The sequence below is a fragment of the Nomascus leucogenys genome, chromosome 5 (assembly GCF_006542625.1).
Source record: "Nomascus leucogenys isolate Asia chromosome 5, Asia_NLE_v1, whole genome shotgun sequence".
NCBI classification, from domain to species: domain Eukaryota; kingdom Metazoa; phylum Chordata; class Mammalia; order Primates; family Hylobatidae; genus Nomascus; species Nomascus leucogenys.
Genome location: NC_044385.1, coordinates 130,011,875 through 130,083,963, shown reverse-complemented (window position 1 = coordinate 130,083,963; position 72,089 = coordinate 130,011,875). Strand labels below are relative to the sequence as shown.

At 36.8% G+C, this 72,089-nt stretch overlaps 1 long non-coding RNA gene across 1 annotated transcript; it reads left to right on the top strand.

Annotated features, from left to right (window-relative positions):
• The first annotated feature begins 33,180 nt into the window (after positions 1 to 33,180).
• LOC115835117 lies at positions 33,181 to 48,748 on the top strand. Its single transcript, XR_004030038.1, has 3 exons — positions 33,181 to 33,267; positions 48,526 to 48,532; positions 48,737 to 48,748. It is a non-coding gene; the product is annotated as an uncharacterized LOC115835117 (long non-coding RNA).
• Positions 48,749 to 72,089: the final 23,341 nt, after the last annotated feature.

The following is a 72,089-nucleotide window of genomic DNA, read 5'->3' as shown; positions in this document are numbered from 1 at the left end:
AATAATTCTCAAGAGAAGGTCTTCGTAATGTACTCTTTAGTCCCATCATGAACTTTATTATAGAAACGTATCTAAGAGGGAATGGAGTTATGTTGCTGTACAGGATATTTTGAAGGCGTGTAGACTCTGATAGCCATAATGTGAAACAAAATGGAAAGTAAATAAGAATAAAAGTAAGAAGCAAATTTAAAGTAGGTTTAACTATCTTATTTACATGTTCAATTTTCACTTTCTTATCTTTATTTTTCTGAAAATTAACATTGCCTAAAGATGTAAATGTGAAAATGTCACGCATAGTAAGGAAAATATATCATTGCAAGGATGTCCTGATAATGAATAAAAATTATGGAATCACAAATTTATTTTGGGGTAAAACTACAAATCTTAAGAGTATTGCATAAGGGAGCTCACGGATGAGCTATATTATTTTGAAAGTTTCATGTTCCTCATTTTTTTGTCATTAGAAATCTTTATGTAGAGCTATAACTGGAAATATAATTTCATGTCTCGTTTAAATCATGCGTTCATTTTGCACATACATTAAACTGACAAAAAATCATATCCTATTTGATACTCATGCTAGACTTCAAATAGAGAATATTCTTAAAACACGAAGTGATGAAGCATAAAATAACACCATTATGTTCCCTAAAAGAACAGAATCACACTTGAGATATATTATTCCTAAGTTCAGTATTGATGCTGATATCACATTTTCTTCCCCAACTGTGAATAGCAGTTTCAGAAATTTGATATTTTCAAGGGATACTTGAACTCTCTGATGCTTCATTCATTGAAATATTATTGCTCATATTTCTATCATGATTGTCGAAGTGAAACATGATACACATTTTTTCTCTGAGAAAATTTCATTGTTCCTGTTTGCGATGATATGAGATATGTGAGTTGAGTTCTTATTGTGACTTATTGATATTACAAAATTTGAGCCTCAGTCTTATCAAATTCTGTTGAATATTTCTGATAATATAACAAAAGAGAAAGCCAGCATATTTTTGTTAGGGGGACCTTCAAAATGATTAAACGCATGATAGTTTTGATAAATTTATCAATATCTAATATCTTAATATATTATGAAAGAAGCATTTATTATCTCAAAGCTTTGATTTTGAGATATTATTGTTCAAGATATTTTTGTGCCACTTGGCCTTGTGACAAAAGAATATAATAAACAATAGCAAAAATAAGAGACAAGGCCAGGTATAGTGGCTCGCACTTGTAATCCCAGCACTTTGGGAGACCAAAGTCGGAGGATTGCTTGAGCCCAGGAGAAACCAGCCTGGGCAACATTGGGAGACACCATCTCTGCAAAATATAAAAAAATTAGCCAGGCATGGTGGCATGTGCCTGTAGTCCCAGCTCCTCAGAAAGCTGAGGTGAGAGAATTGGCTTAAGCCTGGCAGGTTGAGGCTGCAGTGAGCTGTGATCATACCACTGCACTCTAGACTGGATGACAGAGCAAGATTCTGCCTCAAAAAGAAAAAAAAAAGAGAGACAAAGAGTGAAGTTTCATCTTGAAAAGAATTATACATAGACAATGATGATAAAATTATAATTTATATACGCATGTGACAACAATTGAATCCAAAATTTTGTAATTTTTAAATGATGTTAAAAGTCATTTGTTATGGCTACATATTATTCTCTAATAATCACCTTATGGTTTTAAATTTATACTTCAATTTATCTCTTTAATTTCTTTTCATAATAAAAAATCATTTAAATTTTTAGACAAAAATATAAATAAAACAAAAAGTATATAAACGCAGCACTTTACTGAAATATTTCACCCCCTTTCTAAACCAAATATTCATCTAGTAGTTTTACAATTATGTTTTTTTGTTCTTGTTGTTGTTTTTTCTTTTTTCTTTTTTTTTCCTGAGACGGAGTCTTTCTCTGCCGCCCAGGCTGGAGCGCAGTGGTGCGAGCTCGGCTCACTGCAAGCTCTGCCTCCTGGGTTCACGCCATTCTCCTGCCTTAGCCTCTAGAGTAGCTGGGACTACAGGTGCCTGCCACCACGCCCAGCTAATTTTTTGTATTTTTAGTAGAGACAGGGTTTCACCATCTTAGCCAAGATGGTCTCGATCTCCTGACCTCATGATCCTCCCACCTCAGCCTCCCAAAGTGCTGGGATTACAAGTGTGAGCCACCACCCCTGGCCAATTATGGGTATGTACTATATCTGATGAAGAAAATAAATCAGATTTTTAAAAATTAATACATTTATTATAATTAAATAGAAATTGTATATATTTATCATATACAATACAATGTTCTGAGATATTTATACATTGAGGGATGGATAAATCAAATTAATTAATATATATATATAACTTCATATACTTACCAATTTTGTGGTGAGAACACTTAAATTCCCTGTTACTGATTTTTAAGATAACACCATGTTGTACAATAGATCTCTTGAACTTATTCCTCCTAAGTGAAATTTTGCAATCTTTGACTAACATCTTCCAAACTCCTCCCCTCAGTCCCTGATAATCACCATTCAATTCTCTATTTTAATTAGTTCAACTTTGTCAGATTCCATATGCATTTGAGATAATGCAGTATTTGTCTTTCTGTACCTGGCTTATTTCACTTGACATAATGTCCTCCAGGTTCATTCACAGTGTCACAAATGATAGGATTTCCTTTTTAAAGGCTGACTAGTATTCCATTTTGTATCTATACCATATTTTCTTTATCCATTTTATATGGTTTCAACGTTTGTCCTCTCCAAATCTCATGCTGAAATGTGACCTCCAAAGTTGGAGGTGGGCCTAGTGGAAGGTGTTCGGGTCATGGGGGCAGATCCCTCATGAATGGCTTGGTGTTGTCCTTGCAGTAATGAGTGAGTTCTCAGTCTATTAGTTCACATGAAGGTTGGTTGTTTAAAAGAGCCAGGCATCTTTCTTGCTCCCTCTCTCACCATGTGACACACCTGTGCGCCCTTCACCTTCTTCCATAAGTAAGAACTTCCTAAGGCCTCACCAGAAGCCGAGCAGATGCTGATGCCATTCTTGTACAGCCTGCAGAACCATGATCCAAATAAACCTCTTTTCTTTATAAATTATTCAGTCTCAGGTCTTCCTTTATTGTACTGCAAAACAGACTAACACACCGTATATCTGTTGATGGACACTTCCTTTAATTCCATGTCTTGACTGTTACAAATAATGTTGCAATGAACAGAAACTTAACTATTAATGGTTTAATTAAAAAGGAGTGTATTTTCCTGACATCACTGTGCAATTATTCATTTGTCGATTCTCATGTCCAAATTCACCCTCTTTGTACCAGCTTCACAATAATAGATAATTTTTCTAAAACATTTCTCTTTTATACTGGGCACCCTCATAAACTTAATCAGCTGAAGACATTGGAGGTACCCTGTGGAAGGAGGAGGTTCTTTCTCCTAGCTCTGGTGGCTGTACCTCCAGCAAATGTGGGTAGGAGGGTCATCAGATGGTACTCTGTCCCAGACAGATGCCCAGAGTGCCTAGAGTGCAACAAACTTGCAGAACAATATGGCGATCATCTTTGCACTTTGATATGGTGTGGCTGTGTCCTCACCCAAATCCTATTTTGAATTGTACTTCCCATAATTCCCACATGTCGTAGGAGGGACCTGGTAGTAGGTAATTGAATCATGGATGCAGGAATTTCCCATGCTGTTCTCGTGATAGTGAGTAAGTCTCATAAGATCTGATGGTTTTATAAAGAAGAGTTCCCCTACACAAGCTCTTGCCTGCCACCATATAAGACATGACTTTGCTCCTCATTAGCCTTCCACCATGATTGTGAGGCCTCCCCAGGCATGTGGAACTGTGAGTCCAGTAAACCTCTTTCCTTTATGAATTACCCAGTCTCAGGTATTTATTAGCAGCATGAGATCAGACTAATACACACTTGATGCAGACATCATGTGCTCCAGACCTCCTACACTGTGTGTTCCTGGTCTCCTGCTAGACTGGTGCCCCACGTGCTCTGACTGCATAGCAATCTCTCCAAGTTTATCCCCTGCAGCCTATCCTAAAGAGAACACTGCCCGCTGCATACCTCCTCTCCCCTCTCCACTGGGTCCCTTCCCTTCTGCACAATGGTGCATCTAGACACAGGCTCAGCAGTGCCCCAGAAATATGCTTCTCACTTGCCCAGCAGCTGCACACCAGCTCTGCTCTGTGCAAACCATAAAAGTTATCTGCCATTCACTGGCCTGCAAATACAACTCCAAAGAAGTCAGAGCCTCAGCCTTGGTGGAGAGGGTTCATTCTAAAATTGTTCATCTTTGGATATGCTCCCTAAGCTGTAGGGTAGCATATGGTACCATTATTTTTTCTTATACTGTAGTAATTATTTATATTAAACCTCTTCTATTTAAGTAACCATATAAGTCATGGCTGGACCCAAACTGGCATAACATCATGAGGCAGAGAGTTAGGTAGAGTTGGTTAATTCAGTGCCTCTAGGACTTCAAGAAACTCTTGCTGACTGAATGCAAAGGTAACATGGAGTGAAGAATGGAAGCCGGAAACTACAAACACTAACTATGTTCTCATGACCTGCTGCAGAAATGAAGACATTAGAGTTGTGCATATACCCTTTCATACATAAGTATAAACATAACAACTACTATCTAATTTCTCCTCTACACTATCCCAACAATGTAATCACCCAGAAAAGGACTGAAGGAGTATAGGGCATGTGTATCCCCATTTTGCATATCTCCCTTTTGGGGTAGGGAGGAGCCCATCTTAGCTTCTATGAAGCATAGGTTTATCACTCTGGATGACAATGATGTTCTTTTTCGGGTATGAATATTTAGCTGTGAGTAAGAGTGTGTGGAAGATTACAAATAGTTTCACATATTTCTACCATCCCAGATTGCATACCTCTGTTCAATGGGACTTCAACTCTCCTCCAAGTAATATACGGAATCTTGAATCTCAGCTGGCTCAGTGACTGAACAAAATGTAACTGATTGCTGCTCCATAACTTCTGAGACTAGGCCTTGAGAGAACATGTAGTCTCCAGTTTCACTCTTTGGATTGCAGGTCTTAAAAGAAGTTAGTCTAAGCCTTCTGTACACATGAGCTCATGTGGAGGACTCAGTGTCCTCTGGCACCTGCAGGTACTAACTGCCAGAAATGTGAGTGAGCCTACCTGTACCTTCCACCTGGATGTAGCTGCATCAGTAAGCCCAGGTGAAACCAAGAGAAAACCCATCCAACCAAACCACAGAATCCTGAGAAATAATAAGTCATTGTCAACTCATGGAGTTAGCAAGAACTGAAACAAAGTGTGTGTGTGTGTGTGTGTGTGTGTGTGTGTGTGTGTGTGTTGACAAAGAAGTAGACTGTCTGTGCTGGGTCCTGTTCTCTGTGGTTGATTTGGCATCATTGCTACCCCTTTCCACAGTCTCCGCCTCACTGCACTCACTCTGGGAAAGTGCATTTCCCAAGCCCCTGCCCCCTACACTAGACATGAAATTCCAAAAATAAAACCACTTCCTTGAGATTTGGAAACCAGAAGAGATGGGAAAATCCATCTGTTTCATAATTATATATTATTACCTATGATTGTATTATTATTTTATGTAAAATAAATTATTCATCGTGATTATGTATTATTAATTTTATTTTATCTCCAATTTCAAAGCATCTCTTTTGATTTTTATTTTTCAAGACGGATGCTTACAATTTGGATTTCTGGGTCACAGCTATGTGTACTTCAAACATGAACAGATACTGTCCGCTTACTTGGAAAAACTAGCATTTTATATTAAAATTGGTATTATATGATAATATTATTTTTTCTTAATTATACCAGTAATATATTTTGTCAACTCTTCCAACAGGGAAGAAATAGTATCTTAATGTTACAAGTTGCATTCCCCTGATTAGCCATGAAGTTGGGTATATTTTCACTCATTTATTGACAACCTGTATGTTTTCCTATAGATTGTCTATTCACATCCTTTGTCAAAATACATTTGTTTTTATTTGTCTAGGAGCTACTTGCAAATAATGACTACTGATTGTTTGAAGTGCTACAACTAATTTCTCTCAGGCTGTTTTGACATTTCTTAAAATCACAATTAAAGACACTGAAATTTCTCATGCCTATAATTCCAACACTTTGGGAGGCTGAGGTGGGAGGATCACTGGAGGCCCAGAGTATGAGACCAAGCTGGGCAGCAGAGCAAGACCCTGTCTTAACAAATAAATAAATAAAATAAAGGTATGAAATTTTCAGTTGATTCTTCATCATTAATTTCACCTGATTCTTCGTGTATCTGTTTTATGACTCCTGGGGTTTTCCCCAACCATTCATCTTACTAAAATTCAATCTTCAAATAAAATTTGGTCATCTCTCTTCGCTTTTATTCATAGTTGCCCTTGATTTTTCATTCCTCTGATTAATCAGTTTTTTTAAAAAAAACTCTTCAAGCATTTATTGTGTAGCCAGTATGGTTCATTTCAACATCTGTCACCACATAAAATGTTTTCCCAACATTGTTGGGCCGTTTGGCTTAGCTAAGCATCGTTTGGTTGCTGGAACAGAGAGAAATTCAACCTTACTAAGGCAAAAATCAAGACCCATGATACAAATAAATGGATATGCCATGTTTCTGTGTAAAATGAAATATACAAAGCCTTCAATAAGAGGAAAGGAATTTGGAATTATCTGTCTTTTTCATGGCATAATGCTATTAATTTTACAGGTCTCTGCATTTCTGCTTCCCTTCATCTTCTTCAAAATGCCAGAAATTCTCTGTTTGTTTGAAAGTTTGCTTTGTCTAAAAACAGCCACAAAAATGAAATGCCCAGATCCTGAGTTTATATGAACACACACATTTCACTATAGCATCTTGGTAGTGTAAAGCTTACCTATATATACTCCTTAGAGGTAGAATTCCTGTATTCAAATCTCATCTTTGCCACTGAAAATTCAGCAGACTATTCAGCCTCTGACTCAGGACTGCTTTAATGAGAATTAAACAAGTTAACTGATGTTAAAAATTTTAAGAAGTATCTGCATACATAAATGTCCATTTTTTAATAGAATGATTAATTCCTAACTCATTATTTCTTACTTCGTTCCAAAATGCTAATGAGGCAAACTCATTCAGAAGTGAATATGTCAGCTTTTCTGTATTAGTCAGCTTTCGCAGCAGTAACAACCAACCAAATTGCTTCAGTGGCTTATGAGAACAACTTCTATTTCCTGCTGATGATACATTATGATTTCTGGTCAGGGCTGACTCTTCTGAGCTCAGCTTGGTTTGACTTCACAAGTCTTCTTCTGTAACTCACGTGGAAGGGATGCTTCTCTTTGGGCCTCACGGTGGTGGTTGGAGTAAGAGGGTACGATATGCTTTCCTGTATCAGGTGTGTATTGTAGTCCTCATTCACTACAGTCTGGAGTTTTGTAATTAAGTAAATAGGTCTACTCCCATCACAGCATACAAGCCCTCCAAGAAAAATCTTAGAGAACAGCAAGATTTTGGATTTTTCTAGAATACCTTTCATGGCCTTGGTTCTGATGGGCTACATCTGGACTGTTCTTTGCATCACATTCCCCCTGACTTCTTCCATCTCATCTCCTCATCATTGCTTAACTTCTCAAGTCTGACAGGCCTTATATTTTAAGACTCTAACCTTATCATGTTCTTTATAAATACAATTTTTGTTTGAGTATTGTTAATAAGTTGTATCTTTTTTTAATGGTCTACAACTCTAGGAGATTTCAGAATATGGAAAAATCTGTGACAGAGACCACATGTGGTTCCCAAAGCCAAAAATATTTACTATCTACCCTCTTTAGGAAAAGTTTTCTGACCCTTGTTCTAGAACACAGTTAGGACATCGAGAGGAAGCTCTAAACAAAGGTAACTAAATGTAGTTAGTCTAACAGAAAGCAGAAGAGAAGTTGTAGAAACACTTTTGATGACATGTCTTCAGATTTACTGCATGGCTGTAAATTTGCCCCCTGCTGTGAGTACTGGCTGTACAAGTTGCCCTCAGTGAACCAAAGCCACTGTGTCCGGAACTGGTTCCTTCCAGTGGGTTCTTGCTCTTGCTGACTTCAAGAATGAAGCCATGGACACTGGTGGTGAGTGTTACAGTTCTTAAAGATGGTGTGTCTGGAGTTTGTTCCTTCAGATGTTCAGATGTGTCCGGAGTTTCTTCCCTCTGGTGGGTTCGTGGTCTTGCTGACTTCAGGAGTGAAGCTGCAGACCTTCGCAGTGAGTGTCATAGCTCTTAAAGGTGGCGCAGACCCAAAGAATGAGCAGCAGCAAGATTTACTGTGAAGAGCAAGATAACAGCTTCCACAGTGTGCAAGTGTAAGAAAGGGGACCCCAGCGAGTCACCGCTGCTGGCTGGGGTGGCCAGCTTTTATTCCTTTATTTGACCCCGCCCATGTAGTGTTGATAGGTCCATATTACAGAGTGCTGATTGGTCCATTTTTACAGAGTGCTGATTGCTGCCTTTACAAACCTTTAGCTAGACACAGAGCACTGATTGGTGCATTTTTACTGAGTGCTGATTGGTGCATTTACAAACCTTTAGCTAGACACAGAGCACTGATTGGTGCGTTTACAATCCTTTAGCTAGACAGAAAAGTTCTCCAAGTCCCCACTCAACCCAGATGCCCAGCTGGCTTCACCTCTCACCACCATGCTGAATCAAGGATTATGCAACAGATCTCCCAAGCACTCCATCCCCACCTCACACTGAGCCCTCAGCCAATGACTGATCAATAGATGGGTACAGTAAACCACCTGACCCCTTAACCCACTGGGAGGGCACCTCGGGAATGCAATTCATGCTACACATTTTCCTGTGGGGTTGGGTTGAATATAGACTGCACCTTAGACCACATTCTTGCTTAGATATTTTCCTGTGCCTCACTCTTTCATTCTTGCTCCAAAGAACACATTCTCAATAAATAACAACTCACACAGTAATTCTTTTATAGGCAGTCATTGTAAGGAATATACCCTAAAAGAGAAGGCAATAAGAATGAAAGCTATGGAGAAGCTTTCTATGTTTCTTATCACAATTTTACTGGGAGAATGAAAGAAAACAATTCTCTGGCCTATGTTTTGAAACAGGACGTCAAGACTTTATTTTGATTTGGTTAGATAATTCTCTGGCCATAGACAGGTAAACATAAGCCAATATACTTGAGATTGTATCAGAATTAAACTTTCCATCCCTAAGAAAGCACATACTACTGTAAATTCAAGCCTACAAGAAAAAAAAGTCAATGTATTATAAATAGATATGTAAGGGTTACAACAAGGAGAACAAAGACATGGCATAGCAGAAACTCTGGGACACATTCAAAGCAGTGTGTAGTGGGAAATTTATAGCACTAAATGCCCACAAGAGAAAGCAGGAAAGATCCAAAATTGACACCCTAACATTACAATTAAAAGAACTAGAAAAGCAAGAGCAAAAACATGCAAAAGCTAGCAGAAGGCAAGAAATAACTAAAATCAGAGCAGAACTGAAGGAAACAGAGACACAAAAAACCTGTGAAAAACTTAATGAATCCAGGAGCTGGTTTTTATGAAAAGATCAACAAAATTGATAGACTGCTAGCAAGACTAATAAAGAAGAAAAGAGAGAAGAATCAAATAGATGCAATAAAAAAATGATAAAGGGGATATCACCACTGATCCCACAGAAATGCAAAATACCATCAGAGAATACTACAAACACCTCTACGCAAATAAACTAGAAAATCTAGAAGAAATGGATAAATTCCTTGACACATACACCCTCCCAAGACTAAAACAGGAAGAAGTTGAATCTCTCAATAGAACAATAACAGGCTCTGAAATTGTGGCAATAATCAATAGCTTACCAACCAAAAAGAGTCCAGGACCAGATGGATTCACAGCCGAATTCTACCAGAGGTACAAGGAGGAACTGGTACCATTCCTTCTGAAACTATTCCAATCAATAGAAAAAGAGGGAACCCTCCCTAACTCATTTTATGAGGCCAGCATCATCCTGATACCAAAGCCGGGCAGAGACACAACCAAAAAAGAGAATTTTAGACCAATATCCTTGATGAACATTGATGCAAATATCCTCAATAAAATACTGGCAAACCGAATCCAGCAGCACATCAAAAAGCTTATCCACCATGATCAAGTGGGCTTCCTCCCTGGGATGCAAGGCTGGTTCAACATACGCAAATCAATAAATGTAATCCAGCATATAAACAGAACCAAAGACAAAAACCACATGATTATCTCAATAGATGCAGAAAAGGCCTTTGACAAAATTCGACAACGCTTCATGCTAAAAACTCTCAATAAATTAGGTATTGATGGGACGTATCTAAAAATAATAAGAGCTATCTATGACAAACCCACAGCCAATATCATACTGAATGGGCAAAAACTGGAAGCATTCCCTTTGAAAACCGGAACAAGACAGGGATGCCCTCTCTCACCACTCCTATTCAACATAGTGCTGGAAGTTCTGGCCAGGGCAATCAGGCAGGAGAAGGAAATAAAGGGTATTCAATTAGGAAAAGAGGAAGTCAAATTGTCCCTGTTTGCAGATGACATGATTGTATATCTAGAAAACCCCATTGTCTCAGCCCAAAATCTCCTTAAGCTGATAAGCAACTTCAGCAAAGTCTCAGGATACAAAATCAATGTACAAAAATCACAAGCATTCTTATACACCAATAACAGACAAACATAGAGCCAAATCATGAGTGAACTCCCATTCACAATTGCTTCAAAGAGAATAAAATACCTAGGAATCCAACTTACAAGGGACGTGAAGGACCTCTTCAAGGAGAACTACAAACCACTGCTCAGTGAAATAAAAGAGGATACAAACAAATGGAAGAACATTCCATGCTCATGGGTTGGAAGAATCAATATCGTGAAAATGGCCATACTGCCCAAGGTAATTTATAGATTCCATGCCATCCCCATCAAGTTACCAATGACTTTCTTCACAGAATTGGAAAAAACTACTTTAAAGTTCACATGGAACCAAAAAAGAGCCTGCATCGCCAAGTCAATCCTAAGCCAAAAGAACAAAGCTGGAGGCATCACGCTACCTGACTTCAAATTATACTACAAGGCTACAGTAACCAAAACAGCATGGTACTGGTACCAAAACAGAGATATAGACCAATGGAACAGAACAGAGCCCTCAGAAATAATGCCGCATATCTACAACTATCTGATCTTTGACAAACCTGACAAAAACAAGCAATGGGCAAAGGATTCCCTATGTAATAAATGGCGCTGGGAAAACTGGCTAGCCATATGTAGAAAGCTGAAACTGGATCCCTTCCTTACACCTTATACAAAACTTAATTCAAGATGGATTAAAGACTTACATATTAGACCTAAAACCATAAAAACCCTAGAAGAAAACCTAGGCAACACCATTCAGGACATAGGCATGGGCAAGGACTTCATGTCTAAAACACCAAAAGCAATGGCAACAAAAGCCAAAATTGACAAATGGGATCTAATTAAACTAAAGAGCTTCTGCACAGCAAAAGAAACTACCATCAGAGTGAACAGGCAACCTACAAAATGGGAGAAAATTTTTGCAACCTACTCATCTGACAAAGGGCTAATATCCGGAATCTACAATGAACTCAAACAAATTTACAAGAAAAAAAAAAAAAAACATCAAAAAGTGGGCGAAGGATATGAACAGACACTTCTCAAAAGAAGACATTTATGCAGCCAAAAAACACATGAAAAAATGCTCATCATCACCGGCCATCAGAGAAATGCAAATCAAAACCACAATGAGATACCATCTCACACCAGTTAGAATGGCCATCATTAAAATGTCAGAAAACAACAGGTGCTGGAGAGGATGTGGAGAAATAGGAACACTTTTACACTGTTGGTGGGACTGTAAACTAGCTCAACCATTGTGGAAGTCGGTGTGGTGATTCCTCAGGGACCTAGAACTAGAAATACCATTTGACCCAGCCATCCCAGTACTAGGTATATACCCAAAGGACTATAAATCATGCTGCTATAAAGACACATGCACACGTATGTTTATTGCGGCACTACTCACAGTTGCAAAGACTTGGAAGCAACCCAAATGTCCAACAACCATAGACTGGATTAAGAAAATGTGGCACATATACACCATGGAATACTATGCAGCCATAAAAAATGATGAGTTCATGTCCTTTGTAGGGACATGGATGAAACTGGAAAACATCATTCTCAGTAAACTATCGCAAGGACAGAAAACCAAACACCGCATGTTCTCACTCATAGGTGGGAATTGAACAATGAGAACACATGGACACAGGAAGGGGAACATCACACTCCGGGGACTGTTGTGGGGTGGGGGGAGGGGGGAGGGACAGCATTAGGAGATATACCTAATGCTAAATGACGAGTTAATGGGTGCAGCAAACCAACATGGCACATGGATACATATGTAACAAACCTGCACATTGTGCACATGTACCCTAAAACTTAAAGTATAATAATGATAAAATAAAATAAAATAAAAAGTACAAAAACATATAGATGTATATATGCGTACTTGTGTGATTACAAAGCTAATATTTATGTAAAATCTATTTTCTTGAGACTGCCATGTATTTTACAGAATAACACAGTTGCTGTAAAATTATTTAATAAATTCAGTTTAATTTCATTGTTATAAATTTTCAAATGGAATACAGGTCTGAGTAATTTGCCAATACAAAGATAGGAAGGGATGTTTAGGGCCCAATTCAGATAATTTATAAGAATATAAGATACGCTTATTTTCTTACCATTAAACTCTTTTTTCTTCAATAAATACAATGTACCTATAAAATCATTAATTCTCTTTAAAAACAGATGATTATACTGTCAAAAAATAATAAAGAAACAGCTGACTCAATTACTATTTTTTTGTTTTTTTTCCAGAATGGATATTTAAAAACTGAATTGACTAAACTGAACAGCTAATTCTGGAAACAAATGGACACAAACATAGTGTTGAATGGAATGGAGGATATTGGAAAGGGTTTGGAAGAGCACCAAGAATAACTTAACTAAGCTCCCGAAGGACCAGAAAGGAAGAATGTGTCTCAGTATTTATTGTAAGAACACATTTTGATACAAAGTTGCTTGTATTTCTTAATGGCTGTGCCCAGGAGAAAACCTCTCATATTATAATAGCACATGTTCTTTCTTTTTCAAATAAAATGTAAGTAGGTAAAGAGAATGAAAGACTCGTTCTACAAAAGAAATATATATGCTGCCAGGTGTGTCTTGTTGAGGTGTGTCTTGTTGAGTCTCTCTCTATATCTTATACATGTATTTTACTAATCTATCCTTAACTGTTTTTTAAAGCATTTTTGTCTACATTTTAATTCAACTCTCAGAAAAGTTGATTATGTGAACCTCTTATCTAAAAAGCTCTGTTATCTGAATTAGGCCATGTTTCTGTACATGCATCATTTACGTTAAGAACTTCCCATCCTTATCTGAAGCCCTCATTATCCAAATTAAGTCTCTGATCTTCTTTCCATTTTGCTAATTGAGGTTTAACGATATCAGAATTCATATTCTCTCATTTATGAGAATAAGGAGAAAATAAGCTTCCTGTGTAACTGGACCAAAAATTATCATTACTCAACTTTGTAAAATGGCTTATTTTGTGGCTGTGTTTCAAGTTTTTGGTTCACATATTCAAAAAAAAATCTAGAAAATAAGTTTTTACAGGAAACAAATTGTAATGTAAAATATGAGTCATGAGGGGCAGTTACTAATTTCTTTGGAAAAAGGTGAGGGACAGAGAGGTAGCCAGAGAAAGCTTTAATTACTTTAGATCTTGACACATCTCCACGTTGGCATCCAGGCTTTCCTGGGAAGGGAGGCAAGGAACCTCTTGATGTACCAAGAAAGGTCAATCAACGATCAGTGGAAATGGTGAAGACTTCCAGAGTTAACCCACCTCAGAGCGTGCAGGTGACACGAACCACGAATGCTGTACTGTGACTCCAGTTGCCCAGTCTGCCCATTTTCCTCCACGTTTCTTTCTTTCTTTCTCTCTCTTCTTTTTTCTTTTTTGTAGAGACAGGTTTCACACTGTTGCCCAGGCTGGAGTGTAGTGGCAAGATCACAGCCCACTGCAGCCTCCAATTCCCGGGCTCAAGAGATGCCCTTGCCTCAGCCTCCCATAGCTGGGACCACCGCTGTGCACCACCACATCTGGCTAATTTTTTAATGTTATTGTAGAGATGAGGTCTCTCTGTGTTGCCAAGCTGATGTCTTCCTTGTTTTTTATACCCATTTTCAGCTTTTGAAATAATGATCAAGAACAGGAACTAAAAAAAGTCATAAATATCCATAATTCGTAATGTTTAAGGTCGGCAAGAATAGATGGACAGATACAGAGACACGTAATTAAAGTATAATTATGTTCAAACATAGGTTTCTATTTACTTTATATTTTGTTAATCTATTTCAGAACCTAGGAATACACGGACTGCAGTAAAGGAAGGAAATCTGAACGCCTGTTAGATGCTTTTTTAAAAACACATGATAATATATTATCTGTATCAGAAACATCATTTTTAGCTTGTATTAAACAATATGGTGTCCATTATCCCTGATGTGGTTATATATATCCCTATGTGGTTATATACTCCTAAAAGAGCCTTTGGTTATCTTGTATAATCATGTGAATTAATTTTGTACAATCTTGAGTGTACTCATTTTGAGAAACGTATCTGCAAGACAAAGGGTTAATCATATAGTAAGAATAAAATACAGTCCAAATATTATGATATTAGAGGTTACATACTCAGAATGACTTTCTTCTCACTGGTTTCCTCAAATAACAGTTTAGGTGGAAACCGACATTTTATTTCTCAGTTAGTTAGATTAAAATGAAAATACCATTATTAGCAATCTACATCACGTTTCTTTATAGGATGATTTTATAATGGCAGATTGAGGCAATAAAATAGCATGAAAGGCTTGATCCAGATTTACTCAGTAAATTGAGTTAAACTTGTTATTATCTCTTCAAAGAGCAAACCTTCTATAATAGCAGCTCAGCTTAGACATTATGCAACCACAGAAAGAATGAGTACACCCTGGAATACTTTAAACTAAGGAAGGGCTATGTCCTGTAACTATCCACAGTGCTCATAGAAATAAGGCGTCAACTGTTCCCACCTTCCAACTTCTGCCCCAAGAATCTGGACAAAGTAGTGAAATGGATCAAGTGCATTTCCTCCGTGCACTTAGTAGGCCCTGCTCCTCACACCCAGGGTTCCATCTAATCTTTCCAATAGACCTAGACATTAGAAGTACAGTCACTTCCATTTAACATGAGGACTCTTAGCTAGGGCAGTCAACCACCCTACCCACTACCCCCCAGACAGCCTGCAAGACTGAGGTGCTGACTCCAGGGTCCCTGGCCTTAATCACGGAATAGCACTGCCCCTGAAGCGAATTAGGGAAATGTGGGAACGCCAAGAAACACAAGATTTGAGAATGAACCCGAATAAAAAAATCTTACCTTCTCCATATCCTCGTCCTATGGATAGGACTCTCCGTACCTGATGGAGAGAGAGTCCCATCACTCTCTATTGAGGAGAAAACTGCAAAAATTTGAGAAATAGGACAACTTTTTCTGGAAAAGTCTGTGTTGACAACAACAGTAACCAAAATGCCATGAGAGGTAGGAGGCTTGCATTAATCAGGATTCTTCTGATTGCATTTAACACACATTAAATCGGGGCTGCTTTTGGCAAAAGGCTGAATTTATTGAATCATAAAATACTTCAAGGGGCACAAGGCCTCTAGAACAAATGGATGTGGGATTCAGAAATTCCTTCCTGTCTCTCCACTTGGTCTCTGCATCTGTCTCTGTTGTGGTAAAACACATGGTCCCCAGCTGACCTGAGGTTTTGCAGCAGCCTCTGGGCATTTTCCTATGAGAGTCTCACCTTGACAGGGCAAGCAGGAGTGATTACAGAGCAGTTTCCAAATTCTCTTAGAGACAGCGGTAAAAATGAGTTTCCCGTGGCCTTCTCTGAGGTTCGCTCCTTCCAGCAGTCTTGTAAACACATAATTTTCAGAATTAAGCGTAGTTCCACCTGAAATAACCAGAGTTGTTTCTGTTTTCCTGAGCAAACCCTGAGTGATGCAGAATCTTAATAAAAGAATTTCAAGTTTTGAGTAAATGGCTGTTGGGACTCTGTTACAAATTGCCTTCCACTCTCAAAGTCAGCCTTCCAAAGTCTTGCCCATCCCTGGGAGGATGTGTTTCCTCTTTGATACATTTCCAAATCTCCCAATCCAAATTAGCCTTTGTTCTAATACAGATATTAGAATTATAAAGAATATTTTTATAACACGGATTGGAAAATCTTTTCTATAAATAAATGGAAAAACTTTTACAAAGGATGCTGTTCTTTTTACTTGAGATTAATGTATACATTAATTTTGTATACATTGTTACTCAGCTTCAGAGAGTTCACAAAGAAAAATATCCAATTCTGTTGCATCTTTATATGGTATGGAATTCCACGGTGTGTTCACGGTTGTTTCTTTTATACCATAATTTAATGTATTCATCCTTATATTCCCTCACCTTCCACTGATGGGCATTTAAAACACCCAAATGAAACTTCCATTACAGTTATGTAAATATAATAGCAACTTCTAGTAAGTTTTAAGTTCTTGGCAGGAAGTTCCTGTGGTTGATTTATTCTCATCAATATTGTGACCCACTGTTTTTTCTACAGTAAGAACCTTTAGAATATTTTTGAAAATTAATAAAAATCAATTATAATGATAACGTTTTCATAATTATATAACAGCAAAACAAAATATTATTTTATTAATTCATTGATGTACTATTAAAGGCACCAAATATTATTTTTAATAAAAATTATGAAGCAACCCAGTCTAGCCTCTTCTTTAAAAATATTGTTAATTGCAAGTAAATCTCTCTTTTATTTAGGTATTTATGGATTCTTATTTGGGAATATAGATGAGAAACCTGGACTGTTGTTTGTTTTATGTATTGTGTGTTCATAACCTTTTGGGTTTCTCTGATAGTATTTTTTCCTTTTGATTTATAAGAATGCTTCACAAAACAGAGATAAAAGCCCTGCTCTCTCATATGGGATACCAAGAGTTTGCAAGGTTTATCTTGATTTTAGGCTTTTTTTTTTATGTTTTTACCACTTTCATGGGCTGGTGTTGAGTGTCTGCAGTTTTTCCAGGCACACAGTGCAAGCTGTAGGTTGATCTACCATTCTGGGGTCTGGAGATCTGTGGCCCTCTTCTCACAGCTCCACTAGGCAGTGCCCCAGTAGAGAATCTATGTGGGAACTGACACTGCACATTTCCCTTCTGCACTGCCCTAGCAGAGGTTCTCCATGAGTGCTACACCCCTGCAGCACACCTCTGCCTGGATATCCAGCCATTTCCATACATCCTCTGAAATCTAGGTGGAGGTGTCCAAACCTCAATTCTTGTCTTCTGTGCACCAACAGGCCCAGCACCACATGTAATCTGCCAAAGGTTGGGGCTTGCACCCTCTGAATCAACAGCCTGAGCTCCACCTTGGCCCCTTTTAGCCATACCTGGAATGGCTGAGATGCAGGGCACCAACTTCCAAGGCTGCACAAAGCAGCAAGGCCCTGAGCCTGACCCATGAAACCATTTTTTCCTCCTAGGCCTCCCAGGGTGCGATGGGAGGGGCTGCTGTGAAGATTTCTGATATTCCCTGGGGACATTGTCCCCATTTTCTTGGCCATTAACATTTGACTCCAGGTTACTTATGCAAATTTCTGCAGCTGGCTGGAATTTCTCCCCAGAAAATGGAGTTTTCTTTTCTACTGCATTGGCTGCCTGTCAATTTTCCAAACTTTTATGCTCTGCTTCCCCAAAATGCTTTGCTGCTTAGAAATTTCTTCCACCACCTGGCCAACATGGTGAAACCTCATCTCTACTAAAAATGCAAAAATTAGCCAGGTGTGCTGGCATGTGCCTGTAACCCCAGGTACTTGGGAGGCTGAGGCAGGAGAATCGCTTGAACCCGGGAAGCAGAGGTTGCAGTGAGCTGAGATCACACCATGGAACTCCAGCCAGGGTGACGAAAATGAAACTCTAACTCCGGAAAAAAAAAAAAAAAAAAAAAAGAAATTTCTTCCGCCAGATACCCTGAATCATCTCTCTCAAGTTCAAAGTTCCACAGACCTCTAGGGTGGGGGAAAATGTCACCAGTCTCTTTGCATAGCAAGAGTGACCTTTATTTCAGTCCCCAAGTTCCTCATCTCCATATGAGACCACCTCAGCCTGGACTTCATGGTGATTGTCCATGTAACTACCAGCATTTTGGTCAAAGCCATTCAACAAGTCTCTAGGGAGTTCCAAACCTTCCCACATCTTCCTGTTTTCTGAGCCCTTCAAGTCTCCAGGAAGTTCCAAACATTCCCACAGTTTACTATCTTCTGAGTCCTCCCAACTGACCCAACCTCTGTCTGTTACCCAGTTCCAAATTTGTTTCCACATTTTTGGGTATCTATATAACAGCATCCCACTCTGCAGTACCAATTTACTGTATTAGTCCATTCTGACACTGCCAGAAAGAACTGCCCGAGTCTGGGTAATTTATAAAGAAAACAGGTTTAATTGACTCACAGTTTTGCGTGGCTGAGGAGGCCTCAGGAAACTTACAATCGTGGCAAAGGCACCTCTTTACAGGGCGGAAAGAAACAGAATCAGTGCCCAGTGAAGGGGGCAGCCTGCCATGAAACCATCAGATCTCGGGAGAACTCACTCATTATCATGAGAACTGCAGCATGCGGGTAACAGCCCCCATGATTTAATTACCTCCCATCAGGTTCTACCCAAGACAGGTGGGGATTATAAGAACTACAATTCATGATGTGATTTGGGTGGAGACATAGCCAAACCATAGCATCAACTAAATTATTATTTGAAAAAAAAAACAGTACTTTCCAAGTATGATTATTCAAACATGTCTGATTCTTTATAGTCAAAGTACTTCATTAAATATTAAATACTTCAGCATTATCTATGTTTCAATCTGAAATTGAGCTAATATTCTAGAGGGTCATTGCATCATAATTAACATGAGCTTTTTATTTAGACCAATCTCCATTCCAGATCCATTTCTGACACTTATTATCTCTTTGAATTGGGGAATGAATTTAATTAAAATTAAAACATTTTAAGGATCAGTTTTTTCAATTTTAAAATTAGTGTGAGACTATCCATGTCTTAAGGTCTTTGCACAAACTAAATGAAATAAACTATCTAAAATGCATACTTCTGAAGTGAGTAGTAAATAAAACCTATTATTAAACATTATTATTGTTTTTCCTCTTCAGATGAAATTATAGACATTGATGGTTCCTATTCTTTTATTTTGACACGTAAAATTGGATGCCAATACTTTTCTGAGTAGATATAAATTTAATTAATTATTATAAAACACTTGGTGAAACAATCAGCCTCACATCAAGATATCATAACTGCTGCTGAACTATATGATTTTTATAACAATTTTATCCTGTTTTTTGCACTCAGGTTTTTAGGGAGAAAATAATTCCACCACTGAGACTTAAGGTATAAAAAAATCTTAGAAAGAATATTGCAGAGGTAGCTCTGTGCGCACACATGTGATCGGCACCCAAATGTCTTACCATTACATTCCGGTGAGACTAAGTTCTCTACTACCTGCTTATGACAAAAAGGGGTAGAGGGGAGACACATTTTATAATCATAGCAATGAAAAATAACCCCTGCTACTGCAAACATTTCAGTAATTTAAAATACACCAGAATTATGAGGAATGGTTATTGATTATACGAAAATACATTAAAATAAAAGTGACAAGTATAGACCTTGAAATTGTTTGGGGTCTGCTGTTAGGTCATCTTAGGTTTGTGAATTAAAGGGGCATATACTTTTCACTATGTAAATAATGAAGCATTTGTTCTCACTCTAAAATTCTTACAATACCTTTTCTCTACTATCAGGTGCCCTTTAAATGGATGACAGTTTTGTATCAGATAAAAAGTCAGTAGCCGCTTTCTGAGACAGAAGCTTTTTAGATCCTTAGATTAATATGCCTTGCTCTGTACTTTTAGCTGTCCTTTGTCGCAGACTAGCAAGTATTTTCACAAGTAGAGATAAAGCTGAAGTCTACACCTACCACATGTTAGTGGCACCTCATGGAAATGTGGAGGAAGGGGATTATTTAGAGTTCAAACTCAGGCCAGCCCACCCCACCCACTTCCTCGATTAAAAGTAAGGGTAAAGAGAAGGTCTTTTATATTTTTGAGGGCAGGGGAATCAGTACTTGTGAAATAGAAACTAAAAATATTGTGTGTGTAACAATTATTTGAAAGATTGAGTGTAACATTTCAGGGAATATGAAGGCTATAATAAATTCAGTCAAATTGGTTCAAATATAATTATGTCAATTATACTTCCTGAAATTCTTTGATACAGCTCCATGTTCATGGCTTTATTGTTTGTAATATGCCGATCCATGCCTTGTTTCTATTATACAAATGGAAATTCTCTTCAGAATCTCATAAAGCTTAAAGCAAATTAATAATCAAGTTACATTCCTGAACTCAAATCCAATGGACATAAATCACCTTAAAACATGGCCGATTAATAATTGATATGCTTTGATTTTGCATTATATTTGGTGGTCTTAGAAAATAATAGGAATGATTCAGTATGAAATTACATTTTTGATTTGTTCTCATGAATTGATCCAATAGGCATAGATGTAATTTACTCAGAAATAACTGTTTCGCAAAACTGATTCCTTTAGTGTTAATTTTATCTTTTATCTTAAGTAAAAATAATTGATAATTATGGCCCATAGAACATGTCTATTGCTACTATTTATATTTCATGTTGATGCTATGCCTTTATTTTTTGTGATCTCTAAGCAACATATCTGTCTAAATCTATATTTCAAGTAAAGATTACTAAAGGGATAATGTGCTTAAGTTACCAGGTAAGGAGATAAAGATGTATTTTAATATCTCTAGAAGCATCTTTTGCCAAACTGGAAATGTTTTTTCCCCATTGTTGTTCTCTTACATTAAGTGGATTTTGTATGGAAAGACATATTTAAGGATAGAAGACAATTAGCCTTACAAATATTTCAGAAACTGGATTTAAAACTTGGTAAAGCTCAATAAACTTAATTTATACACATGTACCTCATGACCAGTGTTGCACTGAGTAAATAGAAAATAAAAAAGATTCTTATGTCCATGATTTTCAAGAGTGTAACTTTGAGCACTGTATTAAAACAGTTGAAATTTACTAAATACAATTATTTTTCTGAGTCAAATGAAATAGCACATTTTCATTTAGTAATCAAAATGGCCATACACAGTATGTAGTCTACAAAGATTAGTTTCTTTTCACCTTCTATGCTGAAAAATGATAGTTTTATCTGTGATTTTCTAAATATCTGAGAAAATGGAAGCTTCATACCAATGGAAATGTTGATATTTCACATGGCCCTATAGTTCTTCATTAATAATGGCCAAGCTGTCATTGAGCGAAGAAAGATTAGTTTTGCATGATAAGATTTTGCATTATAAGCCATTTTCAGGTTATGAGGTGATGATATTCTATCTCATTTCTTGTATTAGGCTACAGTTAGGTCTTCCAAAAGAGAAGGATATTTTCTAATGTGCTACATTTGATAAGAAAGTTGGGGAATGGTCAGGAGAACACTCAGTCTATCTCAATGCATAACTTCAATTGGTTCCAGATCATCTGAGTATTCTAACCCGCACCCTGCGCATCAGAGGCAGTGGTAAATGTGCTGGAGAGAACTGTTTTGATGAACTTTGAGAGCTGCTTGAGTAAATCTCAATGATCTTCTTTTATCTGTTATCCTTTATTTTTTGTCAGACTAAAGAAAAAAATATATAGCATGCTTTTAAGCTTGCCTCCCCCCACTGCCCCATCCCACCATCGTCTATTTCTGTAAGATCTTGTTCACACCTTTCATTTTCAGTTGAGATTGGAAACAGAAGAAGGGGAGCACATTTAGTTGATGTAAAATGCCTATACCAATAGTGTCAATCTGCAGTGCTTTTATACTTTTATAAACAAATGTACAATTATTAGGGAACATGGCAGCAAAGAAATTGGTGTTCCCCATTAGCATGCAACCTTATATGCCATTGCCCAGGAGCATTTCTCAATATCAATTATTTTTAGGTGTGTCTTTCTCCCAAGTAAGTCATCTACAAAAATGTGGGTAAAAATAAAACAGCTTCCAAACCAGACAGTGATTTAAAACTCTACACACAGAACCATAACATTCCATAATTTATAAATCCTAGACTTTGGGAACTGAAGGCTTAGAGCAGCATGCTGAAAGCATGGAGAGGGCTTCACCCTGTGCACCTTGACCTTCTGAACCAAAGCTGACAGCCAGTCAATTGCGAGCCTCAGTGGTGCCCCAGTCTAACACATGACACGTGAGTATTAGCTGCAGTGACAGGCTGCTCTAACTTAGCTGTCATCTGGCCCATTCCCTACGCGAACCATCAACATAATTCACTCTAAAGGGCTTTTGCAGAGGACTTAATGCTTTCTCTTTCTTCCCTTGTACAGTGCAGAATTTAGGACAGCTTATTTTAATTTGATGACCTGAACTATGATCTAATAAGGGACAGCTGTGGCAGCTAAATCCCCAGGCTACTTATTGTCAATTAGAATGAATCCTAAATAAACTCCCTTCATTCCAAAGTTGACCCATTCTTAAACGGTAGGCAGAAATGACACTTACAAAAGGAAATGCAGGGAACTGGAAGAAAGAGCCAATGGAATGCAAACACTATGAAAGAGAGGACTCTTCAAACAAAATTAGAAGGATGAACAGTGATAATGACATTTTCATGTTGAGTAATTGCTATTGAATTTTTTTTGAATTGTGAAAAATATCCATGGGGAGAACACAAAGGAATATCAAGCTGTCAAACAAAATGTACCATGTTATTAGAGTTCAGCTAAAAATAAATGTGTTTATGTGAATAAAAGTTATTTATTTAAATATGGAAGATAAAATGCCCTAGAGCAGTGGATTACAAACTTTTTCTTCTTGTTATTCGTAACAAATACACATTTTGCAGCAAGACCTAGGACATCAGTACAGAAATCTGTATACGTCTGTTAAACAAAAGTTTCTTGAAATAATATTGATTTTCCCATGTGGTAGGCACTCCAGTTGGTTTTTTGTTCTGGTTTCTCACCTTGATGGAAAGCTAATCACTACTTATCATATTCATATCACCACCCCCCAAAGGACAGGACCCACAGATTGAAAAATGGTATTTCAGAACCTGGGAACAAAATACAAATAGAAAATGTCCAAACCAGACTTAAAGCACTTTAAGATACTCACAAGAAGAGAGGATTTAGCAGCCCAATGCAGAGTCAAATACATTATTGACCCATGCAAAAGAAATTTATTAGAATATTGTTTGCTGCTCCCTTGAGTGTGAAGGGCATAAAAAATAAGTGAACATTGTGTAGTGTGACTATTGCTCTCAAACCTTAGCCATGTATTTTTTCTAAGCACTTCTTACTTAAGTTTATAAAATATGAAGAGATATTCTCTTAGTAACATTGGCAGCCCTCACCCGTGTAAACCCTGGGAGTGATAACGGATGCAATCTAAAATCAAGATGCAAGGGAACTTAGAATATGAGTAGGTAAAACAGTTGTTTCTCCTTGTTTTAAGGAGATATAAGGCTTTTTATGGGGCTCCCTTGCCAGAGCTATATTGAGCTTGCAGAACAGTTTTCAAAGTGGTTGTAGGGGCAGAACTGACAAGTAGAATTGTTTAAAGAGACCAGCATTTCCTCTTGGAGGACTAAATGCTGAGGACTATTTTCAGTTTGTAGGCAGAATCACTTGCTATGAAAACATTTATTTGTCTCTCAGTTAGAACTAGCAATCAGCTGCGTTTGGGCTGGTTGTCTCAAGAGGACACCTCTCTACAGGCAAAAGGTACCACTGGAGTTTGTCACCTTGGACTTAAACTGCAGAAAAAAAAAACCATTCTTTTCAGTCTGGTGGGGCCCTGGGCCTAGAATATGTATCTATAGTTCCCTCAGGCCCCACAATTCGATGGCCTTCATTAGTGGGCTTGATCTTAAACTGTGAGCATTCCATCTTTCTTTATGTGCATGAAAACTATTACATCAATTCTTTTGCATTGTTTATAAATTAAAAAAATAAAAACTATCAAGAAAAAGGATGACCAAGTAATACAGTCTAGATAAGACTTCAAACATTCTAATCCGAATCATAATCAGACAGATTTCTCCACGTTATAGATCCCACCACAGGGGATACCTTTAGTGTCTCAGTCATAAGCAAGAACAAATATCTTTAGAGAAGACAAGATATTTTATAATGTTTCTCTCTATACTAAAAATGGAACATACATTTTATAAGCAAAGCTATAGGCCAGATATTTTTATCTGTACCGGTAATATGCCCTTTACATGCCATTAAAAGTCACCACGAAAAAAAAAAGGATAAAATGCCTAATGTTCATTTTGTTCTGGAAAGAAGCCCACTTCTCAACCAACACACTGACTACAGAGGTGCCTGAAATGACAAAAGGATCTTCAGACAGAAATGACATTGTCAGTAGTTGAGATTCACCAGAGTGCAGCAGTGAGATAGGTTAGTTAACGCACCCCCTTGTAACCAGAATAGAATTTCCTTTTTTTCTTTTTTTTTTTTTTTTTTTTGAGACGGAGTCTCGCTCTGTCGCCCAGGCTGGAATGCAGTGGCGCGATCTCGGCTCACTGCAAACTCCGCCTCCCGGGTTCACGCCATTCTCCAAGCAGAATAGAATTTCACAACCACTCTGAGACTCTCTGACTTCTCTTACTTATCCTTACAGAGAAAGGAAAAACTGGTAGCCATCATTTAGTAAGACTTAATGTAACCTTGCTTCTTCTCTTTGGCTATTTTCTCTCCTCTCCTTATGTGGGGGACTTTAGTCTAAGCAATAAAGACTTTGAGACTTCATAGTTCCTCAAATTTGAACTAATGTAAATTATGGGGATTAATATGTATCACATGTTACTATTATCTATTTTTCTACCTTGGCCTCAATGATGAAAATAAAAGCATACATTTAATGCTTCCATTTTATGAAACAGGGCAATCAACCAGGCTAGTGTTTTTATGATTAGTAGTAACTAAGCAGAGAAAAACCAAAAACATTGCTGCTGATTCTTATTATTTAGGAATTATGAAAAATAAAGACTAACCCCGCCCTGCAACACACACACACACACACACACACACACACACACACGTGGTAAAATAAGTAGCCAAAACTTAATTTGGAAATAAAAATTACCCTCTGTATTTCTTTTCTGTTCTTTTTTGTTTTGTTTCTCCCTTTAAAAAATGTAAGGTAAAAATAATCATAATTTTACCTGTCAAAAAAAGCCTTTAATATCTGGATATTATTGAATAACCTGGATTCACTCTCTTTCAACAATAGATGAATGGTTGAGAATTACCTCATATTGTCTTAATGGAATCTTACATACCCATTATATAGTGCTTAAGAACCATAAATAACATTATAATACCTATAATATATAAGTGAAAAATAAAAATAGCATGGTCTCAACATAGCAATGCATATAAGGATAAAAATACATTAACCTATCTAAATAATATTTAGTGTGGTAATATAATGGGCACTTTGACTTGCTCAGCACTATGAAATGTATTTTATTTCCAAGTATATTGCAATGTATACATACGGTTATCCACATGTAATACGACTTCCTAATCAAGGTAATACACATTGGAGTTTTAAAGCTCTCAGTACCTTTGTATGCAACACACACACACAATTGTATTTTTCCACAAAGTATGGGGCTAAGAAATACAGATGTAAAATATGATGCCAATCTCACTTATGATCAGAAAAGTGTGAATTAAAACAGCATTGAGAAACCAGCTAATAGGTAGAATATTAAGTGTGATAATTTCAAGAATGGATGGAGTTGCAGAGATATGGAAACTCATGCTGCTAGTGCAAGTATAATTTGCTAAAGCCATTTTGGAGAGAAATTTGGCAATATTTGGAAAAGTTGCAGATTCAACAATTCCACTTTTAGAATTACATGCCATAAAAGTAATCCTACATATGCAGAAAGAGAAGTGTATCTAAGTGTTATTCTTAGGGTATAATTTGCATTAATGCCAATGTGGAAATTAGGAGAGTGAATAAATGATTTGCCATAAATTGTAACAAAGAAAAGCAGCTAAAATGAGTGAACTTGATCTTTATGTACCCAAACAAATAAATTTTGAAAACAGGATTTATTACAGAAGCAAGCTGCAAGAAGATACTTATATTACAACAGTATTTATATTTAAAAAGGTAAAAATACTACCCATTTTTCTAGATATCAACAACCAATAAAGACAAAGATAAAAATCAACTAAGAATAGAAGCTACCTCTAAAAAAGAAGGGAAGGAAGTAGAAAAAAATGAACTTACAAAGATTTAATTGCATTTAAAAAGCTGAGGTAATTGCCACACAGTTTTACCTTTATTTTTATCTGAGTTAAAACTGTATAGGCATCTGTTACAATATTCTTTCTGTTTTTCCATGTGTTTGAAATAATTTGTACAATAAAACTGTAAAAGTATACAGCTAAAATTAATTCACTATGAATTTTTAAAATTTGGTTTATCTTCCTCGAATGATTTCTGTGATCGTTTTATCTTATATCTTCATGTATAAGGAGAATTAGTTTACAATTAGTGCAGTACAATAAGAAGCCGTTTCCTCTTCTGCTGTAAATTCAACTTCCTTGTGTTTTCTCTTGTTTCCTATATGAGAACTGTAATTGGCACAGGTACACACAGTTACAGGATTGGCAGTCCTGCCAGACTAACATCTCTGTCACTGTGAGGCTTACCTCCAGCACTCCGAAATGTGCCTTTTATAAAAGAGTCTCTTCCACCTGCACTCTCCTCACATGATCTGTGACCTGTGAACAACTGGATGGATTTAATGATGATAAATCAGTCTTCTTCACAAAGAGCAACTCAACCTAATCTGACGATGATAAAAGAAAAATAAATGATTTGACAATGGCATAATAGTTTCTTAAATTACTTTAGATTCTAAAACAAAACAACACTGCAGACAGGCCAGGAAATGCATTATTCTGAGTGCTGAAATAATTAAGCCCTCATTTTGACTTAAGAATTTCATTTTAAATGCTGAAGTACATTATGAAAGCTAACTTCGACTTTGGCCTTTTTCTATCTGAAAAATAGTCGTTTTCCAACTTCTGTATAGAACTGCTTTCTTAAAAGTAACAATCTCACCTTCATTACTGTTGCAAAAACATTATCAGTATGCTTAGCATTTACACTGACTGAGTATTTTACTTGTTCCAGGCTGACACTATGTTCAAAATGACTTATAAAATAGTGATACATTTTATAGGAAAGATATTTGAGGCTTAGAAGATGTAAATATTGCCCAAGGACCCAATGGTTGGAAAGTGGCAAAGTGTGGCTCCGAGGTAGGTGTGGTTGAGCAGGATGTGTCCTGCACAATGTTGAATTCCCTGGGAATGGCGCTCCCCGAATCATGCTCTATCCCACTCACTTGTTCCAGTTGCTCTGAGAGTCCCTCCGTTGCACTGGCCACTGCTGCCCGCTCCTTGATCTGAGCATTGCTTGGAAGGTGAATGGGTTGGATTTCTCACATTGTTCCGTGGCTAGTTTGAAAGTTGGTGAGCCCAGTAACCTTCCTTGGATAGGTCTAATACCAGGCAAATCATTGTAGGACCTGACCTACACTGAATCACTTACATCAGATAAACCTCATCACCGTCAGGCACAGAATCAGCAGATTAAAACACATGCAATGCAATGATGGGCTTCTTGTTTTTGTAGTGAATGATCTTGATGAAAACTTCTGAAAAAGGCAACGGTGAAAATGGACTGTGAGGAGTTTTTTTCATTCATTCATTCATTCATTCATTCATTATGAATATTTGATGAAGACTTAACGGTAGTCCAGTCACTATTTAGGGCACTGTGGCTACATCAGAGGACAAAACAAAGAGAACAGCTTATGTTCAGGTGAGATGAAAGGCAAATGAGAAATAATAAGCCTAATCAATCAATTATATATTCATTGATAAGATGATGAGTGCTATGGAAAGTTAGAGGAGGTCAAGATGGTGGCCTCAGGAGTGCCATGAGAGGGCATGAGCTGCAGTATTAAATAAGGTCACCAGGTGGTCTATGGAGATAGGGACAATGAGCAAAGTCATGGAGCTGAGGAGTGGAGCCACACAGGAATCTCAGGGAGTAGGCTCTAGTAAGAGACGGGGCCTACAAAGGTGTTAACTGGGGTGTGTCTGGCCTGTTCGCTGCATGGCATGGGGGCTGCAATGAATAGTACTCACAGGCGAGGTCAGAGTGCTGGGGGCAGAACACCTGGTATACAGAGAGCCATGTTTGGGTATTTCACAGTGAACGGTCATATACAGTACTTTTTCACAGTAAAATTTTTATCAGTGAAGGGTAAATTATATTTGTGTATGCCTCTCTCTGTGTGCGTGTGAATGTATTAGGATATGCTCTTATCTAAGTATAAGGCAGGTGCACACTGTTTTTGAAGAATATAGTAAGAGGTAGTTATACAAAAATATTAAGTGTTCTGTTTAGTAATAGAGAGTGGTATACATTTAACTTGTTTTTGTTTTTGTTTTGTTTGTTTGATGCAGGGTCTGGCTTTGTCGCCCAGGCTGGAGTGCAGTGGCTCTGACATGGCTCACTGCAGTGTCAATCTCCCGGGCTCAAGCAGTACTCCCAGCTCAGCCTCTCAAGTAGCATGCAGGCTACCACACCCAGCTTTTTTTTTTTATTTTTGTATTCTTTGCAGAGACGGTCTCACTATGTTGCCCAGGCTGGTCTCAAATTCCTGGGCTCAAAGGATCCTCCTTGAGTCCTCAGCTTTCCAATTGCTGAGATTGCAGATGTGAGCCACCACACCCAGCCTTGGTTTTGTTTTTGAAGAAAGGTAAATGATTTCAAAAAGAGAAATTTATCCTAGACTCATACGTTTTTCACTGAGGCTTTTGGATGGAATAGACAGATATTAAAGGTATTTTCTTTTTTCAGTGCTCAAATATATCTCAGTCAAGCTTTGGAGTAGAAAACAAAAAGGGCTATGTCCCTGCTTGGAGTCAAATGGCAGAGCGGGAAGTTTTGGGGGACCATGTTGAATGCACAATGGTAGAAAATGTCTTCATTTAACAGCCTTAGGTAATGCTCCGTTTAGCAATATCAGTAGTGAGCAGGAATTGTCCAGACTGCCTGGGCTGAAGGGATGGCTTTCTACTTTAGTGGAGAAAAGAGCTCTGTGGTGGATTAACGAATTGTCTGATATTAATAGTGTGCTTTAACCCTCTGAATCTGTAATTCTAGATGACTTTGGACATGCCTAAAAAAGACATCCATTAAGAGGCCCAGGAAATAATGTACCATCTTGGCATAAAAAACTGAAAATAGTATCAAATTGAATAATCAGGAAATAGAACTTTACTCCGTAACTCTAAGCTGGTGATGCGGGCATTCCAGCTATGACATACCTTCAAACCAACAGATGAATATCTTAGTCTAAACATCTTTTTTAAATAAAATGGATGAATATTGGTGTATTGTTCATGACTTATACTCTGTTAAGAAGAGCTGGGTCATCAGGCCAGGACTTGGCACTGCCATGTATGTCTGCCTTATCTGAGCTTGTGATAATACAGAGTCCAAAAGCAATGATAGCCTCTGTAGATCACAGTTGGATGGAACATCTGTCTCTAATCTCTATGTGAGCTCTAGAAACAAACGAAGGGAAAAAAGAGGACTGAACAGGGACCTGACCATCTTGCCAGGCCTGGCAAACCTGTGAGGCTCTATTCATTCTCTTAGTGCTAATGAATAAAGCAATTTACAACAAACATATTGAAACATTTCTATGGAACCACTATTACAGATTTATAGATATATAGATAGATACATAGATAGATACATAGATACATAGACAGATACATACATACATAGATGGATAGGAGATTCTGTTTATATTATATATATAATGTATATGATAGATATATTACACTTAATGCATTTACTTGGCTGAATAGACTCTTAATGCATAGTTGTTCTAAAACCTAAAGACTTTTAATCAGTTTGGGTTTAGGTAACAGCTACATTTTATAACTAATCACATTTAAGAATATAAATTATTACTCTTTATTCTTATTTCTGTGCTAATCTGCACTACAACTTTTGCTTTCCAAGTCCAAATCCACCATTACTTTTTTCATTTATTATTTCAATGTCAAACTTTTTTTCTAATTTATATGGACCAACTATATAAATAACCTCTGCTATTGGGAAAGAGGTCACACAGAAAGACAGTTGTGAAAAAAGTATTGCTTTCAAAAGATCCAAAAAATAACTTTGAAACCAAGGATTTTAACATACGTTGGTATATTTTTACCATAATATCTTCTGAAAAAAATATGCATATAATTGCATATATTTATGGTGTACAACATATTTTTGATGTGTGTATACATTGTGAAGTGATTATTATAATCAAACTAATTAACATATCCATCATCTCACATAGCTACCATGTTCTTGTGTGTGGTAAGAACAGAGATCTGCTCTCTTAACAAATTTCAAGTATACAATACATTATTTTAACTATAGTCACCATGCTGTATATTTGTTCTCCAGAAATTATTTATCTCATAGTTAAATTTTTTTACCCTTTGGCATATGTTTTGAATTAATGGATAGCATTCCAAAATAGTTTTCAAAAAGTTATTAATTTTGTCTAGCTTTTAAAATCATATTCAGGGTGGCAAATACTGCAATTTCCCTTACACAGTATCTGTTCTCAAATGCATTATTTCTTACCATTCCCTACTTAAAATCTAGAAAGCTAAATACACAGTACTTCTAGCCACTCTGTAGGCAGGGAGGGCCATTTGATTAAATTTTGTCCAAGAATTTATTAATGGAAGTTTTCTGGGAGGAGTGTCCCTTTCCAAATAGAAAGTTCAATGGAGGGCAGGACTTCCGAGCCATCCAAACCCTCTCTGTCAGGAACTCAGAGATGACCCTGAATTTTGTCAGGAAGCACAAAGAACAGGAAGAGAGCAGCACTCTGGCTTCTGGATGCCATCCCTCATCAGCTGAACCCTCCTTGCACTGCTTCATTCAGGCCTAGGCATGAAAATAATCACAGGTAGTTTAACCTACTACAAGTTAGAGTTTCTCTCACTGGTGGTGGATGTGATCCTAACTGACACACAAAAATGACCTTTAGTCCATTTGTTATCGAGTGTTAGTATTAACTATGCATGAGCTAAAATTATTTAGGCCACATCTCTTCCTATCTTTACTAAATGCATCTGAGGCATGTGTTTTTTCAGGAGATGAAATATTCGTGTGAGCAAATGAACATCCCTGCTTCTAACAGATGGAGCAGGGCAGGAGTGAGGCATGGGGAGAACGGAATCTTGCAGCAATCCAAGTCTTTTGTCCACGTCATTCACATCAATATCTTGTTGACAACAACAAGATGTGTGGTGCAGTTTTCAAAGTGGCTTTTCAAGGATCTTGATTCTATGCCCGCTCATTCATGGTAGCCAAACTCAATCGTTGTTAAGTTAGCCCACAATTATCTTTTCTCCCATTCTATGCACCACAATGCCATGATTTCAATGTGGTTAAAGATAACTTATGCTGTACTAAGAAAAATAGTTAAAGTGGCTCTCCATCATATAGACATGCATTCCATCTCATTTCCTTTCTGCCATCGCTTTCCATGTGCTATAAATATCTCCTACTCTGTAGAGTAAATGGTTTTACACTCTCAAAGCATATTGATAAGGTTTCATGTAACAATCAACTTAGCTGTGTTGAAACTGACAAACCACGTTCTATAATATAAGAGTGATGTTGCTGTAATTCAAACCCAATGATTACCTCTGGCCCATACACTACTCTTAATGTGTTTTTGTTGTTCATAATGTCAGCAGATGCCCTGAATTAAATCTCGGCGCTCGATCATGACGCTGCCTGTCCCGGTTCACCTTGCAAGAGACTTGGAGGCAGACTGCCCTCAGCAAACACAGCGTTGTTTCTCATTGACATAGTAAAAAATGCTTTTTGTCTTGCTGTTTTGAGTGAAAGGTCATGTATAAGTAAAATAATAAAATAATTACCAACTGCTCCTCAACCTTCACATTTCTGGGGAGGGGAGCAGGAACTGCAGAATAGCACTAGGAGGTAAACACTAAAACCTATTGACATGGTTTGGCTGTGTCCCCACCCGAAGCTCAACTTGAATTGTAGCTCCTAGAATTCCCACATGTTGTGGGAGGGACCCAGGGGCGGTTAATTGTATCAAGGGGGCTGGTCTTTCCTATCCTACTCTCATGATAGTGAAAAAGTCTCATGAGATCTCATGGGTTTACCAGGGGTTTCCACTTTTGTGATCTGTGAAATTTATCTTTAGATCTTCTCATTTCTTTCATGTTTTCATTTTTTTCTTGCTGCTGCCATTTAAGAAGTGCCTTTCACCTCCTGCCATGATTCTGAGGCCTCCCCAAGCCAGGTCAAACTGTAAGTCCAATTAAACCTCTTTTTCTTCCCAGTCTTGGATATGCCCTTATCAGCAGTGTGAAAATGGACAAATACAGTAAATTGGTATCAGTAGAGTGTGGCGTTGCTGAAAAGAAACCTGAAAATGTGGAAGCAACTTTGGAACTGGGTAACATGCAGGGATTGGAACAGTTTGAAGGGCTCAGAAGAAGACAGCAAGATGTGGGAAAGTTTGGAACTTCCTAAAGACTTGTTGAATGGCTTTGCCCAAAATGCTGATAGGGATATGGACAATAAGGTCCATGCTAAGGTGGTCTCAGATGGAGATGTGGAACTTGTTGGAAACTGGAGCAAAGGTGACTATTGTCGTTTTAGCAAAGAGACTGGTGGCATTTTGTGATTGTGATAGAGATTGTGGAACTTTGAACTTGAGACAGCTTATTTAGGTTATCTGGTCGAAGAAATTTCTAAGCTACAAAGCATTCAAGAGGTGATTTGGGTACTGTTAAAGACATTCAGTTTTATAAGAGAAGTAGAGCATGAAAGTTTGGAAAATTTGTAGCCTATGTGATAGAAAAGAAAAATCCATTTTCTGGAGAGAAATTCAAGCCAGCTTTAGAAATCTACATAAATAGCAAGGAACCTAATGTTATTCCCCAAACCATGGGGAAAATGTCTCCAGGCCATGTCAGAGACCTTCATGGCAGTCCCTCCAATCACAGGCCTGGAGGCCCAGGAGAAAAAAGTGGTTTAGTGGGCTAGGCCCAGGGTCTCTATGCTATGTGCAGCCTAGGGACTTGGTGCCCTGTGTCCTAGGCTGCTCCAGCTATGGCTGAAAGGGGCCAACATACAGCTCAGGCTGTGACTTCAGAGGTTAGAAGACTCAAGCCTTTGTAGCTTCCACATGGTGTCGAGCCTGCGGGTGCACAGAAGTCAAGAACTGAGGTTTGGGAACCTCTGCCTAGATTTCAGAAGATGTATGCAAACACCTGCAGGCCTTTGGCAAAAGTTTTCTGCAGGGGAGGGCCCTCATGGAGAATCTCTGCGACGACAGTGCAGAGAAGGGAAATGTAGGGTCGGAGACCCCATACAGAGTGCCTACTGGGGTACTGCCTAGTGGAATTGTGAGAAGAGGGCCACCATCCTCCACCCCAGAATGGTAGATCCACTGACAGCTTGCACTGTGCACCTGGAAAAGCCACAGACACTCAACGCCAGCCATGAAAGCAGCCAGGAGGGAGGCTGTACCCTGCAAAGCCCCAGGGGCAGAGCTGCCCACAACCATGGGAACCCATCTCTTGCATCAACATGACCTTGGGAACCCATCTCTTACATCAGCATGACCTAGATATGAGACCTGGAATAAAAGGAGATCATTTTGGAGCTTTGAAATTTGACTGCCCCGCTGGATTTGGACCTGCATGGGCCCTGTAGCCCCTTTGTTTTGTCCAATTTCTCTTATTTGGAACAGCTGTATTTATGGAATACCTGTACCCCCATTGTATCTAGGAAGTAACTAACTTGCTTTTGATTTTACAGGCTCATAGGTAGAAGGGACTTGCCTTGTCTCTGATGAGACTTTGGACTATTAACTTTTTGGTTAATGCTGAAATTAGTTAAGACTTTGGGGGGACTGTTGGGAAGGCATAATTGATTTTGAAATGTGAGTACATGAGACTTGAAGGGGTCAGGGGCAGAAAGATAGGTTTGGCTGTGTCGCCACCCAAGTCTCAACTTGAATTGTGTCCCTAAGAATTCCTGTTTATTGTGGGAGGGACCCATGGGGAGATAATTGAATCATGGGGCTGGTCTTTCCTGTCCTATTCTCATGGTAGTGAATAATTCTCACGAGATCTGATGGGCTTATCAGTGGTTTCTGCTTTTTCTTCTTTCTCATTTTCTCTTGCTGCCACCAGGTAATAAGTGCCTTTCGCTTCCTGTCATGATTCTGAGGCCTCCTCAGCCATGTGGAACTGTAAGTCCAATTAAACCTTTTTTTTTTCCCAGTCTTGGTTATGTCTTTATCAGTAGTATGAAAACAGACTAGTATACCTATACCTTCTTTTTTAATTAGAAATAATCATTATTCTATAACCACAACCACTAACAAGCAGCTACACAGTGACATACATTCTTGGTATCTCTGTGGCTCAAAAAATGTCCAGATTGAATCGTTTACATTACAAATGTGTACATTTGAAAAGTAAGATATTTTATTTTCCTCCATAAAAATACAAGATTTATTCATTTTTTGAAACTTTTGTCATCTTAATGAACATCCTTACAACTTTCTGTCGGTGTTAACTTAGATAACCTGCATTGAAACTTTGATCTCGAGCTATGTAAAATTTAATGATACACATTAAATATTAATCTATTTATCTAAAATCAATATTTTAAAGCATTTGGCTTTATTACAAAAATGTAGAAGGCTTTACATATAATATTGAAATGCTCACGTAGACTTACCTTTATCATAGTAAAAGGAGATATTTCTGCAAATATACAAAATAGTAAATTCAGTAACTAAAAATTTGTGAGATATTTTATATAAAATATAGCCTATTTATGTTTTCATAATATTATAACTTATTTATATTTTCATAATATTACATGTATGTTTTCTTGGAATTTATACTATGAGTCACAGATGGTAAAAAGAAAACTTTTTCCTGAACAATTGCATAATTTTGTGTAGGAATTTTATATTATCACTGTTATATTCTATATAAATTCATCTAAAATGTGTGAAATTATTTTATTTATCCCTCTCATCTTCTATGAAGTTGAATTATTGAATTTCTCCATTCCGAATGCTGAGAATTCTAATCAACAATCTACACATCATCTATAAACATGCAATCTGGACCACAGCCACTCCATGTTGGGTCACCCTGTGGGCCACCTGCACTCCCCTGAGATTCTGTACAAAATGTTTATCCTGGGGACTCTCTCTAGACTCTTGTTGATTCCGTAAACTGATTTAGACTTGTATAAGGTGGACTTCTGAATGAGCATTATTGTAAATTTCCCAGGGTGGGAAATGTGGGCTACATATTATTTAGAACCCTACTATTTTTTCTTATTGATTGAAACATTGCGTTAACTTAAAATCTCCCGAGTTCATGCTAAATATAACTTTATTAAAGTCTAATCAAAACCCGGTCCTAGGCTGAGAAATAGCATAGAGTACACTCAAGTGAAAAGTCGTCAGATTATTAAAAATGAGAGAAATAAAACAGGTTGTTTTCTGATGGAATGAACAAGGGGGAGGAAGATAATAGAGAAATAGGTATCTTCAAGAGGAAATAGGATGAGCTTGATATGTCATGCTACTTCTTGCCAGATAAAACATTTAGTGTGATCAACAGTATTTCTCAAATTAGCTAAGAATAAAGAGATGGACGGGTCACACAGCAGGGAAACTAACAATTATCTGGTGTCAGTCTTCTTAACTGACCTCCAGCCTCTGACATCGATAGCTGCTGGGTGACTTTGGGTAGATTACTTAGTCCCTCCAGGTCTATATTTATCGACACACAAAATTATGTTGATGAATGTGTTTTGATTCCTCTCTGAGATATTGTGAATTAACCATAATTCATAGAGGAACCACAAAATGCCTATACAAGTGCCATCTACAAAAATATTGGAGCTTTACATTATAAAAAATCCAGAATAAAGGTTAAAAGGACTAATGCTAAGGTGTTCCGTTAATAAAAATAATTTTACAATACTGAAGAAATTAAAATCGAAACTAAAATCTACACCTCAGGCATCACCATGCTCATCACTGTATGATACTTTTTGGGAATAGAACCCGTGATGCTCTGCTAAGTAGAGTCTTATTTTTGTAGAGGGCTGGCTGCCTTCTGCAACAAACGGAATCATGGCTGTCTGCTTCATGAAGTCTTCTCCTCTTACCCCTGCCTGGTGTTTGGTGGGTGACCCAAGGACAGGCACTGCAGGGCTTCACCCTTCTCACCATCTCCCTCCTTTTCTCTTGTCCTTTTTCTTCATTTCACAAGAAAATTGATTTTATTCTGCCCCTTCTAACCACCTGAACACCCCTCAATCTTCTCAATCTTTTCAATTAACCCTATATGGATGTTACCAAAAACTCTCACTCTCAGTTGTTTTTTTTTTTAATTTGGAAAAAGTTAATATGTAACAGAGAAAGGAATAAAGTGACAGAGAGAGAAAAGTGAGAGAAATAGAAAATACTTCCTTATACTGCAAATATTAAGACAAACATTTTAGAAGGCGCTTCAATAGAGAAATAAAATTTTTTAAATGTCTGCAAAAATAAATGTAAACAATTATAACTGCTTTTGAACATATTTGAGTTTAAATAAAAATGGTATTATTTTAATATTCACTGTATTTAAAATTAAAATTTAAAAATTATGTGGAAAATGGTCACTTAAAAGTCTCAAAATGTCCACTGAAACAATAATGGAAATTCTATTTTTACTTAGCAAATTTTATCTTTATATCTCTTTTCTATTTTTTAAAACTAAAGTGCTAAAGAAGCCTTGTGATACTAAAGTAGATAGATACAGAGATATATAGATAGATAAGATACAGATTATTATAAGTTGTATATAATTCTATATAATCAAATTATGTAGCATTCATGTTAATTATTGATCAGAATATCATTTAAATGTTAACTATGGATCACTGTATACATCACTATATTAGGCAGAAAAGGCTAAGCTATGCTGAGGTGAGAAACACTAATATCTCAGTGTTTATCACAGCAAGCTCACATCCCTGATCATGAAAAATCAGCTGTGTATTTAGATATTCTCCAAGACATCAGCCTTTAGGTGTAGAGACTCAAAGACCCAGGCAATTTAGATTATGTATCTCTGCTATCTCATCAGGGGGCCTCCTCCACAGTTTTCAACAATCAGCCTGAGGTTGCTACACTGCAAATGGGAAGAGTGACTTCTCTGTGTGTTTGACAGAACAGCATGAAATAAGACACAAGTTATGTACGCCACAATAAATCCTCTATTTTGGAATAGCCAAAATATTTGCCAGATGAAGTAAATAGTTTTATTCACAATTTCTATGAAGAAGCCCCAGAGGCCACCTGGTGGGGCTGTGGAGCAGTGGGTCATGAAGCAGCATGCCAGTTTGACACTGAAGCTTTGCAAAGCTGTCAGTGCTGAGTCTGAGGCACCTTGCTCAGGGGACACAGAAGGACTGATCCACAAACACAGGACAGTTCTCAGGAGAAGAAAAGCCAGAATGAGATAAAGCCACAAAAAGGGTGAGGAGGGTGATTCAAATATTAAAAAGGGTTTTGGGATGAGTTCATTAGGAAGTAAAACACTACCTTTGAACTTGGAGATGAGGGGATGATATGGTTTGGCTTTGTCCACACCCAAATTTCATCTTGAATTGCAGTTCCCATAATCCCCACATGTCTTGGAAGAGGCCTGGTAGGAAGAAATTGGATCATGGGTGTGGGTCCCCCATGCTATTCTCGTGATTTGAGTTCTCATGAAATTTAATGGTTTTATAAGAGGCTTCTCCCTTCTCTTGGCTCTAATTCTTCCCTCTCCTGCTGCCCTGTGAAGTGCTGCCTTCCGCCATGATTGTAAGTTTCCTGAGGCCTCCCCAGCCATGTGGAACTATGAGTCAATTAAACCTCTTTTCTTTATAACTTACCCAGTCTTGGGGGTATTTCTTCATAGCATCATGAGAACTGACTAATACAGAAAATTGGTACTGGTAGTGTGGAGTGCTATTATAAGGATATCTGAAAATGTGGAAGCAACTTTGGAACTTAGTAACAGACAGAGGATGCAACAGTTTGGAGGGCTCAGAAGACAAAAAGATGTGGGAAAGTTTGGAATGTACTAGAAACTTGTTGAATGTCTTTGACCAAAGTGCCGATAGTGATATGGACAATGAAGTCCAAGCTGAGGTGGTCTCAGATGGAGATGAGGAACTTGTTGGGAACTGGAGCAAAGATGACCCTTGTTATGCTTTAGCAAAGAGAACAGTGGCATTTTCCCCCTGCCCTGGATATCTGTGGAACTTTGAACTTGAGGGAGATGATTTAGGGTATCTTGGGAAAGAAATTTCTAAACAGCAAAGCATTCAGGAGGAAGCAGAGCATAAAAGTTTGGAAAATTTGCATCCTGACGATGCAATAGAAAAGAAAAACCCATTTTCTTGGGAGAAGTTAAAGCATGCTACAGAAACTTGCATAAGTAACAAGGAGGCAAATGTTAATCACCATGACAATGGGGAAAATGTCTCCAGGGCATATCAGAGGTCTTCATAGCAGACCCTCCCATCACAAGCTGGGAGGCTTAGGAGGAAAAAATAGTTTCATGTGTCAGGCTCAGGGCCTTGCTGCTTTGTGCAGCCTTGGAAGTTGGTGCCCTGCATCTCAGCCATTCCAGGCATGGCTAAACAGGGCCAATGTAGAGCTCAGGCTGTTGCTTCAGAGGGTGCAAGCCCCAACCCTTGGGGGAGTACATGTGGTGTTGGGCCTATTGGTGCACAGAAGACAAGAATTGAAAATGTCTCCAGGGCATGTCAGAGACCTTCACAGAAGCTCCTCCCACCACAGGCCTAGAGGCCTAAGAGTAAAAAATGGTTTCCAGGGCTCCCTTGTTGTGTGCAGCCTAGGGACTTGGTGCCCTGCATCCCAGCCCTTCTAGCTATGGCTAAAATGGGCCATGGTACAGTTCGAAGCATGGCTTCATGCCATGGCCTTGGCAGCTTCCACATGGTGTTGAGCCTGCAGGTGCGCAGAAGTCAAGAATTGAGGTTTGGGAACCCTTGCCTAGATTTCAGAGGATGTATGGAAATGGCTGGATGTCCAGGCAGAAATTTGCTACAGAAGTATAACCGTCATGGAGAACCTCTGTTAGGGCAGTGCAGAAGGGAAATGTTAGCTCGGAGCACCCACACAGGGTCCACACTGGGGCACTGCCTGGTGGAGCTGTGAAAAGAGGATCACCATCCTCCAGACCCCAGAATGGCAGATCCACCAACAGCTTGCACCTATGTGCCTGGAAAAGTCAGAGGCTGTACCCTGCAAAGCCACAGGGACAGAGCTTCCCAAGGCCATGGGAGCTCACTGTTTGGATCAGCATGACCTCAATGTGAGACATGGAGTCAAAGGAGATTATTTCAGAGCTTTAAGATTTAATTACTTTCCATTGGATTTAGTACTTGAGTGGAGCCTGTAGCCCCTTTGTTTTGGCCAATTTCTTCCACTTGGAAAGAGTGTATTTACACAATGTCTGTACCTTCATTGTATCTAGGAAGTAACTAACTTGCTTTTGATTTTACAGGCTCACAGGCAGAAAGAACTTACCTTGTCTCAGATGAGACTTTGGACTTGAACTTTTGGGCTAAGGCTGAAATGAGCTAAGACTTTGTGGGACTGTTGGAAAGGCATAATTGTGTTTTGAAATGTATGTAAGGATATGACATTGGGGGGTGGGGGGCAGAATGATATGGCTTGGCTCTTTCCCCACCCAAATTTCATTTTGAATTATAGTTCCTATAAACCTCATGTGTCGTAAGAGGGACCTGGTGGGAGGTAATTGAATCATGGGGACAGTTTTCCCTATGCTATTCTTGTGATAGTGAATAAGTTCTCATGAGATCTGATGGTTTTATATGGGGCTTCCCCCTTCACTCAGTTCTCATTCTTCTCTCTCCTGCCACCCTGTGAAAAGATGCTTTCCACCATGATTGTAAGTATCTGAGGCTTTCCCAGCCATGTGGATCTATGAGTTAATTAAACCTACTTTCTTTATAAATTATCCAGTCTTGGGTGTTTCTTCACAGCAGTGTGAGAATGGACTAATACAGAGAGTGACCATGGGGACATTCAGGCAGAACATGGTGAGTAGAGAGTGCAGCCAACCAAATCCTGGGAGCCAGGAGTGAGTCCCATGTGCTGATTTAAGAGGCCTGCAGTCAGCATGATGGGAGGAGCAGGAGGCAGTGGTGGAAGATGAAGTCTCTTGAGTTATGAGGCAAGGGAGAGCAGAGAGAGAAGATCATGACAGGACGGTCTGTGCAGGTCTTCTGCTGTTTCTCCAAAAGAACTAGAAAGATGTTGGAAGACTTTGAGCAGAGTGAAGTGATGAGATCTAATTCCAAAGGGTCACCCAAGAAAGGGCCAAAACCCAAAGACCACTTAGGAAGCCATGGTCTTAACCCAGATGAGAGCTGATGATGATTAGCACCAGATGTCTTCTCTGACCATTGTGGTAAGTGGCAAGTTCTGGATAAATATTCACACAGAGACATCACACTGTTGTTTTTTGTGTGTGGGTTTTTGGGTTATTGTTTGTTTGTCTCCAAGTGGCTTTGTATACGATCTATGTAAGGAGCAAAAAAGCCAAGGATTAATCTTTCCTGTATCTGAGGTGTGTGACCTGTGCCTTCACAAGGCGCCCTGTGTGCAGAAGGGTCCAGTGTGTGGCTCAATGTTCTGTTGTCACCATCTTGGAATTGTTAATAATTTGTGAACAAGGGTCATTTCTGCATTTCCACTGTACACTGAGCACCACAGATTTTCTAGCCAGTCCTGAGAGTTAATCCAAGGTTTAACATCTCAATAATTGGAATAAAATCCTTTCACTGGATGTCAATGTTGCTGGTGGATATGATATTAGGGGAAGGATGTTGAATTCATTCTGGACATTTGAGCTTTAGTTCCTTACTTAGACATCCAAAATATATTTTCATATAATTGCGATGTGAGTGCATAGTTTAATAGTGAGTCTAAGCTGAAGTTATAAATATGGGAGTCATCAGCATATCAGTGATGTGTAAAGCTAAGAGAGTAGGTAAAACCACCAAAGGAGTGAGTGTACCATAGGGAATGGAACCACAGTGGGTGGAGGAAAGATCTGTATTCTGCCTTTGGTAACTTTCCCTGGCAAAATGTATGAAGCAGAACTACAGGGATTTCTTCAAATAAATAAAACTCTGAGGTAAATAGTAAGCCTGAACTGTTTTCTAGTCTCTGTCTGTGTTGATTTATTCCCACTCTGTTAATGCAGTACTGTGATCTTGCAGAACTGTCATAGAGCATGATTTTTCATTACCAAAGAATATTTGTTTTAGGCATCATTCTCAGAAGAAATCATCATAGCTATTTGAAAAATGCCATTCCCTACAGTATTATTGATGATGATAATGTAATAGGTTGATTTTGGATGGTACAAATATACATACATTCAAATAAATAATGACCTGTAATATCTTATTTAACCATGTATCTAATGTTTTACATTTATGTTTATGACCACTGCCTTCTATAAACAGTGCTGCAATGAATATCTTTGAGAATAAGTTATTGACCAATAGATTACAAAGTATAAAATTATGGAAGCATTATATCTTTTGAAAAATATATATTTATATGTATATATATATATATGCATTTATCTGGATTTTTTTCTCAAGAGATAGGGTTTTTTTTTATCTCTTACACATATATTTTTAAATCGATGTAACCATTGTTCTAAGATCCATTTCCAAAAATGTATTTTCATATATGTTAATGGTTTTATTTTCTAATTTTTAGATTGTTTTCACATCATATTTCCACCTGTAAAGAAACAAAATTTTGTGTTCTTTTGATAAAAACTCTTTTGTATCATATTCGATGCAGATTAAAATTTAAACTTCTTTTTTTTTCTTAATTATGAGATATATATGGATATTTACAATAAATATAAAAAGATCTTGATCTGGTTTGGCTGTGTCCTCAGCCAAATCTCAACTTGAATTGTATCTCCCACAATTCCCACATGTTGTGGAAGGAACTCAGTGGGAGGTAATTGAAGCATGGGGGCAGGTCTTTCTCATGGTATTCTCATGAGAGTGAATAAGTCTCATGACAGCTGATGATTAAAAAAAAAAAGGAGTTTTCCTGTACAAGCTCTCTCGTTTGCCTGCTGCCATCCATGTAAGATATGACTTGCTCCTCCTTGCCTTTCACCATGATTGTGAGGCTTCCTCAACCACATGGAACTATAAGTCCAATTAAACCTCTTTCTTTTGTAAATTGCCCAATCTCAGATATGTCTTTATCAGCAGCATGAAAATGGATTACTACAAATCTATAAACATTATTATATAAATTATGTCTGAGTAATATATTCTTATTTGTAAAAATGTCACAACTAACATTTTTAAAGACAGCTTTTTTTTTTTAATGTATAAGCATCTATCTAGCTCAGCAAGAACCCATCTCAGTATTTTGGTGTTGCAATAAATTATGTTTTAGCTCATGGGTAATAATAAAATAATAACTTACTGTTACTTTTAGATTCAAATAATGTTTAAAGCTAGGAGTTTAAGTTATATAAATATATCTTGCCAATTCAATTATTTAATTATTTATTCAACAATTACTTACTGAATACTCTAGGATGCTACAATTATTCATAATATTAGTGTATAAATTTGCACCTGAACCCATAATATAGAACATAGTTTATATATTTAAATAATACTAAATATATTGTTAGTTTCAGTAAACATAAAGAAATTAGAATATGACTGGTTTAATTTAAACCTTCCTTGAATCATGTCTTTGAAGTATGAAAGTAGCTTGAAGCTCTACATGTTTGATTTCTAGCTAGGGATAATAACTTATTATTTGTTATTATTTTCTTTAAAGAAGGAAAATAGTAATGCATTCTACAGCCAAATAAAGATATGAAGCTATCTTAAAAGATTTCCAAAATATTTGAATCATTTTGCAACATGTTGGGGCTGTTTTTGCAAAACTAGAAATTAAAAGGAGCCAGGGGAGCACATGATTATTTATATTTTGTTGGAGAAATAAAACAATCTGTACTGATAGGGAGATCAAATCCAGAAAAAAGATTTTGTTACACATCTTACAAAAAGAAAAAGGTGGATACAAAAATAATAGAACCCTGAAGGAGACTAGCACAGTTATCAACAATTTTGCTTCTTTTCTGAAGTACATCTTATAATTAGAATGATCGTATGTTCTGGTTAGCTTGGGAAAGTCCTGGTTTAGAATTACAGGTTCCACTAATTTACTATTATCAACTATTTTCACTTTCACAAATGTCCCTGTTTGAAGTTAAATTATGTGTTCCTTCTTCTTATAACCAATACAACAGGGTTATGGTTAAAATATAAAGTGCTTTTTGGCTGAAGCTGAAACGGAAAACTAATAAATGGCATAACTACTGGAAGAGATGTGTGCAAATCACTGAATTTGCACTTAATAAAATTACCCAAAAACATGGAATCCTAGGCAACAATCATGTCTTTCTTTGTCACTTAGCCTTTTGCCTGCAGTGTGTTTAGTGATGATTATAGTATAATTACTCACCTGCATCAAATTTGGGGCTCCCCTAATGTTTACCACAAGAATTCCCAAAGGATAGTCAACTCATGATTGATGAGACGGTAATTATCGGACTCCCTAATCTTGTTCAAAATAAATAAATACCAAAGTAAGCAAACATCAAATAATAGGGCCAGTTCCTGCTAATTGCAGGCAAATGGTAAAGTCTTGGAACAACAATAACAACAACAAAAAAATGCACTTTGATTAACAAAAGATAATACTGAAGCATTGCTTTAAACATCCTTAAAATGAATAATAATGTCTATTTTTATTCTGCAACTCCATTGTTCATTAAATGATTAAAGTAAACTGAAAAAGAAAGTAAAAGGAAATTCAGCTAACAAAATAATACATAAGTCTAAACAAATCGGTATGGTATTATCTATAAAACTTCATTAAAACACATATTTAGTGTATACCTTATAGCTCAAAGAAGTACTTTTTCGCAGACCAAACATAAATTATGATGGTAAAACTTTAATAACACTCATCAACTAAATGTCTCCCTTATCCATTTATTGTCTTTATTGATTCTCCAACAATGCAATTTCACATTTTTGCTTTATGTATACTCAGTCATCTTACATATATGCATTTTTATTTGCCTATAAAATTAACTTTAGCTTACCGTGAAAGACAAAATGTTACCTATAGTATCAAATATGTGATATACATGTAATTACTGCAAATTTTATTTTATACAGATATCTATGATTTACTATATAAAACTAAATAATAGTATATAGTTTTGGTGCAAGTGTTTGAGTTTAATAAAGAAAACACATATAAGTAATGCTGCTTTGAAAACTCAGATGAAGATTTCATATCTCTGGTTACTGCTTAGCCAACCTCTATTCTCATATCAGTGTCTCATAAATCTTACTGAAGAAGATTTAGTTACATCAATATCTTGTTGATTTTATATGGTCTTTTGGGCTTAGGATAAAGAATAACAAAATAATATTGATTTAATTCAAACTAGGTAAATCTTCCATGACCTTGTTGCTTCACAAATATAATGTTTATGCCTTCTATATTAAACCATTGCAGAACACACTCACAGCTGTTCTTGAAATTTGAAGTGTAAATGGAGGATAAAATAACTATTTCTGGAGCATAGATTATATGGCCTGTTTGCATCTTCTGCCTATAAACTATCTTCTTATTTATTCATCTGCACTACCATCCTCATAGGCAATTTTATTCAGTATAAACAGTTATTTCAAAATTTTTCAAAGAATAAGTTGGTACAGACCTGAAATAGGCCATGAGTAGTAGAAACAGATTAGAACCGAGGCAATAAATAGTAGACAAAGAGATGAAGAAGCAAATATAAAAAGTACAGAAGACACAGTTTGGTCACTGGTGACCATATGGTGATCACATGAGGACATATTTGAAGGCATAAAAATTTAGAAGAGGGAATAGGTGAGAATAACAAGATGATACTATAGAGAATAATATCTTGGGTGAGTATGTTGGTGATAGTTAAATTAACTGAGAAGCAGACCACAGGAGTTTAAATAGATATGAAGGAAAAAAAATAAATTTGGCTTTAGATTGGAAATAAGGTGCACAGCGTGGGGCAGAATTGCACACTTTTGAAATGACTGTACCGGTGATGACTTTTGTGCTAAACTCTTAACTCAGTTTCCACATTTAGGGTGACTTTTAAAATCAAGTTACAACACTCACTCATTTATACCAAAGAGTAATACTAACAGAAGAACATACATGTACAAAATTCAAGAAAATACATATGACAATACTAGCACCCAATCAATGAATGCTTTGGCATTGACATAATCTCAGTAAATGTTTAACAATGGATATAAAATAACGATAATACAACTTACATGATTTTAGAACTATAACGAACACTTTATTCAGTATTAGTCAAATTGAGTTTAATAAATACCATACAGAGATATTACCAGTGTTTAGGAAAAGACTCTTATGTGCTATAGAAAGAAGAATTTGTAAAATGTATGCCACAACACATATAGGCATATATTGCTTTATCCTGTTTTGCTTTTTCGTGCTTGGCAAATATTATACTTTTTAAAAATGGAGATTTATGGTAACGCTGCATTCAGCAAGTCTACTGGCACCATTTTTCCAATAGCGTGTGCTCATTTCATGTCTCTCTGTTACATTTTACTAATTCTCACAATATTTCAAACTTTTTCCTTATTATTATACCTGATTTGGTGGTCTGTGATCGGTGATCCTTGATGCTATGGTGGTCTGTGATCAGTGATCCTATTGTAATTGTTTTGGTGCCATGAACCATGCTCATATAAGACAGTAAACTCAATCAATAAATGATACATGTATTCTACTCCATGGCTACTCTTTGAACCAGCCATTGCCCTCAGTCTTTCTCCCTCTCCCTAGACCTCCCTATTCCCTGAGATACAACAATACTGAAATTAGACCAATTAATAACCTACAGTGGCTTCTAAGTGTTTAAGTAAAAGGAAGAGTCTAATATCACTCCCTTTAAAACAAAAGTTTGATATGATTAAGCTTAAGTGATGAGCAAAACAGGCTTATTGCTGATACAAATTTTTGTGGTTTAGATAGAATATCAAACCAGCCACAACATTCCCTTAAGCCAAAGTGCAATCTAGATCAAGATCCTAACTCTCTTGCATCCTATGAAAGCAGAGAGAGGTGAGGAGGTTCCAAAAAGAAAGTTTGAAGCTATCAGAGGTTGGTTCATAAATATTTTAAGTCCACTGTTAAGACCTACCGCTCAGAAAAAAAAAAAAGATTCCCTTCAAAATATCTGCTCAATGACAATGCACTTAGTCAACCAAGAAATCTGATGGAGCTGTAAAGGAAAATTAGTGTTATCTCTATGCCTGCTAACCTAACACTCACTCTGCAGCTCATGGATCAAAAAGCAATTTTGACTTTCAAGTCTTATTGTATAAGAAAAACATTTCATAAGGCTATAGCTGCCATAGATAATGATTCCTCTGATTGATCTGAGCAAAGCAAATAAAAAACCCTCTGGAAATAACTCACCATTCTAGAAACCAATAAGAACATTTGTAATTCAAGGAGGAAGGTCAAAATATCATCAGCAGGAGTTTGGAAGAAGTTGATTCCAACTCTCATGTATGACTTTGACGAGACTTCACTATGGGAATTAACTGCAGATGGGATGAATATAAGAACTAGAATTAGAAGTGAATCCTGAAAATGTTACTGAATTGCTGCAATTTCATGACAAAGCTTTAATGAATGAGAAATTGCTTTGTATGGATGTAAAAATATAAAGTGGTTTCTTGAGATGGAATCTACTTATCTGGTGAAGAGGCTGTGGACATTATTGAAATGATAGCAAGGGATTTAGAATATTCCATAAACTTAGTTGACAAAGCAGTGGTGAGGTTTGAGAGGATTGAATCCAATTTTGAAGAAGTGCTACTGTAAGCAAAATGCTATCAAACAGCATCACATGCTACAGAGAAATCTTTCATGAAAGAATCAATTGATGGAGAAAACTTCATCTTTTTCTTATTTTAAGAATGTCCACAGTCATCCCAACTTTCAGTAACCGCCACCCTGATCATTTAGCACCCATGAACATCCAGGTAAGACCCTCCCCAGCAAAAAGATTATGACTCACTGAAGGATCAGATGATCGTTAGCATTTTTTAGCCATAATTTATTTTTAAATTAAAATATGCATATTTTTAGATATAATGCTATTTCATACTTAATAGACTACAGTACGGCGTTAACATAACTGTTATATACACTAGGAAACAAAAAAAGTGTGACTCACTTTATTGCAATATTGGCTTTATTGTGTGGATCTGAAACTGAATCTACAATAATTTGTGTACAGTATAAAAGGAGAGAATATGCCTTTCAGTAGCTACCTCTCTTACTGAAGGCAGTGTTTATATCTCTAAATAGATTATCTTCTCTTTCTAGAGTGATATGACTTTAACCCTAGACTTGGGTTTTCTAATTAGAATGTAATTTAATATAGAATTAGACACAATTTTTAAAATGCTATGTGTGTAGATATAACTTTATATACATACATAATTTAGAATTAGATGTGATTTTTAGAAAGTTTTATATTTATATGAAGTTATATACATATATAAAACTACCTAAAAATTAGAGTTGTGAATTAATGTAATTAGGTGTCTTATAATGAATGGGTAGGCTGCTATTTATCAGAGGTATTTATGGTGAGACTCTATGACTATAGGTCAAAGATGTTATTGTAGGCAATGAACTGATCTTGGAGAAAGTGCTGTATAATTACCTTCAATTCAAAAAATTTGTATTTCTCAAATTATATTGTTTAATATTTCCCAGCTGTTCATGGGATTTCTCAAGTGTTTTTGTAAAGAAACTGCCAAAGAGTCTGGAAATAAACCCATACAGCTACAGTCAGTTGATTTTTGACAAGGGTGCCAAGACCATTCAATGGGGGAAAGAATAGTCTCTTCTACAACTGGTGCTGGAATAATGGGAATGAAGTTGGACCCCTAATGGACAGTATGTACATGAATTAACTTAAAATGGATCAAAGATCTAAATGAAAGAGCTAAAAATATATAACAACTTCAAAGAAATCAAAGGTGTATAACCTTGGATTTGGTAATGAACTCTTGGATAAAGCAAAACAAAATCACAAAACCATAAGAAAAACACTTTAAAAATAGATACATTGGACTCATTACAATTAAATAAAAACTTTTTTACAACCAGGGAAACTATTAAGACAGTGAAAAGACAACCTACAGAATGAGACGAAATGTTTTCAAATCATATTATCTGATAAAATTTAGTATCTAGAATATATATAAATAAGTCTTTCACCTCAAAAACAAAAATTAAACAACCTAAGTTAAAAATGGGCAAAGGCCTTGAATAGACCTTTCTCTGAATAGGATATACAGATTGCCAACAAATACAAGAAAAGATACTCAACATTATTAGTCATTAGGGAAATGCAAATCGAAGCCATAATAAGATAACAATTGAACCAACTAAGGTGATTTATTAAACAACAAGAACAGCAAAAAGCATAAAAGAGCAAGTATTGGTGTTGATGTGGAGAAATAAGAACGCCCATATGGTTGGTGAAATGTAAAATGGTGCAGCCTTTACAGAAAGCAGTTTTGTAATTTCATTAAGAAGCAAAACATAGAAATATCACATGATGCAGCAATTCCACTCATAGGAATATACCCAAAATAATTAAAACCAGGTATTCCAACAAACATTTGTACACAAATAAATGCAGCCAAACTATTCACACTAGCCAAAAGGTAAAAACAAACCAAATGTCCTTCAATGGATGAATGGATAAAGAGTGGTATATCCATACAACGGAATATAGTCTAGCCAAAAAAGTGAAGCTGTGATACGTGCTACTATCTGGAGGAACCTAGAAGGCATTATGCTAAGTGAAAGAAGCCAGACACAAGGGATACACGCTGAATGATTCTGTTATTCCAGAACAGGCCAATCCATAAGACAGAAAGCTGACTAGCGGTTGTCGGGGGCTGGGAAAGGGAAATGGGGAGTGATTGCTTAATGGGTACAAGGTTTTATTTCAGGGTGACGAAAGTGCCTTGGAGCTAGATAGAGATAATTGCAACATAATATTCTTAGCATATTTGATGCTACTGAGTTTACATTTTAAAATGGTTAATTTTATGTTTTACAAATTTTACCTCAATAAAAAAATAATAAGTTCCCAATTTATGCAAAGTACAGTTTCTATGTCAATCTTCTATCCTGGTTCTACACTTTTCTAGATGCTGTACTTAAAAACCACATAAATAAAAGATAATTTTTCCCAAATAAAATAGATATTCTTTCTTAAAAATGTGTCTTTTGGAAAGTACTAATGTATGCCTTTATTCAAATAGAAAAAGCATAAATTAAAGTGAGATATTTGCTATAATATAGTCAATTTTAATGTAAAATACAAACTCGAAAACAAATTTGAAGAAATTAATCAACAATTTTGGTAATGTTTGCGTGATATTTTATTCTATTTTAGATTTTAGTGTTTCAATGGTTATCAGCATTTCAATTCATAGTGGTTATTTGTAAAACCTAGTTAAAATAGGATTAAGAACTTTTCTCTGAATTTAAATATTTAAGTTTAGCTATGTTGAAAAATGACAGTGTTTATGAAATATCATATGAATTAATATTATATTGGCATTGACACTAACCCTAGGAAGTGCTTATTGCCCAATTTAAACTATTGCTAGCTAGGCTAAAATTCTCTATAATAAATTTAAATAATGTATTAGCATTGCTTCAATAATTAATTAATATTGTAAATCTGGTTTCAATATACTACAAGCGTGTATTAAAGCATTTGATGCGGACACAGTCAGGGAATACCCAACTGCTTTCTCCTGCATTCCTCTCCTCCACTTAGGTCCTAAATGACCTCAAACATGGCCTCAGGTCTAGCTAAATGTTGACCTTAGTGTGGTTCACAAATCAAAGTCATTCTAGAGACTGGCTCCAGGATCTGCTTGAATTCTTCCAATCTGTCATTTAGACATTTCCTAAGAATCCATTAGTTGCTTTCTATTTGTAAACTTCGTGTGACTTAAGGCAATGATGAATAAAGCATGGCAAATGCTCTCGAAGATGTGTGGTTTGATGGAAGAAAAAGACAGGTTAAATAACCCTAATGAAATGGAATACATTTTTAAATACCTGAGGGAGAAGAGAAAACAGACGGTCCAACTCAGCAGGTGAGACACATGGTATGCACATATTTAGGGAAAAATTCGCAGAGAAAACAGCATAATAAAATGATTCTCCAGGGATGTATACGGGTCACATATACAGCATCTCAGGCTTCAGCCTGGCTTACCTAGTGAGAAATCTACAAGAACTCTCTCCTTTCTTTCAGCGCAACTCTTTTGAACTCTGCAGCTGTACCTGGACATCTGGTCCAACTGCAGACTCCTGAGTCCTCACTGACCTCCTCTCAGGGACCACACTTAACCAGACTGTCAGGATCTATCAGCTGTTCAGCAAATCCCCTAGTCAGACCTCTTCAGCTTGCTTGTCTCACAGACAAGTGGGAACTTACCTATGAGAGAAAAGTCCCATCCCTTTGAATGAGCAAAGCTGCAATACCCAACACCTTATGGCTTTGTTCCTTACTACGTTCCATATCTTTACAAAGCAAATAGAAAGTCCTGAATTGTAGAACAAAGCATTCTCATATCCTCAACAGCTACCTTCTCAAAACTAATTTCTTTTAAAATTGATACTACTTTTTCTTTACCAACTTTTTCTACCCCTTTTTGTATCTTTGCAGAAACCACCATCAGTTAGTTCTAAATCCAATGTTACCTTCTCTAGGTGACTTCAATGAAACACCCTCACCCCACTTACAATTAGTTACTGGTTCCTACAATCTCTTACAACAATTTGTACTTGATCATGGCATTTGTCCTTGTCCAACTTATTGCTCAAATACCTGCCTTTCCCATAGAGAACAGGAGAAATTTGAGAGCAGCAGTTACTCTTTATTCTTGTGTGCATTCTGTAACGCCCATAACCATTCCTTGAGTCCACAAATTCGTGTATTCATTGAACAAACACGAATTGTGCTACATATATGTGCCAGGTACTCTTCCTGGTAGTGAATTGAACTGAAGTAAGTTGTAACTTCTAGTAGAGAGGGAAATAAACTTACTGTTATTATTAAAGTTCTAGTTAATGAGGAGAATATCAAAACACAGGACATTCCCCTTTAAATCCCAAAATGATACACAACTAGAATCCTGGGCTCAAAAGAGAGAATCAAGGGCTTTATAACAAATCTTGTCATTCAACATAATCATGCAAAATCCTGTGTTTTTTTTTAAATATTTCAATGTTTCTTGTTCACGTGTCATTTTAATTCTTAAATCAATTCCACGTGTTAATACGTTGGAATGAAGAGGTCACACTGCATTCTCCTTGAGGAGTTATGGCCACGTCCCTCTTGCTTGAAATTCCATATTGAAAACTGAAACGTCCCAGAATGCTTTAAGCAAAACGATGTGATGCAGCTGTGCCTTTGATACTTAAAAAAATCATGGCATCAGTAGTTTATGTTTAAGACCTTTTAGAAAGCTTGTACACCCTTGTGCTTCAAGGCCCAAAACAAAGCCCAAAGGCCCAAATAGCAGCTGCCTGGAGGTGGAAGTGCTTATGGCTCTTGCCTGTTTCAGCTGGGGCTAGAGACATTTAATATCAAGCACTTTCTTCATAATTGACTGTGTTGGGGAAGGGGTTAGTCTTTTTACAGCATGGGTTTGTCTTTCCAGAGCAAAGAATGGGGCAGGTGGGGGTGGGGTGGGCGGAACACGTCAACGTCGATGTTAACACCACTAGAAAATGTAAATTGCAAAATAATTGTAAACTTTCTAATATCAGAGGTAAAGGCATAGAGCTACAGAACAACAAAAAGTAAAAATTAATTGAGCCAGTAAGGAAAGTGTTCTGTCAGGGAACACAGAAAAGACATGCGGTCCATTAAAAGCAGAAATGCTACTCTGCTCCAGCATCCGGAGAACACAGTGTGTGAATGGCCTTTCCCACGGCGCTAATGAACCAGCTGTGAAAAATTGTCACCTTCTCATCCCGTGCCTGTGATCACTACTAGCTGATAATTTTTTAGGAATCTGACTGTGAATTTTAGATTCCAAAATGGAATTTGTACTTGGAGACCCTCTTATCTATCCTCTTGTGGGAAGCGCTTAGTTCATCGTCTCCATGAAGAGTTTTCTATCTCTGATGGGAAAGTTCTTAAAAGTTTATCTCACTCTAGAGAGGACTTAATGCTTAGAATTCCAACAGTTTTCTATGGTGAATTTTCATGCTGTTTCTTCCTTTTGAATACTCAAAAATATGTGAGTGCAAAACGTTATTATCCCTCTCCTTCCAGGCTGCAAGAATAAGAGACAGACAATAATACCAAAAAAATAAAAAAAAAAACAGACAATAATATCCAAGGAACAAAAATAATAACAGCAATAAAAAAATTCAGTCTTTGTCTTTTGAAAAACTGATTAGGTGAACAAATATCCCGACACTATTCATTGATTCATCAAACACTGTGGCTGGGTCACAGGTGTGCCCTGACTTCCGCTTTCTCCTACCATCTTCAGTTCCACCACCACCCGGTGGACTTAACCTGCTATTATTTCCACCATCAAACTCGAGATGGACATCAACAATGGTTCGAGAAACTACTGATGCTGCCTATATTGATGTTACTTATTCCGGTCCTACTTGCTTCATTGTTTTCTCAAAATATGACCACTGTATTTGTTAGAGGAGGTAAATACATCTTCTATTTATTTTCTAGCATCTTCTACATAATCATTACAAACATAGGTAATACACGCTATAAGATTATCAGGCAGATAAAAGATACATTTCATCTCCCTGTTTCTATTTGTTGCTTCGCTTTGTTTATACAGCAACATTTCCGAGATCATGCCCTTTTTATTTTGCCTATTTTTCAGCTTTTCTCTAAACCCTCATTGCGGGTAGAGCATGATGCTCTAGGACCTGCCATAAACACAGCTATATTTGCATGACTTGTAAACCAAAACATCCGCAAGACTTAATAATGGTATGTTTTGGAGACTGAAAGCTGTTCCCCAAACTCATTCTTTGCCTTCCTTATAAACAGCTGGATGCCCAGGTAGAAATTGCATTTTTCAGCCTCCTTTGCTTTTAGATTTGGATGCCACTCTATGTTCTCACCACTGGAATGTGAATAGTGATGACTGGAGTAGTCTCAGAAGCTACATGTTGAAGAATATGGAGCTGTCTATTAGCCCAGTTTCCTGGAATACATCCGTGAATAGACCCCCACCCAGCCTAGATTGTTACTCAAGGAAGAAATGACCTTAGATTTTGTTTGAAGCACTGCGTTTGGAATCGTGTTTGTTATAGCAGCTCAGCCTTATCTTCATTCACACACACTCTCATTTGTACTGAGTGACCCAGGACGTGTGTGAAATCAGCACCTAAAGAATCTCATTGGGTAAGTGATATTGCTTCCACGATCAAACATGATAGGAAGTATGGAAAACATACTATTATATTTGTTATTTAGAAATATTTATGTACAGGCAGCATTGTATGTAGACACTTTGTATTTAAAAATGAAAGCTAGGACATAGAATACCTTTTCTGCAAACTATACAGGTTCTTGATAACATTTTAACATAATTAAGAATCGTGTGTGTGTGCATGTGTGTGTGTGTGTGTGTGTGTGTGTGCATGTGTATCTACCTAGACAGAGACAGCAATAGACAGACAAAGAGAGAGGGAGAGAGAGTTATTTGTGCAAATTGAGAACATTTTTTGGATAGCGAAGTGTAAAAAGAAAATGAAAGTAAGAGAGTTAATCAAATTCTAACATTCAACATTTTAAAACCTTGATTTCAGGTTTTAAATATTTAAATATTTCATTGAATATATTATTTGAAAATTAATATTATTAATGTATTTAATTATAAATTGATACATGCTACTATTAACATTTCTTAAAATACAGAATGATAAATAATAAAATGGAAAGGCTTTGTCTTACACAATATTCCCATCAGAAGAAGCAATAGTGCAAGAAGCGGTTTTAGATTGCCAGGTAGGTGCTTTGCCATTAAATGCAATTGACTCTCCCTTAAGAAGATACCTTTTAAAGCTTGTATTTGTTAGAGAAGATAAATACATCTTCTGTTTATTTTCTATCATCTTCTACATAATCTGGACTGCCTACATAATCTACATAAACTGGACTGTCCATCCAGTAAGATATAGCTTTGTTCACCCCATCCCTTCCTTTGAGAATTACCATTTTTGGTATCACATTCCCATTCAGTCTTTGATAACTTTGGTCTTCTATCCTCAAATTTTACTAGGTTTAATTACAAAAGAAAGTTAAAGAGCTCACATGTTGACTGTCCTTTGCAACAACCTGTTAATAATAATAAAAAAAATACCTATTATATGTAACCTGAATGTTCCTGGTCTGTGGCCCTAGGATCTTTCACAAGGGACTTTTGCCTATGTCAATTGGGAAAGGACCTCAGAATTGTCCAGGATCTTACCTGTAGCCAAGAGAGTAAAAAAGTCTGTGTTTGCTTTTGGAAGGCAGTTATCTTTATATTACACCTGAGTTATTCAGGGACTTGGGCAAAGAGTCTGAACTACTTTTAAAGTTTTCAGGGGTCATGTTTCTCTCCCTAGAGCACACTGAATCTTTGCAGCTGTCCCTAACTCCATTTTTGGTAATGATGTTAGGAGATTTTATTGTGCAATTAGTAATAGGAGCATACATCTGAACTTTGTCATACAAAGAAACAAATTCCAAGTAATGTAAGGTAAATGTTCTCAGTTTAAGGTTTAGGGTCATCAATCGTAATACCAATGTTACTATTACTACTGATGATGATGATAGTGGTAAGAAGAAGAACAAGAGGTTGTACTTTCTGTATAGTACTTACCATGTGCCACATAATGTTATATGCAGTATATTATTAAATAAATCATTTAATCTTCATCCAAAGCAACACTATGATATGAATACTACTTTTATCCCATTTAACAGGTGAGGAAAATGAAGCAAAAAGGAGATAAGTGACTTTGGCCAAGGTAGAAACCGCCCCAACCATTTGGAGGCTCTGAAAGAATCTGATTTGGGAAATGGATATCAGCTATCACAAATCCACTGGAAGGAAATGCTAAAGCAGAGAACAGAAACTTGTTGAGTGAGAAGAAGAGGCTGAGTCTAGCGAGAGATGTATTGTTGAGCATCACAGGAAGTCATACTTCTGCGGCAAGGTCTCTAATACACATTTGCCATTTTCCATGGCAGGACTTAGCAGCTTAGAGACAGAAAAGGAAAACGGATCTATTTAGGTTGGATTAATCCAGGAAGCTGCTGAATACATAGTCCCAAACTCAGGTTTCTACATTATACAGGTTAAGGATTGCCAAACAGAACAAGAGCTAGTGCCAAAATTCATCAGGACCACACACCAGGGGTGCCTTATTTAAAAAGTGAATTTGTAATTAAAATTATTTGACTGGGTGGAACTAAGCACATTTACCTTTTTTTTTTTTTTAAATTTCTGACTCTTTGTAATCTCAGAGTGGAAGCTGATTATACCACAAAGTTAGGCAAAGCATAAGCACTGTGATTTACCATGTATAGACTTCAGTATGATACACTTGTGAAGTGATATGGTTTGGCTGTCCCCCACCCAAATCTCTTCTTGAACTGTAGTTCCCATAATCCCCATGTGTCATGGGAGGGACCCCATGAAAGATAATTGAATCATGGGAGTGGTTACTTCCATGCTATTCTTGTGATAGTGAGTGAGTTCTCACAAGATCTGATGGTTTTATAAGGGGCTGTTCCCACTCTTTGTTCTGCACTTCTCCTTGCTGCTGCCATGTGAAGAGGGACATGTTTTCTTTCCCTTTTGCCATGATTGTAAGTTTCCTGATGCCTCCCCAGCCATATTGAACTGTGAGTCAATTAAACCTTTATAAATTACCCAGTCTCCAGTGCATCTTTATCAGCAGTGTGAGAACAAACTAATATAGTAAATTGGCACCAGTAGAGTGGGGTGCTGCCATAAAGATACCCCTAGATGTGAAAGTGATTTCAGAACTGGGTAACAGGCACATGTTAGAACGTTTGGAGGGCTCAGAAAAAGACAGGAAAATGTGGGAAAGTTTGGAACTTCCCAGAGACTTGGAGGGCTCAGAAGACAGGAAGATCTGGGAAAGTTTGTAACTTCCTAGAGACTCGTAGAATAGCTTTGACCAAGATGCTGATGGTGACATGGACAATTAAGTACAGGCTGAGGTGGTCTCAGATAGAGATGAGAAACTTGTTGGGAACTGGAGTAAAGTTTCAAAGAGTAAAGATCACTCTTGCTATGCAAAGAGACTGGAAGCATTTTGCCTCTGCCCTAGAGATCTATGGAACTTTGGACTTGAAAGAGATGATTTAGGGTATCTGGTGGAAGACATTTCTAAGTGGCAATGTATTCAAAAGGAAGCAAGGCATAAAAGTTCAAAACATTTGCAGCCTGCCTACACAATAAAAAAGAAAACCCAGTTTCCTGGGGAGAAATTCAAGCAGGATGCAGACATTTGTATAAATAATGAGGAGGCAAATGTTAATCACCAAGAAAATAGGGAACATGTCTCCAGGACATGTCAGAGACCTTCATGGCAGCCCCTCCAATCACAATCCCAGAGGCCTAGGAGGAAAAAATGGTTTCCTGAGCTGGGTCCAGGGCTACCCTCCTCTGTGAGTCTCAGGACTTGGTTCCCTGAGTCCCAGCTGATATAACCATAACTAAAAGTGGCCACAGTATGGCTCAGGCCATGGCTTCAGAGGGTGCAAGCCCCAAGCTTTGGCTGCTTTCACGTGCTGTTGGGCCTCAGGTCCACAGAAGACAAGAATTGTGGTCTGGGAATCTTTGCCTAGATTTTGGAGGATTTATGGAAATGCCTGTATATCCAGGCAGAAGTTTGGTGCAGTAGTGGAGTTCTCATGGAGAACCTCTGCCAGGATAGTTCAGAAGGGAAATGTGGGGTCACAGACCCCACACGGAGTACCCAACGGGGTACTGCCTAGTTGAGCTGTGAGAAGAGGGCCATGGTCCTCCAGACCCCAGAATGGTAGATCCATGGACAGCTTGCACTGTGTGCCTGGAAAAGCTGCAGACACTTAACACCAGCCTATGAAAGCAGTTGGGAGGGGGGTTGTACCCTGCAAAGGCACAGGAGTGGAGCTGTCCAAAGTCACTGGAGCCCACCTCTTGCATCATCGTCATCTGAATGTGAGATACGGAGTCAAAGGAGATCATTTTGGAACATTAAGTTTCAGTGAATGCCGTACTGGATTTTGGACTTGCATGGGGCCATTAGCCAATTGGTTTTGGCCAATTTCTCCCATTTGGAACAGGTATATTTACCCAATGCCTATACCCGCATTGTATCTAGGAAGTAACTAACTTGCTTTTGATTTTACCAGCTCATAGACAGAAAAGAATTGCCTTGTCTCAGATGAGACTTTAACTTGGACATTTTGGTTAATGCTGGAATGAGTTAAAACTTTGGGGAACTGTTTGGAAGGCATGATTGTGTTTTGAAATGTGAGGACATGAGATTTGGGAGGGGTCAGGGGTGGAATGATATGGTTTAGCTCTGTCCCCACCCAAATCTCATCTGGAACTGTAGTTCCCATAATCCCCAGATGCTGTGGGAGGGACCCAGAAAGAGGTAATTGAATCATGGGGGCAGTTACCTCCATGCTGTTCTCAGGATAGTGAGTGAGTTCTCACAAGATCTGATTGTTTTATAAGGGGCTTCCCCCCTCTTCGTTCTGCACTTCTTGCTGCTGTTGTGTGAAGAAGGACTTGTTTGCTTCCCCTTCTGCCATGATGGTTAAGTTTCCTGAGGCCTCCCCAGCCATGCTGAACTGTGAGTCAATTAAACCTCCGTCCTTTATAAATTACCCAATCTTGGGTATGTCTTTATTAGCAGTGTGAGGACAGACTAATACACGAAGTATATACTCAATATGTCAAAAATCCCTATTCGTGTGGACCCCATTCTTTAGAGATTACACCAGACAAAGGTGTGTTAATCGTGTAATTAGAGCACATATTTTTACTCTGTTAATGTATAAAATTGAATCAGTTTTCCACTTTGTGATAGTTAATACTGAATATCAACTTGATTGGATTGAAGGATACAATGGATTAATCCTGGGTGTATCTGTGTGGGTGTTGCCAAAAGAGATTAACATTTCAGTCAGTGGGCTGGGTAAGGCAGATCCACCCTTAATCTGGTGGGCACAACCTATCAGCTTCCAGTGAATATAAAGCAGGCAGAAAAACGTGAAAAGGAGACATTGGCCTAGGCTCTCAGCCTACCTCTTTCTCCCATGCTGGATGTTTCCTGCCCTCAAACATGGAACTCCAAGTTCTTCAGTTTTGGGACTCAGACTGGCTTATTTGCTCCTGAGCTTGCAGACAGCCTATTGTGGGGCCTTGTGATTGTGTAAGTTAATACATAATAAACTACCTTATATATATCTATATCTGTCAACACAATCAACATATATATCAACATAGTATGTATATACATATATATATATCTCCTTATATATATATAATATATATATATGGGATACAGACAGAACTAATAGTACATATATGTGTCCTAATAGTATATATATTTATACTATTTATAATGTATAATTATACTATTTGTATTTACAACATTATACATATATCCTAATAGTATATATTTTATATATACTATATATAATAGTATAATTTATAATTACATATAATATAACAGTATAATTTATGATTATATATATATATATCTCCTATTAGTTCTGTCCAAGAGAACCCTGCCTAAGACACACTGTATCTGATCTGCATATATAGACATTGTCCAATTGGGTAACTAATTAGATAGACACCAATTAAAGCATTTGCAGCTGGGCACAGTGGCTCATGCCTCTAATCCCAGCACTTTGGGAGGCTGAGCCTGGTGGGTCACTTGAGGTTAGGAGTTCAAGACCAGCCTGGCCAACGTGATGAAAGCCCATCTCTATTAAAAATGCCTGTAATCCCAACTACTCAGGAGGCTGAGGCAGAATTGCTTGAACTCGGGAGGCAGAGGTTGCAATGAGCTGAGATCGCACCCCTACACTCCTGTCTGGGTGACAAGAGCAAGACCCAATCTCAAAAAAAAAAAAAAAAAAAAAAAAAAAAAAAATCTATTTGCTATTGTGGTATATCCGTTCTTTGCCTGAATGATATTGAATGAACAATGTGGTTCACTAAGTGAATTCAAAATATAAAAATGAATTATGCAAATTGCAGAAACTAATAGCTAATTGTTACTAAAATAAATTACTTTTTTTTTACCATAGATTAGTTATTACAGCAAAGTTTTTATATAATTTATAAATGCTGCCACTATATTTCTTGAACAGCCATAGGCTGAGTCCAGTAAGCTGTATAAAAGCATGAAATTATGTAAAAAATATGATACTCTAGGCAAAACAAACACATTTTATGTATGCACTGTGCCAGAGACATGATTAGGAGAAAGATTATGATTTCAATGTTGGCTTTTTGATATGTCTAAGAGTCAGAGAAGTATAGCTATCAAATGAATATTTAAACATGTATGCAGGAAGATCTTTCGAGAGATTTGTGTTAAAGATACACTTTGAGAGCAATTGAAACCATGAGGATGAATGCAATCATTCAAGAAAACAATATTAATTGAGAAGTAAAAGAAAGCTTATAGCGGAGTACTGAAAAACTCATTATTCAGTGGTGAAAACCTGCAGAATATTCAACAAAAAATACAAAGAATAGCCAGAAAGGATGATAGAAAAGGGGCAGGACTTGTGAGTACAGGATAAATTCAGCTCACATTGTAGGGCGGCTTGTTTGCAGAGTGATCACAGGAAGCTTGGCCTCAATATGATTTTCCTCTAACAACTTTAAATTTGTCTAAGTTTGAGGCCTAAAATAGACATAAACACACACAAGTACACATGCACAGATGTACGTACACAAGTATTCACAAACACACATGCGCATGTGTGCCTGCAACAGAGCCCAAACCTCCACTAAGAAACTGAAAAGTGATTTACACAAGGAAGTGAAAGGAGCCAATTAAATTCTTTTGAAAAGACATGTAAGATAATGACCAAACAGAGCCAATGCCTTTTATTTAGGACATAGATAATTATGAGCATTAAAATGAGAAATGAGATTTGTTTGATTTGAGGCAAGACAATTCATCTATAATGTCAAAACCAAAAGGCAAAATCATAATTGGAGTCAAGATTTACTATATTATATAGGAGGAATAATATTAACAGGCAGTTTTATAGTAGATGTTCAATTAACGACTGTATGAAGCAGGGACTAATATAATTTTTTATATAAAGAAAATTGATGTATATGTGACTTTAGTAACTTTTTAAAGGTAGTTTAGCTAATGAGTGAAAGAGGAATGTTGGATATTCAGGTGTGTTGGGCTTCAAAGCTCACGGGTTTCAAACAAATGATCACCATTGCCTGTGATTCCATAGGAATAAAATGAGAATATGATGAAGCTTCCCCTGTGTAGCAATGGCACTGCACAATAACCTTGACAATGTGTCCCTGACCTTTAGTCAGGCCAGGTAAGTGTCTCTTCAACTCTCATAGGAGGGTGGGTATGTATGATATAAAGGCTCCACCTAAAGCAATTCTCCCATCTGAATCACTGAGTTCTCAGTAGAGCACAAGGATTTCCAATGAAAAAATGAAAATTAAGATTCAGTTTTTTTTTTGGTTGATCTTAATTTTCTTACAAATATGTTTATATTAATCAGGTCTAAATTATTTGAGTGTGTGTGTGTGTGGCTGGGGGGTGGGGTGCGTGGGTGTCTTTCCTAATGTATATCCCATAACATTAGCTTAAATTTCCTCCATATCATCTTTGTTGTTATTGTAAGTGTCTTTCCTTCTTATGACATCATCTCTTTAAGCCAAAAACAAGTCTAACCAAGATTGGTTAGGCCAAAGAATATTTCTGGTGCAGACAATAATAATAATAATATGTGGAATACTCAAATGCAATTTTAATTTATTAAATTTACCAGGAATAAAAAGGACTCTTGCATTAAGTGCTATTAGGGGCAGGAGAAGAGAAAGAGAGCATTTAGGATGCTCTGGAGAGAACATTTTGTTCCACTTTAATATATCAAGATTAGAAAATAAGCAACATCTGAAATACTATTTTCACAAACGAAAAATCTTGCTTGCTAGAACAAGTGCATGAAGTTATATAACTTAATGGTAAACTGGCATTAAAAGGAATTTTTAATGTAAAAAAGAGGCATTTACTTGCGTTTTGTGGCTACACTCTCTTGGTGATATTAACACAAATGCAATTTCCTAATAGAGGTAGGAGGAATTAATTTCCTTTCCATTTGTATATTAGCAATAAGATTGTTCACAAATTAAACACAACACAAAATCATAGATAACATTAGTTTTAGAGTCCTATAGCAAGTAAATATGTTTTTTAAAACTCTGCAAATCACCAAACTTCTAAAAAAATCATTTAAAAAATCAGGTCTCATGATGAATATTACTAAGCTAGTCATTTCAAAATTCTGAATGAAATCTCCTAAATAACATTTAATTGCATTAGCTAAAATAATTATATTTATTTGGCAGCTAGAGTCTTCCTTATTTCTGTATCACAAATAGGAGCAATATTTGACACATGGCAGGTTTTTAAACATATTTTCTTAAAAATCTAAATCTGTACCTTTTAGTTTAAATTAAATAAAGAGAGAAAGAAGTAGTCAAGGGAGGGAATAGGAAAGAAGATAAGAGAAAAAGAATAATTTTATCAACAGTTATGTTTATTTCCTGCATGGCTGGATACACGTTTCATACAAGTATACAGTTTTTATGTTACTTTCAGTCATAATTTTAAAATCTGTCATTCACAATTTTTAGATCTTTGATTAATATCAATATATAGTCATCAGATAGGATAAAATTGAATTAATGTCAAGATGTTTTAATCAACATTTTATTAATTTTGGAAAATAATGGAGACATTGTATAAATTGTAGAAGACAGGTTTCAGAAAAAGAACAAAGAGTAAGAATCTGTATGCCAGTTTAATGAAATCCTACTTCTAGTGAGCTATAGCCTTTATATAAACAAAAATATATCTCTAGACTAGATAAATCTGTCTTTATAAAGTGGCTGTACATGCTTTGCTCCAATTATGAATTCTCCAAATACATTTTCATCTGTAGTTTTATCCTAAGTAACTTTGCTCCTTTAAAATGGCTGCACCATGTAAATGAGCATTATTGGGTATGTTAAAAGATCTCCATTGGTTAGTAAATACTTTAGCATTTATTTTATCAATTACTATACTTACATTAGATGTAATTTAATTGATTACTTCAATATAATCCTTCTTTTAATTAGCTGGCTAAATACCATTCCTAGAACTCTAACGCTTAGGACTGGACTATGAAACCATGGTCAATGGCCCTGATGTTCAATTAACAACTGTATGAAGCAGGGTTGTTGTAATATAATAAACAGTTCTAGGTGTACTGCCGCCCTGCTGGCCAAATCACCCACCAGGAAGAAAGCTGACATCAACTCAGAGAAATGACTCCTCATGCACTCCTTTCTAAAGCAATTTTCGAAAGGTACATTATTGTAAAAATGTGAGAAATACTTCACTGAACATAGATTGTGTGATTTAGACAAAAGAAATATATCTTCTTATCTTTGAAATGTAATGGTTTATTTATTTGACATAATTGAACAGCAGCTTAACGCTTTTCTTAACATATGGAAGACTTGAAATTTTATTTTATTTTTTTAATTTTATTTTTTAATTGTGAGATAAAATTGTACATATTTATTGTGTAAATGATGTTTTGAAGTATATATACATTGTGAAATGGTTAAGTCTAGCTAATTCACATATGCATTACCTCACAGAGTTATTGTTTTTGTGGTGAGAATGCTTAACACCCACTTTCTTAAAATTTTTCAAGAATACAGTATAGTTAATGTAAATATATTTTCTATATGAAATGCATTCTAGTATTTTTCTAGTAAATGTGGCCATTTCCACATTGCTGTCACTTCTAGTACTTAGAGAATACTATTACAGCATAATGACTCTTATGGTCAAAGAAATTATTTTTAAACCCAATATGCTTTTTTAACTTATTTTTATCATTTCAGACTCTAGAATGCTTTTTGCATTTATTATAGAGGAATTATATGAAACGGAAAATAAAATTTAAAGAAAAGTAGTTTAAACGTTCCCTTAGACCATACACTAAGAGTAAAAACAACTGTTTCAGCTAACTGGAGTAAAAACAACTGTTTCAGCTAACTGAATCAGCAGTTGCCAACAGGAGTATCAATGCAGTCCACAGTTTAATATTTATTGAGGCTCTACAATATAGTATTAATTTCATTAGGTAAACCAATATGTTTAAAATATACTGATTATACCTGTAATTCAATAACATTAACTTCGTATTCTGAATGTCTTCTTTGACAATTTCCAATTGGCTAAGGACCACCTTAGAGGATAACTTACTATGTCATTACTGTGATAGCTAAATGTTCCTCTTAATATATAGAAAAGAGACATGGTAATTTGAATAGGTATTTCTGTTTTATTCAAATATTTTAAAATTCAATATAATGCAGTACAGTAATTAAAAAACCCGTAATAAACAGCATTGTGATCTTCCAATGCAAATACTATTATGTAAGATTAATGATAAGGTTCAACATTTATGTTGAAGTAAAATTAATATCTCATGATGTACTTATTTTAACACTTATTCAATTCATTCTAATAGCATATCTTCTACAATATCTGCTCTATCATGAGAACTATGAAGTTAAAACAATCAGTAATATCTGACTTTCCCTGAAGGATCACACAATCTACTTAGAAATACCATAAACAGAGATTCAAGCTGCTAGAGAACAGATCAATGCCATATCTAACAGAATGCGGTGGTTAATCAATCATGGCTCAATGTGAAGTTTTCATTTATTTCCCTGTTCTATGACTCTTCTAATGAGTGAAACTCTGTATTAGTCTGTTTTTATGTTGCTGATAGTGACATGCTCAAAACTGGGTAATTTATAAAAATAGGTTTAATGGACTCACAGTTTCATCTGTCTGGGAGGCCTCACAATCATTGCAGAAGGCAAAAGGCATATCTTTCATGATGGCAGGCAACAGAAAGAATGACAGCCAAGTGAAAGGGGAAATCCCTTATAAAATCACCAGATCTCCTGAGACTTATTCACTACCACGAGAAAAGTATGAGAGAAACTGCCCCCATGATTGAATGATCTCCCACAGGGTCCCTCCTACAACAGGTGAGAATTATGGGAGCTAAAATTCAAGATGAGATTTGGGTGGGGACACAGCCAAACCACATCACTATCTAATTTTACTTTTTCATGAACACCTGTGCTTTCCCAATACTGTGAAGCCGATTACTTGGGTATATGGAAAAAACACAAGATGTCTTAAAACTTTTACTCTAAGGATTAAGATTTAGTGTAAAGCACCAGAAATTTTCCTCTATAAAGTGTCAGGTAGTACTTTAGTCTTTGCAGGCTACAAGGTCTCTGTTGCAACTACTCAACTCTGAAGCTATAGCATGAAAGTGGCCATAGACAATATCATGAGAACACCAAGGGGGAAATCTGTCTCCATGATCCCATCACCTCCCACCAGGCCCCTCCTCCAACACTGAGGATTACAATTTGACATGAGATTTGGGCGGGGACACAAATCCAAACCATATCACCAGGTTATCTGTTTTGTACAAAGTTTTCCAGAGGCTTCCTTGCATCTTTTATACTTTTCCTCCATGGCTAGGCACCTGGTCTACTCAACTTAATACAGCAACTTGGAGCCGGGGCTCACTTAATCACCAAATCTTATTTCCAGGCTTACCACAAGTTGACCACGAACTTGAGGGAATCATATTTTCAGTATATGACTCTCTGTGCATTTCCTAACTATCAGACTAGTTAGACTCTGATTTTATCTTTAATTGTATCATGCCTCCACTTTCCCATAGGATTTTAGCTTTTCCACCAGTTTTCACTTCCTTTCCAAAATGCATACATGCTTGTCATTTCCTACTGAAATTCACTTGGGCTCAACCACCAGTGATAACAACTCCAAAACAAGACACTTTCATTTTGAAGGCCTGTATTTTTCCACAGTTTGTACTAAATGCTCTAAACATATAGACATTCAGATCACAGGTGGCAAGGTTGTATATTAAAGGATGTAGCTGTGTGAGTTATAATTTTTTTCTCCCCATCTGCATTCTCACCAGTATCCCAAGTTCCCTTTTATCCTTTTCAAGACCTCAAATAAGCCAAAACCAAGATTTAAGAAAGCCACAGGTTTAAGAATGAAACATAAATATACAGAATGTATTTGGTAGGCTTTTCTTTCCCTAGAGACTTGTAATAGAAGAGGAATGTCAGCAGAGAGAGAAGCCCTATGAGATTGCCTCTCATGGACAGGAGACCCTCCAAGTAAGAACCAAGGGCCAAGGACCGGATTGGAGAGGACACAGCAATGGGCTCTCCTGAAGTGTGCATCTTGTCCCCACACAAATTATCATAACAGCTGGACGCTCCACTGGTGAGAAAATTATGCGCAGAGAGGTAAAATAATGTGTCCAAGTCACACAAATAGAAACTGGCAGAAGCAGAACAAGTCCCGAAAGCAGTTTCACTTCAAATTATATTTTTCTAATATCTGGGGCAATTTGGCCATAGCAATTACTTTCTCCAAGTTTACCAGATCTCCTCATATTTCACCGTACTGTGACATCAAATGAGGTCCACGCATGACAAGATTTGTTCTCATGAAACTTTGAAGACTGTGTGCAGAAAGGGGGAATATTTACATTCTACAAATCAGATGGGATGATGTTAAGTATTTTCTATAACTGAACTCAACTGTTCTTGAATCAACTCTTAAGGCAAACAATGTACTTGCTTCAATAATAGGATTGTTTTATGGTTACTTTCTCCTTCTCCTTTTCTTGCCCTTCTCCCAGGATGTGATCTACATTTCCAGGAGGCTTAACATATTGCCTTGGATTGCAGAGTAAGGGAACTTGGGGCCTCCGTTGCCTGTGGTTAAGAGAGATTAACATTTGCAAAATCAAACACTGGTTCTTTACCTCTCTTTCATTTTCTCACTATTTTCTTTCTCTCTCCCACCTTTTTCCCACTCTCCTCTCATCCCTGGACAGTAGTGACAGAAAGGAATTTTCATTTTTCATAATACAGCATGTACTTGCCTTAATACTGCTCTGAAATGACTCTGTGATACTTTATGAAAACCCTGGACTATCAGACAGAGCTTTTGAAATGTAAAACTGGGTTCTGGGAATCTAGAATTCAAAAAGCCTGGTTTTACAAACCAAAGCATTTGCTGTACAACTTCCAGTTTGCTATGAACGGCTATCATTTTGCTGAAGACAAGTCAAATGTTTTGAAACATGACCTGATTCATAACCAGTTCTAGAGAAAAATCAGAAACCATAAAAATTTCCATCCACAAGAGAATTAACTTAATGTTTAGAGAAAAAATTATAAAGAACATAAATGCCTCAAAAAAGATTATTTTAAAATTAGAAAAATAACAGCTAAAATAGTTGATCTACTTGATCTAATAATCAAAAATGGAAAGGATAAAAAGGCAAGATACAACTACATCTTTACACTATTCACAGTCCTATAATTTGTACATATCTGGCAGCAAATTTGACAATAGTTTCAAAATACTTTAAAAAGCACCTACACTTTAATTCAGTATTTCTGCTGTAACACAGCCAATTGGTTTGGTGCAAAAATACTAATGTCAGCAATATCTGTAAAAGAGAAAAAATGGAAACAAACATAAATAACAAGAATAAGGAAATTTTTAGATATATTTATTGACACACAGTCAACACTCAATAAATCCAGTTTGAATGAATAAATAAATGAATGGCTACTTTTGTTTCAACAAATACAGTTGACCCTTGAGCAACGATAGGATTAGGAAGCTTGAACCTCTGCCCCCTGCAAAGTCAAAATTAAGCATATAAATTTTCACTTCTTCAAATTTTAACTACTAATTACCAACTGTTGATCAGAAGCCTTGTCAACAAAATGAAGTTCGTTAACAACCATTTTGTAAGTTTTATGCATTGCAAATTGTATTTGTATAATAAAGTAAGCTAGAGAAAAGAAAATCATTAGGAAGAAAAATATATTTATTATTCATTAGGTGGAAGGGGTTCATCATAAATGTCATCATCCTCATTTTGAGTAGGCTGAAGAGAAGGAGGCAGAGGAGGGCTGATCTTGGTGTCTCAGGGGTCCAGAGGTGGAGGAGGAGGCAGGAGGGGCAGGCACACTTGGTATAACTTTATAGAAACACTTTATAATTTCTCTGTTTTTATTTCCATTTTTCTAAATGCTTCTATATGGTACCAATTCTTCTTTCACCAATTGCTTCAGTTTCAGTGTCCATATGACAGAAGGGCCCATGTTATAAAAGAAGTCAAAAGCAGTCTTGAAATTTAAACCTTTCAGTTAGGTTGTCTGAAGTCACTTGGTTTTTGGCCTCTTCTAAGTCTTCTTCCTCATTGTCTGGTGCTGGTTTGGAAGCAATCATCTCCATCAAGTCATCTTCAGTTAACTCCTCTGGTGTGGTGTCTATTAGTTCTTGAATTTCTCCAAGATCTATGTCTTGAAACCCTTCGCTCCCCCTTTTTTTTTGCCATATCCTCAATCTCTTTCATGATTGCCTTGATCATCTCTGTCATAAATCCCATGAAGTCATGCACACCATATAGATGCCTTTTTCATCCAGCAGGAATTTACTGTTTCAGGCTTGATAGATTTCATGGCATTTTCTATAAAAATGATGACATCTTCAATGGCAAAATCCTTCCAGATTTTTATGTTGTTCTCTCTATTGGGGTTCTCTTCCTTAGCATTGGGAATCCTTTCCATAGAGTACCATGTAGAATGAACCTTAAAGGTTCTTATGACCCCCGATACAGAGGCTGAAGTAAGGATATTGTGTTTGGGGATAAGTAGACAACCTTGACGCCTTCCCATGTTGAATCACGGGGTTCTGGGTGCCCAGAAACGTCGTCAATATCAAACTTTAAAAGGCAAGGTACTTCCCAACTTTAAGGACAAAGCATTGACAGAATCAATTCAGTAAAAGGGTTCTCATTGTCCAGGCCTTCTTGTTGTACAGCTAAAGACTGGCAGCTGGTATTTATCTTTCCCTTAGAAGGCTCAGAGGTTAGCAGCTTTATAGATAAGGGCAGTCTGACAGCATTTGCACAAAACAGTAGAGTTGGCCTATTCCTTCCTGCCTTAAATCCTGGTGCTTGCTTCTCTTCCTTAGCAACAGATGTCCTTTGTGGCACTTTTGTCTGCATTAAAAACCTGTTCAGGAAGATATCCTTTGTCCTCAATGATTTTCTTAATGACATCTGGGGAATTGTTTGCTTCCTCTTGGTCAGCAGAAGCTGCTTCTCTTGTTGTCTTTACATGTTTGAAGCCAAACCTCTTTTTAAAAATATCAAGCCATCCTTTGCTGGCATTAAATTATCCAGATTCGGATCCTCCACTTTCCTTTAGCATTAAGTTGTCATACAATGATTTCACTTTTTCTGGAATCACATTAGAATCTGTAAATATGTCTTTTCATAGCAATTCTGCACCTATGTAGAAGCTCCATTTTCAGTACAAGATAGAAAGGCATTTCGCAAGAAGTGTGAGGTTTTCGATCCTGCTGGTATAGCTTCAGTGATGGCTTCACAAATTTCCTTTTCTATTTCAACATTTGTTTTTGTGCTGAATTCATTTATCTTGAAATGATGGGTAGCTACAGCTACAGATCTGAATCTATGGTACATATCATAACAACTTTTTATTATAATGTCATGACTTTTCTCTCTTCTTGGGAGCACCTCCAGCATCACTAGTGGCAATTTGTATGGGTTCCATGGTGTTATTCAAGGTTTATGGTATTGCATTAAACACAATTGAAAACACACAAGGATGGTGAGTGATCACTTTTTACTGGGATATCCAATTTACTGGAGAGATGAATTTCTCACACAGAGATAACTAGTGTCATAAGTCATTTTAAGAACATACTTGCAACACTTGAGCTCACTGCAATAGCAACAGGAGGTGGCTAAGAAATAATTACAGTTGTATAGTATGTACTACATTTAATTGTATGTAGTTATGATTTCATATTATATCTTCACATTGGTTTACCTTTCTCTACACTGCAAATAGTGCCATGTATGGTTTGTGTTTATATGAAGTGTCTACACTCATGTGAAGTGCCAAACATATAGTAAGGATTTATTAATTATTATTAGTAGTAGTATTTTAAATTTCGTTGCATAAACCCAAGACCAGTACCACTCCACAACCTTAAATGTTCTGCTTATAATACTTTAATTTTCATTTTCCCCAATATTGCATATTGCTTATTACAAGGTGGAAGCTGAGTAACAGGGAAAAAGATTGTCACCAGGTCAGTCATTATTGAGGCAGAGGCTGTTGTAAACTAGCCCTTTATGCTTCATAGTATCCCATTAAGCTACAACAAAACATATTTAGTTTGGAAAATTACGCTTTTAGATATAAGTTTTTGAAAATACAATTGTCATATATGTATATCTGGAAACAGAAACATATTGAAGTTTGCCTTTTAAATATTTTTGTCAAAGTGCAGATTATTAAAACTAGATATAGTACAATCTAGAATGGAGAGCATGTGCTGGCATCAGTGGAGAAAATTTGGTACTTTAACATGCATTATGTTTTTCATGAACTTCTAATCTTCAGTGTAACTTTATACAAATAAGATTTATAACTTTATGCATACTTCTACATTCATACCTGGTTGCATGAATAGGCTCATTAACATATTGTCTTGACTCAAAAGAATGATGGCAATGCCAATCATAAATTTCATAATGCAACAATTTTATTATTCCTTTATAAATGTTTTCTATTTTCTTTTTTGTTCTTCCTATATCTCACTCTCTTTGCTACTCTTTCCTCTTTTTTTACTTGGTAAGATACTTAAAATTTATTTTTTTCTAAGTTAATGCCATGCTATCTTATGTGAATTGTAAAACTGTATAAATTTTATGTAGAAAATAGCATCAGTTACACATGGCATTATGTCGTAATAACTCAGAAAGCCAGGGCATATTCTCACATTACATCTCTGCCAAATTGGTTTCCATGCTGGTAAATGGAAGAATGATTGATCTGCTGCTGCCTAAAAATCTACAGCCTTTTTTCTGTCCTAAGGGTGACAAGATGTCTCAATAAGCAAATTTTCATTGCTAGTAAAATAATGCAGAAACTAGAATAAAAAGAACTCTGATGAGGATGATTTCACTAGACAAGAAATCAAATAAATTGCTGTGGAAGAGTGAATCAAAATAACAGATGAATCTTAAAATGCAAATGCATTATCCATGCAGAATATGTCCGGGGAGGGCCAAGTCACAGCTGGACCTGCACAGTGGCAGAAAAGACACTTAAATCCGGAGAATGCAATAAAAGACTATTTTTACTGTATTTATCAAGTAATGACAGACTTAAATTCTCATACTGTAAGTGTTGAGATAATATCAAAATCCTAAGTGAATTAACACAAGAACAGACAATCAAATATCACATGTTCTCACTTATAAGGTGTTCCCTCCCCCTACCCCTCACCTACAACAGGTGAATAAATGGTGATGCAGAGATGACGGTAATATCCCATTTGAAAGTACCATATCCTGAGAACTAAGATCTTGCCAGAATTGCAAGGGGTAAATTCATAAAATTCATAGGCCTGTCTTCCCTAAGGTAAACATGGAATTTTTGAAATAGATCTCTTCCTAGAAATATGTCAGCTTTTAAAGAAGCATTTAAAAAGGCAATTGAGAAAAACACCAGTAGAAGAAAATAAGTATTTATTTTGTGTCTTTTCTAAAATATATCTTTAAATTTATCTACTTTAACAAAATTAGAAAATATGTAAGGAAATCTGTATCATCAAATCATATCTATACAGTATCTACCAGTATTATCCTTGCCAAACAAGGATGAAGAGAGTTGCTATAAAAAGTAGAATACCGAGAATGAGATGCAGGAAATACTAGGCAATGTAGCAATAAAATTCTATTTATGGACTCTCTTTGTATCTCTTTCTCCACCTAG